The sequence below is a fragment of the Alosa alosa genome, chromosome 1, assembly GCF_017589495.1.
Source record: "Alosa alosa isolate M-15738 ecotype Scorff River chromosome 1, AALO_Geno_1.1, whole genome shotgun sequence".
NCBI classification, from domain to species: Eukaryota; Metazoa; Chordata; class Actinopteri; order Clupeiformes; family Clupeidae; genus Alosa; species Alosa alosa.
In genome coordinates this window covers 19,535,640-19,607,728 of record NC_063189.1, presented here as the reverse complement: position 1 = coordinate 19,607,728, position 72,089 = coordinate 19,535,640, and the positions used below count along the sequence as shown (strand labels likewise).

Below are 72,089 nucleotides of genomic sequence, written 5' to 3'. Positions count from 1 at the left end.
CGCTGGGTTCACCCTCAGGCTACAAATACAAATGAGGTGCGAGGATCTTTCTCCATTTCAAATTACGAAAAGCATACATGCTTATCTCTCTGTGATTATGCTTATTATCTCATCGTCAATTTTTAATATGCCATATTAGTTGCCATCACAATCTGCCAGATATATTTCACAAATCGTGAATAAGAAACATTTTATAAAAGGATATCTTTGGTGTGATTCACCAACTGCGTTCCTGATACTGCATTTCAAGTAACCCACACATCTCATCAGATGATCAAAACAACTTGGAATTGATCTTAGACATGAAGAGGCTAAACGTGTATTAACTCACATTTGACAGGGAATATAAACAATCAGACCATCATCAAAACTAGGACACAGGAAAGAGATGTAGTATGTGAAGGCCATTGCAATTAGTCTACATAAACTGAGGATACAGCAGATTCGCGTCAGAGCCCTGTTTGCTCTGTCTGGCTTATTTTCCAATAATGAACAGTGGATAACACATTATCCCTAATATAGAGGAGGGCTTGAGAGAGCATATTTCACTCAGCAGGATGAGTGGATGCTCCGTAAAGCGAGACGCCTGTGGGGAGGATGCTGCCGTATGGGGACCCTCCCCTGCTCTCTCTGGCCCTCCTCTGCCATGCAGGGTTTCCTGTGGGCATGAGAGTGCCCTGCTCCCTTATGGACTGGAGACAGCCAGCAGGGAATGTGTGTATGTGTGTAGGCGTCTCTCTCTCTCTCTGGGCCAGATGTACGTACATTTGCGAACGTAGCGTTATCAGCGCCATGGACACACCGCAGATTGCAAGCGCTGTCAGACCCAAGTTTCCGTCGTATTTATCAATCGCTCAATCCTTAGTGTAAACTGCGCCTTTCTCTGCCCTTCTCCGCCCATAAACGCAATTTACGAACGTCCACAACTGAATGGCAGCGTCTACAAGCGCAGTTGAAAGAAGTTAACTGATGACAACATTAAAAATAATCAAACGTTTAGCGATCATGAAATAATACCATACATGATAAGATGTCAACAAGCAGGGAGATAATGAAGATCAGTAGTTCTACTCGAACTACTTGTGCACGTAGGCTATGGAAGATTGGTCAAATCTAGCAAGTAGGAAAGTTTAAGTGAATGACGGAAAGTGAAAGTAAGACATGCTAAAAGGCCAACGAAAGTTAAGGTTGCTTTTGGTAGTACAAATACTTTCACCACAAAACTGGTGTTCTAAATAGCGATTCTGTTGTCTTTGAAAGGTTCTCTTTATTGACGCATTGAACTGCAATGTGGATTAACACCTGCTTTTACAAGGCGGAAGTATTTAGGCGCAGAATAGACGGCGCTTTCAGGAGCAGTCTTTGTACATACCGAATACATAACTAGGGCTTTTACTCTTCCCCTCCCATCTTTTACGCTTAAACTCCCACTTTCCTGGATCCTCCCATGAATGCATATGCATGACATGACAATCGCAATGTGCCACTTTCAGCTCCCCAAGACAGGCAGTTTATGCTTTTACATCATTGCGCCTGTTTGTACATACCTCGCGAATGATTTTACCACATTACATTAAACAACACGCTTGAAATGGGCAAAAGCCGCTAGGGACATCTGGCCCTCTGTCTCTGTATCTCTCTCTTGGTCTATCTCACTCTCAGTCTTTTTCATTCCTGTGTTGTTTTCTCCTATGTATTTTTCTCTTTTTGTACTTAGTTGTGAAGTACATAGAAAAAGAAAATAACTTTCTTCCAGCCTAACCATCACTCACCATTCTATTTTCAGTTAAAAATCTCTTCAGTGTCTGGCTCTGGTCTGGGCTTTATAATCATAAAGCTGTTGCCATAGCTATTCCAACACAAAAAGCCTGTTGGCTAAGGGCATATCTGCCAAACTTTTGGTGGAGAGAGAGTGAGTTGGCATTATCAAAATTACACTAACCCTTATGTGTGAAGAGGGCTGCGAATCTTCTGCACTTCCTCTGCACTTGTGAATTCAGTCAAGCCTTTAAAGGAAAATTCCGGTTTTTAGCACTTTAAGGCCCTTTTCTGGTTTGTTTTGGATGAACTAGAGTGGTGGACACCGACATTTTGACGATTGGTCCTGTCTAAACTTTTCTGACTCGTTTTGAATCGCCTTTGACTTCTCAGGGTGGCTGGCAATGGGCATACTGTAGTAGGCTACTCAAACATGTCCTAAAACAACCCTTAACGTTCGTTTTTAAAACTGTGCAACTCACCGAGTGGTTATTGGTGTTCGTTGATGTTCCAAAACAAGTAGCATAGCGAAATACAGTTTCTGTCGTCTTTTATTTGGCATTTTGTAAAATCCCATTGATTTCTGTTGGAAGACTCATTGCACGTTGATATTACTGCGCCACCGTCTATGCTTCAGGCTCACAATTGAGCGGAAGTTTATACACGGTTGTGAGGTGTCTGAAAAAATAGTTCCACAATAGAAAATAAGACGGCTGGAAATCATACATTGCGCCGATAAATTTGATTTTAATAATCAACGAACACCACTAACCACTCGGTGAGTTGCACAGTTTTGAAAACGAACGCTAAGGATTGTTTTAGGACATGTTTGAGTAGCCTACTACAGTATGCCTATTGCCAGCCACCCTGAGAAGTCAAAGGCAATTGAAAACGAGTCAGAAGTCGAGACAGGACCAATCGTCAAAATTTCTGTGTCCACCACTCTAGTTCATCCAAAACAAACCAGAGGGCCTTAAAGTGCTAAAAAAACGGAATTTTCCTTTAATAATTGTGTTGTTCAACTACAGTCATCTGCCAAGATGGTTAATTGCAGTGAAAGGTAGGAACCCACTCTAAGCAAAAAAAGCACTGAGTGGTCTTCAAAACTGCACGAGGAAATATAATGAATAATATAGAATATAGAATAGAACGTGGCAAAAGGAGCACTTTGTAATTTGTATTCTCAAAAAAGAAAAGATGATGAATTCATGTGCTTGATTTATTTAATATGATGATGAGAAGAGATTACCCTCAGATTTAACGATTGGTTACAGCCATCGGTAATTCATTTGAATTGGATATGAAAATACAGTACATGTTAATCCCCTGTGCTATGATCTAAAGTATGACCTTCCCTCACTTCTGAGTTTATGGTATAGTCAAACTCTATGTAGCGGATTATCTCTACAAATACAGTTTATTTACCGTTTAAATGCAGATTAGCAAGCATCCCAAATGATGTCCATACAATGCTTTTGAGTCCAGTCAGGAGAGAGGATTGTCCCCTAGTTGTTTACAATGTTTCGTAAAAAATAGGCATTTGTCAAATGTGGGCAACACGGTTCACTATCCTCTTCTCTTTAAGAGAATAAAGTCGCGAGCACTCGTGTCTGGTTCTCTGCACAGACGTGACTCCTCTCATGCAAGGTATCTATCCTGTTCAGAGATTAGGAGAAATGCAAATGCCCTTGGCTTTGAGAATCAATTTAATACATTGAGCTTTAATTCACATTCACAAATCCCTGGATAACATCATTTAAAACCTTGTTAATGGTCTTACAATCTGGAGCGCATAATATGATAGCACAGTGAATTAAAATAAAACGAGGAAGCAAGGCAGTCATATCATTTTGTAAGTTAATGTGGTCCATTAGTTAAGTGCAGCAGGAGCAGTGATACAGTCCACTGAAAGGGGACCAGAAAGGACGTACATCTGGTCCAAAACATGTAGTCTACCTGGAGAGCATCTACCATTTTGCCTCCAACATGTTAATTACTCAGTGAACTTGTGAATGGTCCACTGATATATCTGTGAAGACAGGAGCCTGGAACATTTCTGAACTCTCAGATGTTCTCATAACCCAAGGCAATAGTAGTTCACAGGCAGTCTTCTTTTAGAAAGTAAGACTTCTCTCTCTCTCTCTCTCTCTCACACACACACACACACACACACACACAAAACTTTCTCTTCTGGGTCTTAAGCCTGGTGGTCGCCAGATGATAGACTCTTGAAATGAGCTGTTGATCTCAATCACTTTAATCAGTCCAACCAATCCCATCTCGCGTCCTCTCTGTTATCGGACCTGGAGCGGAGCCAGCCGGAGCTTACCGCAGTGCAAGTGCAGGCGGGATGGAGGCTGCCAGGTTTTTATTGTTAATTTTGTCCTGGAAGATAGTCAGGGGCACATGCAATATGGATGTAATTATCTTTAATTTTGTACTCTCCATAACAATGACACATTATCCTTCTCCTTTCTCTGTGCGTGAAATCAAATATGTGCTTCTCCACTGTTATGAGCAATTAGACATAGCATTTCATCCAATTAACTCTGCAGAATTCAGTCACTGGCCATGAATGGTAATTCTTTTGTTCCAGAGAGGGGAGAATGTATTGGAATGGCTTAAATTTAAAAATGAGAAATCACCATGAAATTATTGTACAGCATTGGTTGAATAGACTGCGTGCAGATAGATTGAGTATTTGTGTGGGTACATGCCACTCTTCTATGTAGCATTAGTGAAATGATGGAGATCAGGAGGTAAGGCAGAACAGGTCTGTGCATATGGTGACATTATGCTGTATTCCCCTGAGCCTGCACACCCAGGATTAGCATCTAAAGACAGAACATGCCCTGAAACTGGATACCATTCAGCTTCACCTTACCTAGCAACAGCACATTATGATGCTAGCCTGATATTAGCTCTTTTGTTTAGCATCTATAAAGCATTAGTTGTTTATCTATTCTATATCCATTATATATTCTATATAATTAGCTGTTTCCTTAATGCAGCTTCAATAATTCAGTGAAATCCCTTCCTTTAAATAACTCCCAGACGTACAGTATCAGCAGACATCAGTCAACTCTCAAGAGTGGACATCATTGGGATCAGGAACAGATGGGGAGATGGGGCGGCTGGATTCTTGCTCTCGTTTGGTAATTCAGCACTGCCCGAGACAAAAAGGCTCTCTTTTGACTGACGGGCACGCTGGGGCTCTAAGTGTTTCAGTGTAACATATGCTCAAAGGTGTTGACATATTTATGCCTCCATTCAAGATTTAAATGACACAGCCTCCACTCCTGTCAGTGGTGCATATTTATGCGGGGCCCAGGTTATGTGTGTACCGAGTGCTCTCTCTAAGTGTATTATTTTCAAGAGTGGAAGAAGGCATAAAAAGCCATACACTTCATGTTATATTTACTGAAGCCTCCACTTTGCAGGAGTGATAATATATGAATCTTTTTCATACTTGCAAACAATCAATTTTAGGCTGATATCTTTATTCATTTGTATTTTTGACCTGACCTTCACAAGAATTTACAGAATCGTGAGCAAAGTGGGAGATGTGGTTGGCCAGTGGCTCCGGAGAAATCATTGCTTCAGCTGCTACACAATCAGGCTTAATTCATCTGAAATCTGGACATCCAATGGGTGCCCCCTTTTTTTCCACCCGTCTTCCTAGACCCAGCGGTCCAGTGGCTGACTGACGTGAAAGGGTGGTATGACACCAGTCAATCCAGCGTATCCAGGGTAATCTTCCAGGTGATGATCCTATTGGACCGGGGGGAGGGGGAATGGAGGAGTCAGATTCTCTGCCTTCACTCATGCTTGTAGCCTCCACTATGGAACATAATGTGTTTTGTGTGTAGGTGTTTTGTGCATGCGTGCCTGTACTGTGTGTGTGTGTGTGTGTGTGTGTGTGTGTGTGTGTGTGTGTGTGTGTTCTTTCTGTTCCAGTAATTGTCGGCTTCAGTGCGTTGGAGGGCTGTTGGAGGAGAGCCGTCTGTGAGCCGTCTGTGAGGCGTCCCAAAGAAATTCTGTGGGGCCTACTCTCTGATGTTATCTGTGGCCCCCTCCTGTAGTACGTCTGACTGTCTTATCCAAAAGGGAACTGTTGGAAAGCTAAATCACATTACAACAAAAGGCTTGATAAAAAATAAAATAAATATATGGTTGATCGATCATACTGTTATTGCCTTTTGAAATACAGAAACTTACATCTCATAGGTCTTATAGACCCAGTCACATCCTCATGAGCGAATCCCTATGAGCATGGTTTCACCCATGGATGTATAGACCTCTAGAAAGTGAGAAAGAGAGTGTGGGAAAGAGTGAGAGGGTACTGAAGAGAGTGAGGAAGAGTGAGAAAGTAGGTACAGCCACAATTACCCACAAGTACCTAATAGGCTGCTGACAACTTCATTGGAAAATCGAAAGATAATGAAAAACTGTTTACTCTCATTTCACAAGCAAATTAAATGTAGATTTTGTTCATAGATTTCAAATTTTGACTGTTTGTTTTTTAAGTACTGAGACATTGAACTCAGCATTCGCTTTCTGTGCAATAAGGCACAACTCCCCCAATGTGGACCACCCCCTGACACTGCTTCTTGTCTTGGAAAACACAAAACAGCACTTGGCAAATAACTGCCTTCAGTCAGAATACTGCACCTCTCAAAGGGAGGGAGTTTTTCATCGGTCTGGGAAGCCAACGGGTCTAACAGGCCTTGAACTGTCCAGACGTCATACCTGGTCTTAGTCAGCATGATGTACAGGACCTGTCTGACCTGACTGAGCAGCTCACAGATGGGGTGGATCTGAATGAGAGAACTGACCATGATCTCTGGTAATACCATGAATTAGTAATGCTCAATATGCCATTGAATGCCAAGTCTTGTATCTCTGATGATAATAATTTCTCTATGGTGCTGCCAAGTGTTGCATCAGGATGAGGTCAAATACTTGATGCTATCATTCAGAAAAGCTAACAGAACTAAATCTACCAATTTCGTCTTCCTATAAGGTGTAATTAGTATTCATAATGGTATACCTCTGGTAAGACATTACTGAAGGTCAACAATACTTAGGCTGCCTATTTTCTTCACCTTTTGCCCATCTTAATGGTTCAAACTTCATGTATTCTCCATCAAATAGACTCATTATAGCTTAGGCTACATGTCTATTTTTTCACATGCAAAAAATGCTACACAAGTAGCTGTCTAATATCACTCACGTTAACAACACTGGAAGAAAATCTTGTTTCTACTAGCTGCACTAATAGAGGCTAGTCAATGTTTCTAACAGATTTTGAATTCTCAAAGAATCCTCTAGCCCACCTGTCACATCCCTAGACATCTCTGCACGTCGACTCACATCACTAGGCTATTCCAGCTGACATTTAGGATGCATCTGCGGTCAGGCATAGCTCTGTAAAGCCGGGTTTACATTATACACGACATGGGCTGTGCTTGCCACTAGGTTGCTCTTGGTTGAGGTAACGTCCCAAAGATTTTTGTTGCGCTTGCCGCCGGGCTCAGCACAAAATATCTTTCATATGGTAATTGCAAACTTTCAAGGCACTTATTATAGTAGCCTAAATTTTAAGTTCATTTCAAATATTACAGAAACATGCTAAATGAATAGAAATGAGGATGATAAGAGTGTATTCAAAATACAGTGCTACACTATTATTAGTTATACTGTAATGCCTTTTAAATACATTTCCAATATACTTGTGATGTTACAAAATTGTATTACAATAGTATTCCAAATGTTCATGAATCACTTTGTATGGTGTACAGGCGCGCCTGCAGGTGTACGGCCGTACGCACTGTGCGTACCATCAGTCTACTCAAAACGAGAGAGAATATCCCCTGTGTGTGTTCACACCAAAGTGGCCTAACTTCCCAACTTTGTATCTCTAACTGCATGACAATTTTCTGTAAAGTTTGTAAACACATTAACTCAACTTAACGCAGAACTATATGCAGAGATGGCAAAAGGACTCACTTTCCATACTCAAGTAGAAGTATAAATACTTGTGTTAAAAAATACTCTGGTAAAAGTAGAAGTACTGGTTTAACTTCTTTACTCAAGTAAAAGTAACAAAGTACAGGCTTGGAAATTTACTTAAAGTGTAAAAGCAAAAGTAGTCTTGTTAATGACAACCATTTTTTATGCAACAGCACCTGGACCACACAAATGTTACCAGAGTGCAAGAGTGCCAGTCTCTCTTTTTAAATCTTCCCATAACCTGTTGGGCCATTTATTGGCTTTCTCCCCCAACATTGCACTGTTCTTCAGAGGGCAGGGCGTTCTTTTGGCCTCAAATGCTGTTTCTTAGGAAGCACTGGCACAGAGTGACAGAGCCTAGAATATTGTCTTTTTCTTTATGCAAGATAACAAGCATCTCTGAACTGACTACATTTCTGCCCTCTAGGTCACTTGATATGATTTTAGAAACACAATTGAGCCCTAGCACCAGGTCTTGCGAAGCTGTGTGCAACAGTAGATCAATATAGAATGAAAAATCAGTATTTTAGACCATTATTTGCTAAGGTATGCTCATGCATTTTGAAATGCCTTATGAAAACTCCTCATAGGACTTTTGGTTACCCAAAATGCATACTGACAATAAAAGTCTACATTTCTGAGGTTTCTTGTGGACTATTTGGATTGTGTGTCAGGGTCTGATATAGAATTACTACACAAAATGGAAAAATTACACAAAAGGCTCTATTTTTGCATTTTCTTTGTTGGCTTCATGCGTGTGTATAAGATGGACTATACATCTGCACAACGAATATTGGATAAAACAACATGAATATTTAATTCCTATGGATTCCTGTGAATATTTCAAGACCAGGAATGTAGTGGTAAGAGGTGGGTAAACTATGAATTCTGTGATCACAGTAATGTCAGATTTTTAGAAAAGGCATTCAGAACATGTTTGATGATGGTGCGGTTATTGTCAAATGTTTATAACAATACAAGTGGCATGAAGTGGTTCATAGAGTGTTAATGAGTGCATATATTGTTATTATGGATAATACAGTCTTAGCCTATATTCCGATCAGCTATTGATGACGTGAAAAATAATAACGGTAGGCTGAAATTATTTGAAACTAAAGTAATGAGCCAGTTTTGTAAAATGTAAGGAGAAGAAAGTACCGATATTTGTGTTAAAATGTAAGTCAAAGTAAAAAGTTGCCTCAAAAATAAATAGTAAAGTAAAGTAAAAATATCAGAAAAATCTACTTGAGTACAGTAACGAAGTATTTGTACTTCGTTACTTCCCATCTCTGACTATATGCATGCTCACACCTTTTGTTTGAGCAGGAGAGAGAATAGCATGCACACTACAGAAGTTGTAGGCTAGGCTACTTGTTGTTTTCTTTTACTATCTATACTGGTTATCAGCACACAATGTTATAAGCTAATTCACTAACTCGAGACTCATCATGGATATAACACGTTTTTTTAAACAACGAAAACAGAAAGGATGGGGGTTCTGTAGGTGGGTGTGCGTACCATAGCATTCATAAAGTTTGTAAAAAGTTGTTCCATTTTAGCATAAATGTAGAGAAGTTTTGTTTTTAAGTTGTACTTAATAAGTAATTGAATACACTTGGACTTGATGAAAAAAGTACAAACTGAAGTAAACATACTCAGTGCACTTTATATAATTTTAGTAGATTTTTTTCACCTGGGTGGTTGGGGACTTCACACAGTGGCTATGTTAAAAAAAATGTTCTTCAATCCAATCAATCCAAGGTCAAATTATATTTGTAAATATCCTGCAAGAAGTCTCTTTGCAGTGCCCTTCAATGGTCATTCAACATGATCAGCCTCTCTGTTATGTTCCTATTGCTATGTGACTGCTAGATCAACACATTCTATCCTGTATTTCCCTATTGCCTGTCTTTTGCACATTGCCCACTGAATTAACAGTCCCACTCCCCGAGGATGAATCAAAGTAGGCTTCTCCAGAGCATTAACACTCCCACCAGCCAGGTGAGAGACACCTTTCACGCTCAGGAATAGGACGCCATTGGTTATCCCCTGCTCTTGGTTTCTTAAACTGAGGGAGAGCGAGAGAGAAGATTAAAAGTCTTCATAACCCTCAGCACAAGCTGGAAGTGAGACTGACAACACAGGGAGCTGCTGTCTAGTGTGGATAAGAACTGGGACTGATGCCGTGATGCCCTTATTGAAGGGAAGGGGAGGTGTGCTGTTATCTCGGCTGAACACAGAGGACTCCTTCGCTTTCTGTGCGCTCTCCCTCACTTTTGCTCTCTCACTCTTTCTCTCTCTTTTGCTCTCTCTCTCTCTCATGCTTTCACCCCAGGCCTGCTCTTTTATCACACGCTGAAGTTGGTGGAGGGAAGAAGGAGCATGGTGCCCTTTCCGACTGCTACTGTTTTATCACTAGAATTACCTCGGTAAACAAATCCCTCACTTCGCTATACATTTATGTATCCTGGCAACAAATATGCATCTAATGGATGTGTTCTGCACAGAATATCCAATTTGGTAAAGGCCATTTGCACATCCCATTTATAGGAAATGTTAATTTGGGGAAAGGCATGGTCAAAGATGAATATGGCTAAAACCCTTATGTGTTATCTATAAAGGACTTTACAAATGAACATCACTTTATTTATGTGTTTTGGATAGTCAATCCATCAAGGTTGCCACCGTGCATGTCTATCAAACCAAAATGCATCAGTGTAAACAGCATGCCCTAAATGGATTGTGTATTGCTAGCAGCTTATTAAGTCTATGTCCTTTGGGCTATGCTTTTAGCAAAGGGTAAACTACATATGTCTTCCCCATTAGGACCTGTGGATAAAAATGACCACATTTTCTAACCCAGTGTTAAATTAAAGATTGATATATTTTTGTATTATTCTGTTAGAACCCTGAAATTGATTTTGTCATCTGGTAATGAATCTTCGGTGGTCTGGGATTCGTCTCTCTCAAGGTCAGCGGTGGGTGGGTGGGTGGGGGATGTTGGACAGGTTTTGGTAAGCAGGCTATTTGACGGTTCCACCATAATTGCAGAGCAGTCTCCAAGGTCATGGTCATTTCAGTGTTAGTCCCATCTCCTCCACCATTACATGAGCACAGCCCTCACCCAGTCTACTCTTCTCTGCCAGAAGAAATGGAAAATAAAATTAGGAATATTACTTTTGTACTATTTATAATCTTAAGGGGGGAAAGGACTGGGGCTCCATTAGTCCTGAAGGATTCTTCCTGACTGCAGGATAGCAGAGGTAGTTAAGGTAATTGCCATCTAATAACATGCATTTTAATTTTTCACTTTAATTTTTCTTCATTAAGGTCACTCACTTTTGTTAAAATTATAGCAAGGAAAAGACAGGTGTGTTCCACAGCATTTTAAATTGAGGTTAGCATAAATGTAAAATATAAAAGAGAATATTCTGTGTAGGCTAATATTGTAGAATATGGGTGATAGTTTATAATATCCTTATAACAAGAAAGGGAAAATGTACTACAACAATATGCTTTGAACGTTGCGGAGTACTATATTTTGCTGTGGAAACATGCTATTCACATCATTTGTAAAAAATGTGTGAGTGTTTTTTAGGGGTTGGGGCTTGTAGATACCACCAGCAATAGGAAAAGGAAGATACAGACACTGACCAGGCTTATCCAACCCTCGTTTGGACTGCTCAGCTGGACAAAGCCAGAGAGAGCTGAACAATAACCTGAGATGAAAGCTATATTCACCCAGGGCATATCTCACTGACATACTGTACCACACATTTTCACCCACAAATAGTAGCATTCATTCCTTACTTAAAATATCATTTGTGCATATAAGGTCTGAGTAAAGATTATTATTGGACATTCAGAATAAATGCCTCCACAATTTCTACAGAGAAATGCTGTAGCTCAAATCTAGTTCTGTCAGGACCACTTAACTCAAAAAACACAGGAGAGAAATATTTTATAAAACCAACTTTATTTTGTATTTGGCGGTATGGCTCTGTTCAGAGGAAGTCCCCTGTCTTCTATGAGCTCCATGGAAAGCCGACAGGGAACAGCAGCACCCTCAGAAGACTACCCTCCCAGTTTAAATTTGGGAGAATAACTCTATTCCCCCCGAGAACAGAGCAAGCAATGATGACAACAGTGTGTCATTATTTCAAGAAGTTAAACCACTTTGAGGCGGAGCTGGGGAGGAGGTGGGTTGCAAAGCAGCAAGCAGAGAAGGCAGTGAGAGTAAACAGACTGACGCAGCTTAAGTAAGGCACCCCTATGAGAGATGCCACTTGAGAGCGAAGGAAGCCATCAGTTAAGTGGAACGGCTGATGTGGGCTGGGTTTGGCATAGCCAATAAGAAGCCGACAGCAGGCTTGACTATGCGGCCTGCCAGAACTAACGCAGAATGCTTGATTTGCTAATCATGTAATGTATTAGCATTCCATTTGCCCTTTTAACTATACCTTGAGGGCTTGTTAATGAAAATTAGGTACACAATTCATCAATTATTAAGCCTTTGTTATGTATTAGTTAATGGTTTGTTCATCATTAGTAATTTATTGTTCATATACATAATTTATCATCAGTAAAGCATTTGTTCACACAGTTATAAATGGTTTGTTCATAGTAAATAAGCCTATATCTAAAATATGTTTATACATTATTGTTCATACTTAATAAATATGCAATAATATGTTTTTGATGAAGTAATATTTCCATTATTTAACAGTTGTTACATACACATGCACTAATGATTAGTTAGGGTGAGGATACATATTTTATAAACCACTTCCTAATACTATAATTCATGATTAACTCAGGAGTTACAAGTGGTTAGTTAATAATATTTTGTGAGCTCATCTAAAGTGAGGACGATTTATGCCTTGCAACACGTTTACAAATGAGTTATAAAGTTTATATTAGCATTTATTCCACTGCTTGGTTTAATTTCCCATTGTCCTACGTAATTTAGAACGACCATTAACCATATGTTATTTGCACACCTATGAAGAAGATCCATTTGGGCCGTATCACACTTGTATATTAATTCGCCGAACTCGTTGTGAAGTTTAAATGAACTGTCACGTTGCATCTAAGATGTAAAATGCAGACGTGCAGAACATGGCAACATTGTAGCATATGACGGAGGTGGCTTTTAGCTAGATGGATGTCAGCAGGCTAAGTAAAATACCGATGTTTTTAAGCTAAAGTTCATCAGAATCTTGGGATACGCTCGCTTGACAACGGGAGAGATAGAACTAACGACTGGCCTTTGTCCGAAGCAACCATCCATTTAGAACTAGTAACGGCAGTTTGTCCTGCAAGTTGAGAAATTAGTTGATATGTGTTGGAAGAAAGTAGTTCTACAAACAAGACAAGTTTTAGCGATTAAAACGTTTAAATTGTAACAGGAAATAAACACAACGCAAGTGGCAACAGTGGAATAAGCGGGATAATGTACTCCACGGTGGTCTGTTCACAGAAATTAATGTACTTCCTCCGCTTAGCGTCGGGGCCGTTTTACAACCTCAACCGTGCATTAACTTCTGTGAACAGACCACCGTGTTGTCCATTATCCCTTACTTATTCATTTAGAAGACACTTTCACCCAAAGCGACTTACACATGTCAATGAAATTAAAGGGCAAGGCCACAATAGTGGATGCCAGGGCTTGAACCCCCAACTTTATGGGTTACTGCATGCTAACCCAGCTCCTTATCCACTACACTACTTCTGCCCAGTGGTATCACAACAGTCAATTCAAAAATATCGGCCTAATATAGATATGCGTGTTTACTATGAACAAACCACTGTGTGTAAACGTGATTTGATGTACAGATGAGAATTAATGTAGGAATAATGCTTTACAAATGAAGAATACAGCATTTAATTATAGTTTACAGATGTTTAATAAATGCTTAACAGTGTGTAATAGAAGAAAACAGAAACTCTTGCATGGTTGTTGTAGGTGTTTCTATCTGGGTCAAGGTAGTGTACTGGATAAGGAGCTGGACTAGCATGCAGCCTGAAAAGTTGGGGGTTCAATTCCCAGTTTTCACTATTTTGTCAATGGCCTTCAATTTAATTGAGTCGAATAATGAGTCGGTTGTCTGCTAAATAAATGAATGTGAATGTAATCTTTACAACTCATTTGAAAATGTGTTGCAAGGCATAGAGAGTCCTCACTTTAGATAAGCTCGCAAAATATCATTAACTAACCACTTGTAACTCCTAATAAACTCCATTTATTAAGTATTAACAATAATTTCTAAACATATTTTAGATATAGGCTTATTTACTATGAACAAACTATTTATAACTGTGTGTACAAATACTTTATGTATGAGATTTAACATAGGAGCAATGCTTTACAAATGATGAACAAAGCATTTTGTAATAGTTTGCTAGTGATGTATAATGGGGAAATTATTTTTGGATAGGCTTATTTACTATGAACAAACCATTTATAACTATGTGAACAAATGCTTTACTGATGATTAATTATGTATGAACAATAAAGTACTAATGATGAACAAACCATTAACTAATAAGTAACAAAGGCTTAATAAATGATGAATTGTATGTAGTTATTATAAAGTGTTACCGAAATGTACTAATAAGATTTCATATCATATATAGACCCAAGCAAAATGAGAGAAATCACCTTATGAAGTCTCAAGGTAGGGGCAGCCGTGGCCTACTGGTTAGCGCTTCGGACTTGTAACTGGAGGGTTGCCGATTCGAACCCCGACCAGTAGGAACGGCTGACGTGCCGTTGAGCAAGGCATCTAACCCCTCATTGCTGTAGCAGGCAGCTCACTGCGTCGGGATTAGTGTGTGCTTCACCTCACTGTGTGTTCACTGTGTGCTGAGTGTGTTTCACTAATTCACTGATTGGGATAAATGCAGAGACCAAATTTCCCTCACGGGATCAAAAGAGTATATTTATATATTTATATATACTAGGTGTAAGATATACTAAGTGTAAGATATACTAATACAATGTATAAGCCAGCCAGGGACCTGCTGTGGAGGCCAGTGCTACAACACAGTGAGCTCTTTACATTGCAATGCAATTAGAGGCCAGTATGACCTGCATGCTGAAGTGAAGTGCCCAGTTTTTAGAGTCCTTAGTGTCTTACTCTGCGGGCCAGTAGTTCATTAGCCATAGAGAAGGACTGTGCCAATAAGCACATGGGGTGCATGGGAGATGGGTCTTCAGTATGTGTCGGTTGATTAGCCGTCCTCTGGTTGAAAAAGACCCCAACACCCTTTATATTGTCGTGACTTAACTGTAGTGCCTCTAATTCTGTCAGTAATATTTTCAGATTGCTCTAATTATAGACTGCTTGTTAGAGGATACACAAGCTACAGTAAAAAACTTGGCCAGCACCCTTTCCCTCCGACGTTCTGTTGTGTACCTAATGGGGGGAAGGCCCCTATACTGGTTACAAAAAACTACTCGCCCTGCTACACTAACTCTGCTCTTTCATGCGGTGTATCGTGTTGTGTGCATCATTTGGCATCTGTTTTTTATCTCAATGTTGTTGCAAAACTCACAGCTTCCGATAATACATTACATCTGACGTGGTACACATTAAATCATTTAATCACAACCAGAAGTGATGGTGTAAAGGGCTGAAGGGGTGGTGGATGGGGGGTAAAGATGGACGCCCACAGAGAGGTGGACTCACTCTAATCCTGCCTTGCTCCAGTGACGTTCTTATTTATTGCGAGAGGGATACGTTCATGGGACAAGACTTTGGGGAAGAGAACTAGCGTTGCACAACTGAGTTCATGACCGCTCCAGACGCCGATTTCTTGAAGTTGCACCCACACCACCAACACTCTGACCTCTCTCCGAGGCCTGGCCAGTGGGTTGGGTCTGTGACTGATTTACAGAGTTTGGGTTAGTCAGTCCCGCGGCCTTACAGAGTTCAGGCAGCAGGGGAGGTGCACTCTAATTTGGGGGTGTGGAGGGATTTCTCTCAGCTCGTTAAACATTTGTAGACCTCCAAGTGTTCGGTTCCAGCCAGGCTCCCTAAATCTGTCCACCTGCTCAGCCAAGCCCCACTGACTCATTTCTTGTGAAGCAGCACAGTCAGCCCAGCCGGCTCACACTGATGAGACTAGGCGGGGTATTGTGTGTTTGTGTTGTCTGTCCTGTGAGAGCTAAAGCGCTAAGTATTCTCTCTCTCTCTCTCTCCATAGATATATAGTTGCTGTGTGCTAACATGGACAATGAATTAACTGTTTTTGGGCTTTTAATAGAAGACAAGGACCATTGGAAAAATATAACTCAGGACAGATTTTGTAGACAATACCACCGCTTGACGCATACTTTGTGTTCTTTTGTTCTTTATGTTCTCAGAGAAATGTTTTCCCCTCTTTTGGGACATTGACCTGTTTTGAGGCAAAAGAGGAAGAGGACTCTGTGTGTTAGCTTGAATCTTGAATTTCCCCTGGGGATCAATAAAGTATCTATCTATCTATCTATCTATCTGTCTATCTGTCTATCTATATAAAATGTCATGGTTTTAGGCATTTTAGGCAAGTAGGCATTTTGAATCTCTACTGTGCCCTATAGTAGATTAAGTTCTGTGAGCAGAGAGAGAATTCCCCAAATATGTCAGGGAGAGAAATAAAAACTAAAATAATTGGGTCATTCCTATTCTGATATCTGGGTATTACTAAGATAGAATTAAGATGTTGTAAAGCATTGCCTCTTCAAAGAACTCTGCTCCAATGCACACAAACACAAGTACAGCACAGTGACAAGTGATATAATGCCACTCGTGATTAGTCCTCACATTTATACCTAATAACCAGAATGAGACGCATACCTCCACAGGCTGATTAAAATGATAGCAGGAACGCTCATACAGAATGTGATTACATGTTTTACGGTGCTCAGGGCAGGCACGTCAAGGAACACAGGCAATTTGCATCATACCCCTGCTCAAGATCTCAATAAGAAACATGATTTCTTTAACAAGGCAAAGCACTTCAAGATTAGCAGATCTAAGAGCTTTAAACAAGAAGATATAGCTTTGTACTGAAGTTGTTTCAACAAAAAAATAGTTTCTTGTAGTTTTGCCACTGATCCCTAATTTGTTTCAGACCCTTGGATGCTTGTCATGCACTGCTGTGCTATTCATGGTAGAAAAACATATCTGTTTGTGCTCTGTGTTTGCGGTAAATTATTAATTCACCACCTACACAGATATAATGCAATGAGAGAACTCACAAAGATGGTCATGTTATATCAATTTACCGTACTGTAGTTTGTGCTTACAGTATGTGTGTTTGTGTGCATTGGTGCCTCGTGTGGCATTGATTTATCTTTTTTATCCTTTACGGAAGGTTGGTTAATTTTATTCTTAGCAACCACAATGAACAAGACATCCAAGGACTAGTGATTGCATTTATTGCTGTCTCCCCTGACGCCTCTGACGGGATGGGCCTCGACACAAACTTTTCCAAAATTCCCCTGTTTTGAGTCAACTTCCCACCCACTGACCAATGAGACCCCTAATCCGTCAATAGGGACAGGTTCCTTATGAATGATTCAATTTCCTTTGCATTGTCCCTGAACAAGGACTCAAAGTGTCCCCAAACTCTTTTGTTCTTGTACTGATTTCTGGTCATCAGCGTGGCACTCAGCAGAGAGCATCCCAATGGGAGTTGATTCAGGGACAACCTGGAAACATGTCCTCTGTGGAATGCAGGGTAGTCAGGGAAAACATCCGCTTCAACTCAACAAAAAGCAGCCATGGCTTTGGAGCAATAACGCACTGTTGAGGGAAATACTGCAGTCTTTTGTTTTGTTAGCAAGGCTGGTGCTGTCCCGTCAAAACCACATTTCCATCATTGCTTTTTTCTCACAGGCACATTTAAAAGTACAAACACACACACATACTGTACACGCACACACACACACACACACACACACACACACACACACACACACACACACACACACACACACACACACACACACACACACACACACACACACACACACACACACACACACACACACACACACACACACACACACACACACACACACACACAAACACACACACACACACACACACACACACACACACACACACACACACACACACACACACACTATTCTAAGAGGTGCATTGTAATTATAATTGACACCATCAACCCTTTAAATTAAGTTTACCTACATAAGGAGTTTATAACACATTCGTAAGCACTGACAACTATTTAAAAACAACAAATATGTGTTTCTTGAGAACTTGAGTCTGTCTTCACACCATGACAGATATATCAAGAAAGCATTGACACATCAGGTATGTCAAGGAAAAGCAATGTGATATGATTTTAAACATGATGAATTATCTTATGTAAGGAAAGTCTAACTTACTTTATTGTGCATAATATGCCTTATACTGCATGCTCTAAATGAAGGATGAACATTTAACATTGAGCATTGCTATTTATGTAAATAACGTTTTCTAACACTTATGGATGTGTATAATCCCTGTGCAAGTCAAAATCACTTCTAGCAAAGTCTCACTGGTTAGATCTATGTTTTCCATGTGTTGCTAAAAAGGCTTTTTTGAGTCTTAAAAAAAGACTCAATGCTATTCTGACTCGAAGCTCTTCCCCTCATTGGAAAAAAACATAGTGCTTGCATTAATCATTCATTTCTTCACATCTTGATTAATGAAAAACAAAGGAGTTGTTGAAATGCTGAGGCATGTAGCCAGTATTTAATAAAGGCTTTTTTCTCACATTGAGTGCCTCAATACTTCTGATTTTTTCATTGATGACCTACAGGCCCATTTTGATGAGCACCCTGTAGTTTTATTGCAACAAACATAATTGACACAGGGAAGCGTTCTCTTTTCTTTTTCTTTGACGCATCCTGATTAATTGGATCAGTGAAATGTCATAAACTTTTTTTTACCATTCAGTTGAATTACTCTTTGGCGTCATTTATCCATTTTGCCTGTCTGCTATGCATATACAAGCCTATGTATGCTATTTAATTCAGATCTTGTCTACAGTGTATATTCATGAAGGTCATTTATTAAGTGACCAGCTGTTAGAGTTTAATTTTTGCCATTTCTGTCCAATTTGTGTCCAACACTTGTGTAACCCTTTGACCTCAGAAAGGCCCATAATTGACAAGTGACTGAAGGAATCAATGTAGGCCATGTGGTACCACTCAAGGCTAATAGTGGCATGATGGTGCTCAAACACTCTGCTCCATCTGGATCTTGTGCATCCTTGACCAGGGGGATTTAACTTGAACTCTCTGCCGTGACTCTTGCTTCTCTAATACTGCTGGGTTTCTTCCAGACTCAGAAAAGAATAAAGTGAGGAGCTAGGGGTGAGGAGGACATTTCTGTTGCACTTGTTAAAAAAAATGGTTGTCCAGACAATAATATTGTCTCTGCCTTTCAGGCTGCCATTCAGTTTACTTATTCATCAAGCTGACAATAACACTCTTGCAAAATGAAGTTAGACTTGAGACATTCATGCACTCCTGAATACATCACATTCCACTCTGCAAAAGACTTGAGTATTTCAAGACCTCAGTATAATATGCAACAGGGTTTCCACTAGGAGTTTGTCTTGCTGGCTAGGTATCCATTTATTTTACCAGACAACTGTAACATGCACTTACTGCCCACATGTTCAATACAAATCGTACCCCTGCCATGGTGTTCTTTATGAAAAAGAACTATCGTAATATCAGATTTCTTCAGTAGTTCTATGGTAGTGTATAATACTTCTGTGTTGTTCTGTAATATCTACTTAGTATCCTTACCCTCTATAGTGTTGCTACAGTTTTATAGTACCTTTCTAGAATGTCCAAAATAATGCTTCTATAGTATGTCCCACAATATTCCTATAAGATTACAATTTTCGTCCCAAAATACTATAAGATTCCTATAGTTTCAACTTCGGAAGATGATTGTGGTTGACACAAAACACAGTTCTGATTTACCCTTATTTGTAATGTTTTGAATAAGTATTTTGACCAATCAGACACCAATCTTTCGGTTTCGTTCCAATATTCATAGTTCCTAATGACAATAATTTGACTGTACAGCAACATGCTCTCACACATGTATGTACAAAAGCATGTTGGCGCATTTTTTGAATGTTGCCAAATTTTAAAAATTTTTTTTTTTTTTTTTTTTGGGGTGGGGGGGGGGGGGGGGGTCATGAATAACACCAAACAATGGCACCTATATTCACATGCATAATTCATATTTGGGGTATTTTTAGACTGTGCAAATGTGGATGCTATTTTTTGTGACTCAAATAGCCTTGAGAGCTGTTGCTAGTGACTGTGTGTGCTTGGCACATCACTTCATTTCTCAAAAGTCGGCTGATTCTCTTGCTGCTTTTCAAAGGAAATCTGTCTGTGTTCAAATACCCCAGTCAACACTGTATGAGGGATGCCGGGAAATGTCCTTTAGTTTCTACAATGACAAACATGCAAACATCCCCTCATAGGTGCTTATTCAGGCTAACTGGCTCTAAATTTAAAAATCTAAATGTAAATTATAGTGCAGCTACTCACTCTTGTTATACACAAAGACAGCGAGAGAAGTATAGTGAAATGATTCATAGGACAGCAATTTATGTTTAATTAAAAATGTTGCGTTACTTCAAACATTCTATATTTGGTTACATTCAAGTCTGTCTGTATTGAGTAAAAATAAAAACAAAAATTTAAAACAATCAATCAGTGTTTCTATACACTTCCTGTAACAGTACTTTCACTAATAGCTATAGTACTAATATAGACATGGGCTGCAACTATACGTGAAAATAACTTTGAAAAGGTGTTTACTGTAGGTCTGTTTTGATGAAAAATGACAAGTTGTGGTTCAATGAAATTTGTCTTAGGTGTTTACTGTAGGCCTTACATGTCAATGACTGTTACATCTTGGGAGGAATTAATAAATTCTTTTTTATTACTGTAAGTACATTTTGTCTTTTCACAGTTTTCTCTGATACCAGAAAAATGAGAAAGAAATGGAACGGACAGAGCAAAAATGCTCATTTTGAGAACTATATTTTGCATTTTGTTGTCCATGATGTGTAATTTTGTTTTCCATGGCTTGTAATGATTGATTAAAATCACACAGTGATTTGACGACAGGATGTGTTGTTTGAAGGCAAGATTTGCTTTTGCTGTATGTTTTAAGTGTATTGAGAGAGTAACAGCCTTTTGCATGCAAAATGTGTCATTTTGGCCAGAGTGCTTTTGTTCAGACACTGGTGTTAACTGTTTTGAGAATGTGATGTCAGAGTTCACACAAGCATCAAAGCGATCAAGAAAAACTGTATTGTGATGGCTTGTGTTTACTGTTTGATACGAAAACACCATTTTTACGAAGGTGTGAAGAGTTAAGCAAGGTGTGTTAGCTTTTGCAAGAGAACTACAATGTTTTGCTGATTTGGTGAAAGGTTTTCCTATTTGTGTGTAGATTTTTGCAATAGTTACAAAAAATGTGCTTAAGCAATCAGAAAAAACTGTAATATTGAGACCTACTTCTCTTTTTGAACCACTGCTATTTTCAGCCCAATTCTCCTCAGAGTTCTGACCAAATGCAAATTATTTCATCATCTCAAAGAAACAGACGCAAACAAATAAAATTCTCTCTTATGCACAAACACTAGGTATAGCAACTGTACAACACTACGGCAATATAGCAACTGTACAACACTACGGCAATATAGCAACTGTACAACACTACGGCACAGCACAATACTCTGCACAACAACGAAGCACTAAGCAGCACTCTGCTCCACCCGCCATCATACAACCAGAACACTCTCCAACTCTCCACTCCCACTTATCATAGCCCCATATGTGGTGGCTGCTGAATGTATGTCTATGTCCTTCGAGGCTTTGGAGACAATTAGCCTGATAGGAGAGATTCTCGGGGTAAGGCTGGGTGCACATGGAGTCGACATGCATTTTATGAGAGGGAGTGGTGGTAAACATGACAAGGAGCATAGTCTACGACAAGATGAAACCTATTTAACATGTCAAACTCTTTTGGGAATCAAGGACTTGCAGGTCTGACAAACTTAAATAAATATTTACATATATATATATATATATTTAAAAGGTCGTCAGCCATCTGTTATTTTGAATATTAACTTTGTGAACATTTGCTACAGCATCACTCACTTTAAACTTTTTTGACAGGATTATCAAGCAAACACTGAGGAAACCATCTATGGCCAAGCGAATAGTGGATGGAAACAATATGTTAAAACACTCCCCAGCACCCATCAGATGCATGCTTTCCAGTGCTTAGATGAGGAACAGCTGTTTGATCCAGCTGCCCAGAGTTATAAACCTGTAAAAAAAATCCTCCGGGGTTTTACACAATTTTCTAATCAACGAAGCTGATTTTTTTTTGTTTTTTTTTATAAAAAAGCAAGGAAATCAACAGAAGACAATCCACATGGGGAAAGCCCTGCAGTAGTGGACTCACTGCATGGCTTTTTCTGGAGAGAGTTCCCCCTTGGGCTGACCGGTGCGTTCACCCCTGGCCATGTGCAGTTTTACAGAGTTGTGGAGAGGAGAACAGGGCAGGCAGGGAGACAGAGAGAGCTCCTCCATTCTCGTCCATTCTCCAGGGCCCAGGAGGGTGAGGTACCCCCTTCTGTGCTGACTTCTCCACGTCTGGAGGGGACGGCTCGGTGCTTTAAATGAGAAAGGTTCCGTTTCTCTCTGACAACTGGAGCCGATACGTCTCCAGGCGAGAGAGGCTGCACATGTTTTTTTTTGTGCTATACTGCGCTTCAGAGTCACTTAAGATGTTTCTCTGAATAGAGCATAATGGTGACTCGTATATAGCCTGATTCCTAGGTACAATAAATAACCAGCAAAACACATTATTAAATACAAACTAATTATTAAATACGAGGCCAGCTTGATATATGACAAGTATAAACACTTGTTCTATCCTACTGATGGAAGATGAAAGCAGCAATGCACTGACATTTTCAGTAATGAGCCTTAGACAGAGAGCTCATATTGTTTACTTATACTTTGCACCTAATTACTATTACACTCAGTCTTTATATGACATAACAATAAAAGCCAAAAACCAATGGTTATTGCCACGTTCATATACTCAGAAACCATCAAATACAAAATTATCTTACACCCTTTCCGGTGGAGAACTAGAAATGTTGCCAAATGAAGATTTAACATTCAGCTTGGGGGAAATTTATACTTTGGGGTTGAAATGTGGGTATCATGCATGCCGGACTGCGGGTGCAAACATAAATATTCGCATATGTATAGCAATTGTCACCCAGATATTTGATCGGATTACAGAGATTATGAATCCTCCATTATTTCCCTGTCACTCTTGTACTGGCCCATTGCCAGTACTAGTAATGTTGGAAATGTTATGGTAGTCATGGTAGCCATACATACTCTGTTGCCAGCCATTTTACTATATGCACATTTTAGTTCACCAAATTAGCTTGATTAAAACATCATTCTGCTTATCATTAAAACTGAAACGTTTTTAGTGTCACAAAGCCAGAGGCAAAGGCTGTTTTAAACAACAGAGTGATCAAGAATTAACAGGGAGCCAAAGCAAAGTGCCAAAGAGTCTCAGAGAGCCGACACAGAGCGGGTGAAAACGTGTGAAGGAGGAGGAGGTGGAGAGGGAGGAGGGGAACGCTGGAGAACTAAGCACCCACAATGCGAGACCTGGGTCCTCTGGAGCCCAGTGAAGGCAGGTGCTGTGCTGGTTACCAGCCCTAATGGTATCCCATGGTGACAGTAATGGGTCGTGACAGCCTATCACTGGGAGAGCCGGTAATTACAGCAGCTATGAACTGAGTTGTCTGAGCCAACCCCTTTAAGATAATCTCTGAACTTCCTGTCAGTCTCTCTCTCTCTGTGTCTCTCTCTCATACCTCAAAGAGAATGTCTTAATGTAAGTGTTAGGCCTATGCAGTATGTGAAGAAATTAATTGGACGGAGAAAACAGAGGCTGTAAACTGCCAGCCAATGCCCACTGTACCTTTATATGCAGATTCCTCTTTATGACATCCCAACGGTAGGGATAGTGTTTGGAAGTCCAGCAGTCACTGCGGAGCCTTTGTTAGAAAGAACCGTCTCCCACGGAGCCCTCTCAGCGGCTGGTCTGCCAGTTGTAGTGTGTGTAGTCAGCTCCAGAACGCACCTCATGGTGGTGTTGGACGAGTGTTCACCATCCCTTAATCACGCTGTTAAAGGCCTCGGCTATAAAGGACCTCTCATGCACCATGCCATATGACTTCTCCTTCCTCCCTAGTTCACTTCACATGACTTTAAGTCTGATTTTCCAGCTGCCGACAGATATTAGAAGTTGGAGACAAAATCCCCATGTCTGCCATCTCCCTGCTATTTCTGATCTTCATAGCTGCAACAGCATCAAGTTTTCAATCTGCATACTAACTTGTCTCTCTTTTCTTTGTCTACTGAAGGACCAGTATGTGTATCACTGATGACTGTGTCCATGGTCCTCCACCTGGAAAACGCAGCCAGAAAAGAAGAAACAACCGAAGCTCTCCCACCCCAGGCCTCTGGCTAATCACACAGCCACTTATCCACAACTACACATACCAAAGCATTCATCTGTATTCGCCAGACAGGCAGCAGTGAGTCTGGCATCACCTCCAAACAAGCTGGCCATATCCACCATATTTTGTAAAACGTCCCATTCAAAGCAAATGTAGATTAACATGACAGATGGCCAATAGGCTACAAGATGAAAGCTAGGCTGTATGTAATTGGAGAGATATAGGCTACAGGATTTAGCTAAACACATAAAGTTAGCTAATAAAGCTACAGCTAAGTTACCAAATGAAAACATTACCTGCCCAACTGAAGAAATAGCCTACAGCAACCAACCACTGTCTAAATGACCACGTGTTCAACTTCCTGAGTTGTCACTATCCATCCTTGCCAATCTCAACAAATTATCCAACTAAAACGTTACCAGGTGGATATATTAGCCTAGCCAGACTCATCCAGAGCTGGTTACATTGAAACAGACATTTCAAACTACTCTATACTGTTCTTGTAATGTACACAGTGATTGCAAAGCACTGGACTTTTGCCTCATGACAGATACTAAAAATGAAATTGAAAAAAAGGGTAAGCCAACCTTCAAGAAAGTAAAAATGTCATATTTGCCACACACAAAAGAATAGAATTTTTGACTTATACTCTCATTGTCCAAGGTCAACACAGAGGAGCCACCGAACAATCGATAACCAGCCTTGCTTGCACGACCCTGTGCATATAGGCTCTAGTCACCAATGTAGCCAGGTGGGAAATGTTAGTCTCGTACCAGAGGATCAAAATGATCGTATTAGAAAGACACTTAGCGTACATGAGTCACACGTCTGCAGTTTAAAAAAGTACAGCTATTTATCTAGACAAACAACTTTTTTACACAAGCTGCAAATTGGCAAAATGATAAACAATTGGGTGCACTAGTAGGGAAGGTTTAAGCCCCACCTCTGAGTCACTGATATGGGATGACATTTGCTCTTTACTGTCTATAGGACAAAGGCCTAGAGGCCAATAGGATCAATCCATGTACTAGTATCCAGATTATAACCAGGAAGTGTCACAAAATTATGAAATTATTATACATTATGGATTTTTTTTTTTATCACACAAATACAATAATTATCATACACCTGGCAACACTGCTAGTCACTCACATGCAATAGGCTACATGCAGGAGCTGAGTATGTAGGCAAGTTAAGTTGATAGACAGATTATTAAGAAATCATTGGTCATGGCCTGCCCAAAATGATTAAATGGGCTTTTTACAGCCCTTGCGTTCTGGATGTAAAAAGGATTTCAGGTAATATAGAAAAAAATCCTTCAGAAATTATCTCCCATCCTACCTTTAAAACCACACGGTTTTCCTGAACATCTAAAAATCACAGGCGACAAACTATCATTTAAAGACATTTCAATTACATTATGTTTGTGTATGTTACAGTAAACAACACTACAAATGACTTTACTGATTTCTGCTTCATTGCGCCGTGTGATATATCTATAAATGAGCAAATATTAATACTACCTCCTGTTCTTCCTGTGGGATTTCTGCAGAGTGGTAGGCTTAAGTATTGCACACTGTGCATGTGTTATACAAATTAGGGCCCAATGTCTAGATTCATGAAACTGAATTAACTGAAATTGCATGTGAGAACATTTCAGTCATTAAGTCAAGACGTTTTTAATGACTTCAAACTCATGCTACACTGACTTGCAATATGGAGTTTCTGACATTGCTGATGCTTGCCCAGAGCACCTGGTGTTACGTTATCCAACATTTTTGTTGAGGGTAGGTGCATGACCCTTGGGTAGGCTATCCCATTAGCTTGACATTTTATAAAAAAAATGGAATTCCTATATTGTGTACTGTCACTTTAAATGCCAAACAAGAACATTTTTCATTAAAAACTGCACCATTGTTTTACTTTGCGTGTCACTATTTATTTGATCTGAATTACTGCAAGAAAACTCCTTTACACTGATAAGCTCAGAAGAGGAGATCCTGCTCCCACATATGCTGTTACCTAACTTGGGAGGTCTTGAGGAAGTGAGGTCCATGGAGCAGGAAGCATGGTCCTTAATGAGGAACAGAGTGCTCAGCTCTGTAGGCTTTCGTTGTTGCGTTTCATTTCATTTGGCTGGTGCTTCCCAACCATGTGAACTGGCCAGTTTTAATTCCTTTGACACGCCAGATCCTTTTGTAATTTATTGCAAGCATGTCACTGCGGAGAGAACATTTGGCTTCGTTCACAGCCAATGCGCGTCTCCAAAGTTAAACGGATCCAGCTTTTCCCAAATGTTCTTTCCTCTACAAGCTTTTAGGGAAATACAAAGCCACCCTCACACATATTTTAACTACTACATTAGAGGCCTAACCACACCTGACATGTGTTGGGAGTGCTGCCATTTCTGCTTTCTGCTGTTCATGTTCTTGGTGAAAGGTGTTTACATTGTCAACAAGTAGGGACAGGATGGCTGGTTGAAGGAGATAGCTTAATAAGATAAAGAGCTCACTCATTTGTCAGTTGTAGGGCTCAGCACACCAATGTCTAAGGATTATTCTCAGTGAATGTCATTATCAGTGCAAATGAACATCAAACCACATGACTATTTCTGGTACATTTGCCATTCTTTATCATTCAGATCCAGCTATAGAGTTTTGTAAGAGTACCTACAGTTTTCAACTAGTGTTGCTGCCCAACTGGAGATACTTAGGATTTCACATGGAATTTGATTATGTTGAGTTCTCTAATGCTGTCATGTAATTGTTTTTTCCCTTCTACTTTGTATCATTACTTTTCATTCCAGAGACTTTCATGTGTTGAACATTTAATTATCATTCCCACAATAAATCCGCCATCACATTCCAGATGTTTCCTGTATAGAGGGATGGCAATCTAACCAGGACATAGATTAAAAAAAAAATGATGAGTCATATTTTCCAAAACTTCCCTGAACTACCTTGAATGTTTTATGGTTATCCACATCATTCATCCACATGTAGCCATCACCTCTCTCTCTCTCTCTCTCTCTCTCACTCTCTCACACACGGAGATGGATGATTGGAGGTAACAGAGCTCTCATAGATTGATGCCTGCCTGTCAGCCAAGGTCTCCAGACAGGAGAGAAGGAACCTAATCCCTGATGGTGCGCTATATGGTTTTCTTGTTGTAAAGGTAGAAATAGGAGCACAAGTCAGAATGATGGGTCCGTTCCCAATATCTGACTGGAGCAGCATGTTAGCAATCCAGTGTTTTGCATGGGAGCCTGGGAAATGGGATGCTGCGCTATGGCGTGGCGTGGTGTGGTACACATGAGACTTGAGGTCTGTTCTTGGATGCGAACAAAATGGCCCCCTTCTGAAAACAGTTGGCTGGCGGCATCCGTGTGTGTGAGTGTGTGTGTGTGTGTGTGTGTGTGTGTGTGTGTGTGTGTGTGTGTGTGTGTGTGTGTGCGTGTGTGTGTGCTGTGTGTCTGTGTGTGTATGTGTGTGAGAATGTGTATGTGGGTGAGTGGGTGGGTGTGTGTGAGAAAATGATCGCATATGAGGCTGGATGACTGGAAGCATCTGTTCTGGACTGAAGAAGTGGTCAACATACAACAGTGGGAGAGTCACATGGGAGCCTATCATCAGCCAGGCCAGATAAACATCACTCTTTATATGGATGCGCATGTAGCCCACATATCGAAAACGAGGATGAGGAAAAATTAATAAATGAAATATGAAGCACATGCTCACAGGGGCCAAACCAGGTAGGTACACATGTCATAATCATGTGGTTTGAGATCAGCATCAACAGTCGCAAAACAACCAAAGTATGTCGTGTAATGAAAACAACATCTGTAAAAACAGCAGCATCCTAGGATAGCAGGCATGAGGCAGCAAAGAAGCGCTTCTCCAGAGGGAACCATTACTAGAGGCAGCTCCCTCCACTTATTACAGCAAACATCTTATCTCAATTGGCTTTTCTAAAATGTCACTGTCAATTTCAAGATGAAATGAGCTCCAGAATTCATTTCCACCTTCAGGCTGGAGTTTATACCAGGCGCTACAAGCTCTTGTTTGCTCACCGCCTTAGCTTTTATCGTCTCATATAGGGCAGCAGGTATAGGCTCCAGAGGATGACTGTGTTGTGTGCCTTTAATTTTCAATTGGGTTATACTGAAATGAGATTGCAAACACATTGTTAATGACTATCTCTCTCTCTGTTTCTCTCTCTCTCTCTCTCTCTCTCTCTCACACACACACACACACACACACTTATTTGCACCTGTCACAATCTGAACTAGAGTCTTTGTTTCTGGGCTTTATGTTCTAAATAAAGCAACCTATCATCTTTCCTCAGCTTGCATGATTACTCAGGCAGCCTGCTCGACTGCTAATATTTATTGGTGTTCCAAGGAATCTTCTCTCAAGGGAGAACTAAAGGGAGAGAAACAGGAGAGTCTTCTCCTGTAAAACAAGGTCAGAGGCACATATGGAGAACCATCAACGGCCCTACACGTGCGCCGCAGGTGATTTGGCATCAGCATGATGGACATCAACGCTAGGGCATGGTCAAGCAATAGAGGGCCAACCCTGTTCTGGTGTGTGATGGGTCATCATTCACTCTCTTTTCTGTAACTCAATGATTCATTATTTCCTTACCTGTTTCTTTCCCTCCTTCTTTCTTTCTTTCTTTCTTTCTTTATTTCTTTCCTTCTTTATTTATTTATTTTCCCCTTTGAGTTAAGTGTTATAATTCTGAATCAAATAAGATAGAGTGATAAAAGGTTGTCTTCAAAATGTAGGCCAAACCAGGTATTAGGGACACACCAGAATCCAAACGTGTTATTTTGGAAAATAATGGATAATGTGATCTTCCCGAATATACAAGTTATTATCATCAACCACTGTTTCTTCAAATCATGGATGTTCAGAAAACCAAATGGCAGGGTGCAGTGTCGGATGGTGATCTCACAAATTAGATCAGCCTACTTGAACTAATTGAAAAGCTATTTTCCTAACTCTGAAGTCACCCCAAAATGTCAACATGGCCATTCCAGCCAAAATATCACTCTGGCAGCCATGCTTATCTATTAATATTAAATAGCTGTATGAATATAGTTTGAGCGAAGCCCTTGTATGATCCTGTTTGATTGGCAGCCATGCATGCCTATGCCAGAACACTTCCTCCAGTCTTTTACAGATGATGTGATATGCTTAGATCATGAACAGTTTCATTCTCATACTTTTCTCTTCGAATCACTCTGGTATAAATTAATCTGATTTCTTCTGTCCGGAGACTCCAGAACTGGACAGGCTTTGTATAGATTTTTTCTAGCTAATCTGGCCTCATTTCTAGCTAAATCTAATCTGGCCTGATAATGATATGCCTACATCTTTGGATAGTCCTTGACTTGGTTAGCTGTTGTCAATTAATGTTTTTCAATTAATGTTGTTCTCTTAGGAAACAATTCTATGCGCATCCATCCACCTTGATTGTCTTCTGTGCTCCACCAGGACTATCTATGTTGCTCACCAGTGCAAATTTGTGAAGTTGATTTGGCCACTCCAAAAGTTCCTACTACCTCGATAGCCTTATTATGGCCTCCTTCACTTGCATCAACACCTCATGTGGAGAGGTCCGATGAAAAGCTACCAAATGCAACTGAAAACACTTGAATGAAGTTTATCTGCTTAATTTTTCATGGAACAACGAGGACACAAGCTACTGTTAGCCATGAAACCGCTTATCAGTCAACTGTCCAATTACTTTTGAGCCACAAAAAAGGGTGACAATGTATGAAAATGACTCTTAAACAGTTGATCCGATATTGTTGTTCAACCAGATCAAAGTTTAAAATCTACACTTCAGACACATTGACTGCTTTGACTGCTTTGCTACAGATCCAGAGGCAATTACAGTAAAACATGTGACACTGTTAACGTATTGGACCTAACTGTACAAAAGGTGGTGTATATACATACACTAACCACAGACAAAATACATTATAAACTCATTACACACATGCACACTCGAATAGGCTATTAGTTACAGTTAGTAGTGTGCTTAGTTTCCCTCATTTTTTTAAACAAAATAATACACAGCAACAATTGATTCCCTGAGAATGTAGGCTTGTAAATTTAATACAGATCTTAACTAGACATACCGCAAAGTACAAAATATGACCGCCGCTTAATCCTGCATATTCTCTCCGCAAAAATAAATCACGCTTGTCAATTTGTCTCCATCTCCTACTCCATCCCTTACTCCTGCAACTTTTGTGTATTTAAATGAGCGTGTGCATGTGTGCATGTGGGTGGTTGACATGACATGGCCTTTTTTTGGTCCAATGTGTCAAAGATAGGTAAATTATAAAAAAATATATCAAAAACTATGGTGATATTGTTCAGAAAATGCTGTTTTATATGAACATACAGAGCATTCATGGGATTAATCTTTCATTTTTTCACAATTTTCAGCCAAACCAGAAAAAGCTCATATGGCGTGACTGTCCCAGTCACATTTCACAAATTTTGATTTTGAATAAAAACAAGAAAATGAATTCATTTTCTGTTTATTCAATCATATATTGATAACCCAAATGCCTACTTGTGAGTCTGCTTGACTAAAAGTTCAGGCATAATATTGTGAAGCCACCCTTAACTAAAACACTTTGTCCCAGAAATGGATATCATATGGTGTGACGCCATATTACTTTCTTTAAACGGGCGATTGTTTGGAGACCTTTGGGGAGTAGGGGTCCTCCTTCTTTCAGGAGGAAGAACAACACCTCAGAAGGACACTGAAAGTTACAAGGTGAGTTTTCTCTCTTCATGTTTTCAAAAAAATCAAGTATATCCGGCACTCCTGCTTCAGTTCCCTTTTGCACTGTCTTCTGGTGTGACACATTTTACGCCAAAATTCCCAAATAAAATTACTTTTCAGTCAATATTACCTTTAAAACTATATTGTCATATTGCAGTTAGCATGTTTTTAGGATGTTAGCATAAAAGCACATTGTTGAATGTCATGCTAAGTACATGAAACCTCATATGGTGTGACCGGGTTTTCTCGTCACACCATGATTTATTTGTCACACTGTATGATAGAAACTGCATTTTCCTGCATAAATAATGTTTTTTCATACATATGTTTAACTCATAATTAAGTGTAATATATATTTTGACATATTTACCATGATTTAACATTTATTATTTAAGATGTGCAACTATTGCATGTATTGCGAATCACACACACATAAAACACAGAAATCTAAAGAGAATAAACTCAAAGGGGAACTACAAACATTCAGATTGAAGCCCACCATTGAGAAGAGAAAAACTCAGGGAACCCAAGAGCTATACAATATTTGGTGGCATTCTGTTTTGCATAGTTGTGATTTCTAAAAGTGAACCTTTACATGATATGTAATCATAAGGCGTGACACCATATCATTTGGTGAGACATCAAGAAATTATGAAAATAAAAAGGCTTTTGGGGTCTATATCATACAAATTTCAATGGAACAGATAGAAAATAGGGTCAGCAAAAGTCACAAGCATTTTCTTTCTTTTATATCAAGGTATGTCAAAATGAATATGACATTTATTGAAAGATTGAGGACATATGCCTTACTCTATGTATTGATGAAGAAATATACTGTAAAATGTAATCAATTTGCACAAGGAAATGCTAGATCTTGATGAAGTAATGATAGAAGATTATAATACATTGCTCACATTAAAAACAAAATACCCCATTATAATTTTACAAACAATAACTTTCATGTCACACCATACGACAATTTTAGTCACTACCACAACTAATTAGTGAATAAATATGAATTTCAACACAAAGTCTAAAAGACCATACATATTTTTGGAAGGGTCAGTACAACAGGACTAAGTGATTTCTATGCCTAATATCTGAATTCTTTTTCAAAAACTTTTTTTGGCCTAAAACGTCAACCACCCATGTGTGCATTTGCTTTTGTGTATATGTGTGCTTCTCTGTGTGTGTGTTTTCACTTGAGAGTGTGTGTCTGGAGGTAATGGGTTGTGTGTGTGTGTGTGTGTGTGTGTGTGTTTGTGTGTGTGTGTGTGTGTGTGTGTGTGTGTGTGTTTGTACGTGTGTGTGTTTGTGTGTGTGCAGGTGTGTTTGTGCATGCCTGCATGTACGTGTTTGTGTTTATGCGTGAATGTGTGTGTGCTTGTGTGAGTATCTGTGTGTGTGTGTGTGTGTGTGTCTGCTTGCCTGCATATGTGTGTGTGTGTGTTTATGCGTGTGTTTATGTGTGTGTGTGTGTGCGTATGTGTGTGGGTGTGTTTGTGCATGCATGCATGTACGTGTTTGTGTTTATGTGTGAGTGTGCCTGTGCTTGTGTGCGTGCCTGTGTGTGTGTGTGTGTATGCGTGAGTCTGTGCATGCCTGCCTGTGTGTGTGCATGTGCCTACATATCTGTGTGTGTGTGCGTGTGTCTTTATGTGTATGTGTGTGTGTGTGTGTGTGTGTTTATGCATGTGTGTGTGTGTGTGTGCCTGCATGCATGCATGTACATGTTTGTGTTTATGTGTGAGTGTGCCTGTGCTTGTGTGCGTGCCTGTGTGTGTGTGTGTGTATGCGTGAGTCTGTGCATGCCTGCCTGTGTGTGTGCATGTGCCTACATATCTGTGTGTGTGTGCGTGTGTCTTTATGTGTGGGTGTGTGTGTGTGTGTGTTTATGCATGTGTGTGTGTGTGTGTGCCTGCATGTGTGTGCATGTATTTTTATGTGTGTGTTTGCGAGCATGCATAGTGTACAGTCACTAAATGCACACATATATTCATTATGGTTGGAATTCTACGAAACTTGGCATGAATTCAGAGGGTGTCATAATAATCCTACACTTCAAATTCTGTGCAGTTTTGAGCCTGTCAGCCAAACATACCGGCGATTACAATGCCTCGTTTTTGCTTTTTCATTTTTAACTAGGTGGCGCTATACATCAAATGAGTGGATATGGGATGGGTTGACATGGTCCCTGGAGGCCAACACACAAAAAGTATGTACAAAAAGTTTGAACAACTCACTTTAGCACTTTCTTTTTAGTAAACTCTGTGTACACAAACAATGTTCTCAATGCTCGAGTTCATGTGTAGAGACCCTGGTGATACTTCGAGCAAAGTTTCACATTGTGTCGAGCCTTCTTAGTGTTTTAAAAATAGTGATTTTGATGAAATCAAAATAGTAGTGCCCCTAGCACTCCCATTCAAAAGGCCATTTCATCCAAAAACAACAATACGGTCAATCTTAAAATTGGTGCTTCCGTCCTAATTATGCTTTAAACGAAAGTTTGACTACAAACATTCATAAAAAGACCATAGGTTGCATTTTGGCAAGAGTTGCGTTTTAACATCTCCATATTTTTGACTATATTTGTATTGTTTAAAATGCATAATATAAGACATTCTCATTTTCTCAACAGTTTACAATTTGTTTTCTATTCTCACAGACTCCTTTGCAATGGGAATTGTGACCCTCTTAACACAGTGTGGGTGACAAGTCAATAGCAGGGCAGCTTTGTTGTAGGGCTAAGGAGTCCAAATGAAATGGCATGGAGATAACTCGAGGTGGTAAGGATGGTGTTTACTGTGGCAATGTCAGACATTGTGTTGTGAGGTGGGTTTATCAGCCACAATGTGCTCCCTCTGGAACGAGCAGCTACACAATCACTGAGTACTGACAGTTCAATTTCACACTTCATTATTGGGTTGCAGAGTCCTTTGAGCCCCTCAAAGAAGTGCCATTGTTTTGTTTGGGGACTTTTGATGCTATTAATTTTTCTCCTTAGATTGGTTCAGGACATAGCATTAATTCTGCTGGTGGAAAACTATATTCTGAAAATGGCTCAGACAGTGGTCTTCATATATTGGCTGCTAAAAGTAACAGTGCATGGAATCAGTCAGTTGGTGTTGCAACACAGGTGCAAGCCCAACTCACCTGAGGTCAGGCAATGAATGCAAACTGATTATGAAACTCACCTGAAAGAGGAGGTACACTACTCTGTGTATGACATACAAATCAGTCAGAGACACGGCGTCATTTACAAATATACGGCATAAATTACGATTTTCTTAAAAAAGTCATCAGATGGTTTCATATCCAAATGACTTTTCCTTCACTTTACTCTCTCCAAATACCAACATAGTGCATGTATTTTCCACTTTGTGACTAATACAGTACATTGACTTTAAAATTAGCATCAATCAAACTCCTCTCCTGACAAACCGTCTCCCATGGAGACATGTGTAATTAAAGGGGACTTTCATCAGACCTTCCATTTGAAGTCCCATGAAAGTCAGAGGTTCATTTGCGGATACTGTTGATGAATGGCCAACTGAAACATTAAGGTCTGCCAATCCAGAAAGGAAAATGCATGACTGTGTTAATTTTCATTAAAACTAAAACAACCATATTTTGTCAAGATGGCATCCACTTGAACTGAATTTTGTAGAAATTATTTTTAAATTGTCTTAGTAAATTCATGAAGACATAAATAGTTCTGAAACAGTATATTTGATGTATTGACACTCTGTGTGTATCACAGATAGCCAGCACTGTCTTTGGACAGATGCTTTATCCACCTCCATGTTACTCTTCAAACAGCCAAGACAATGCTGTGAAGCCATCTCAGCTTGCGCAAAGGCTGTATCCTGTTAGCCCCACAGACCCAGATAATGCCTTAATCAGACACTGTTTATGAGCCTCCATTGTTGTGTCAGAGTTCGCAGATAAGTGAAACAATCCTAATCAACTCAACAGAGTGAAAGGTGCATGGGGGCTTCTGTAAACAGCTGCTGATAGCTGCATGGATCTTAACAGGCCACGAGTCTTGCAACTTCTGTCCCTAAGTGCATGCAGGCACAGAAATGGCAAAATACTTATTTTATATATATACATATACAATACCAGGCACACTCATATCTGGAGATCTTAATATTCACCCTCCATAGCTTGACTGTGGGGACATCTGAAGAGATTCAGACAGGCTCCTGTCTAACATAAGCTATTTCACCTCAGAAGAAAATGAGCAGCAACAGCAAATCAGAAATGAACAATCATCTGTAGATTAACAGGTAAACTGCTGTTTTCGTCATCAGATGTTTTGCCAATACAGCAACAATCACAGCTGGCGATGTTTTGAGGTGGGGAGCTGAGCACAGTACCAGAGGAAGTGGCGGACGATACATATTTAAGATTAGCCATATTTAAGATTAACATAACAAGTGCATTATAACTTCATGCAGACATATTGTCATTTAAAACAACATATTTGGCACTTTTCCATGTCTTACCTAATGCCAATCAAAAACACTAAACTCCAAAACAGTTATCATAATTTGTACAGTCGTCACCAGTAGCCCATTTCTATTTTAACAGTATGGAGAAAACACCTAAAAATCTGCCTAATTTAACAAAATATACTGTAAGTGAAATGCTTGTGTTAGTTGTTGCAAATCTAAGTTAGGTTTGTTTTACATTTATTGCCTTTTGATAATACTGTGTATACTTTTCAGGATTATTTTTTTAAAAGATTAATTTTGTAGCGTAGTTGGTTGAGGCTGAAGGTAAAAAAAATCTTTACATGCCAAAAATGTTATCCAGTACCCACATTCCAAAACACTTACTCGTAATGCTCTCCTCACACAGGGGGTTTGGAGGGAACGCGGATATTGAGGCTGCTGAGAGTTTTGTGCTAGAGGGATTGCAAGGTCGAGTGCTCTTGTGACCAAAGGTTGCAGCAAAGTTAATTACTGTGGACTGAATGATTATTGTCTCCTTCTCAAGAGATTTCTGCAGCTTGGAAACAAGACTGTGACTCATGAATTCTTGCCATTTTGCGCTAGCCTCTTCTTTAAACACCGTAATCTCTAGTGACTATTAAAGACACCATCAGTGTTTAATTCCTTAGTCCCTCACTCTAATGTTAAGATTTATATCTGAACTACAAATAAAACAACAAAGGTTCTACGGACATAACATACCCGAGGTGACAACACAGCGGTGGTCCTGAGTTTCATTGCATTGCATTGCTGTGTGCTGGGTTTTTTAACAGATGCTGCCAAGTGTCTAGAGCTTGGAGTGCTCTATGTCGCTTTGACACCTGAATACACCCATCTGGCATCCGTCCTAGAAGTGATTTGCCAAGAGAATTTCTCTTACAGTTTTTTTTTAACTCCCCTTATTAATTTGGTGTTAGCTTTAGTACCTTTGAGATTAACTGACTCAACAACCCCCAGGAATGATTTCTGAGGGCTTGAAAACCCGCAACAGCACTGAAGTGTGAAAAGTGATTTTGGGAACTGACACGATACAAGCATGCATATTTGCTTTTAAAAATGTATCATGTTTTTTAAAAATGTTTGGCAACTGTGAAGTGTGGTCTGTGTTGATGTCACAGCACAATTTGGCTTTTAATAGGAGCAGAGGCTTAAGCAAAGCATTACATCTTCCCTTCCTCTTGAAATTGTCACTCCATAATCCCTTGGCAAAGGGTAATGCAGCTAGATTACAGGGCCAAACCCGGACTGCTAAATTATCATCAGAGACCTCACAAACCGACCTCCCTGACCTCGCACCATTTATGCACTGTACAGTTAGTGAATAGCGACTTGCACGCCTGTCCCTTTATTTCACATGAAATGTATACAGTATGGTTATGTGGTGGGAGCGCTTCATGTGGAGGTGACGCGTGAACAGAGGAGCTGAAACTTGTTGATGATTAGAGCTGAAAAACACTCAGGGATTTAATAACAGAGAGCCGTCTGAGTCCATCTGGACCAGCAGAGGGGGGCTGATTAATCCCTGTCTCTCCACACTATGAGCCATGTTAAGAATGGACATATGAAAAAAAGATGTCTCAATGGCTGGGCAGTTGGAGGTGGTTATGTTGTTAATCTTTTTTTTTTTCCATTTTGCACCGTATAGTAATATTTGTTGTGAAGTGTCTTAAAATGAGGCAACTTTCAACCGTGTAAGTGCATCAGTACACTAATCACATAAAAAAAAAAAACTGACTCACACTACATAGATGACTCAGACAAATCATGTCAGTGTGTTCTTTGAAGCATTAAACTCATATTATATGCTTCCACATGGCCCATGCCTATAAATCAAACTACGGGGCACATGGATCATACCCTGTTTGGTGTGAAGGAGAAGTTGGCACTCTATGCTGTAAACATCTCTGCATGTTTGATGACTTGAGGGTAAAAAGGATGACACATTTAAAGCCCTCTCCAGAAAATGTGTTCTTCATTCTAAGCCTCGTAAAATCATTGAACCATAAACTTAATATCTTCCTGAATCCTGAATTTGAGTCCAACAAACAGAATATGCTTCCCTTTTTATTCCATTTTTAAAAAAAATGTTTTTTTAACAGCCTTGCATCTGACCTTCCATTTTGAGGATAACATTTTTGTTGTTACTGTAGTTACTGCCACAGAGCTTAGCTTGAGAGACCCCTCCCCCAAGTCTCTCCCTGTTTCTGTGACTCCTCTCTTGTACAGTCCTTCAAAAGACACAACATGACAAAGTCTATTGAGATGCTTGTCTGACAAACTTCTCCTCCTGCTGCCATGATGTACCCCCGAGGTCGCCGGGAAAAGCTCTCTGAGTTGGGAGTGGAAATCTCCTTCTGTCGGTGGAGCCAGGTCAGTCGCAGTGATTCTCCACACTCAGCAAGACTGCCTGACTCCCCTCACACTGTTGCACTGACAGGCTGGGGGTTCTCCACGAGAGTGAGAGAGAGAACGACAGAGATGGGAAATAGAGAGAGAGAGAAAGAAAGAGTGTGTGTGCGTGAGAGAGAGAGAGTGAAAGGGAGGGAGGGAGAGCGAGAGAGAAAGAGAGGCCTTTTTTTAACAACCCTGTTGTAAATACACATTGTTGCAAAGGCATCCAAATGCACCCCACACGGAACGCCTTCTTTCATTCAGTGCACAATGCTGCTATTTAGGGGAAGAAAAACAATGTGTTTACAGCATGTTGACTCTGCATACAGACTCATAAATCAACATGATGAGCGTGTCTGTGATTAAACGCTAGAGTATACACTGAGGTTCACGCGGCACACACAATCACATCAGGCTGCTCAAACACAGCCAGTGACGAGATCCGGACCACTTATTCTTCCTCATCGCTGACGGTGCTCCTTGACTTTGTCTTGGGTGGTACAAAGCGTAAGCCTCAGCCAATATGCTGTTGCTGATTTAAAGCGGATTATCGTTTGCTGTCCTAAGCTTTGGCGAATCCTCTAAAATATTCACATTGGCGAACCTGGATTAGCAAAAAAGCCATTTTTACAAAAACATTGAAACAATTTATCTCATAGCAATTCAAATGCTTCCACCATAGACCTGCTGACTATATCTTTGTTAGTGCCGCCCCATCAATGGAAACTTCAAGGTTTTCATGTTTATTTTATACAACGTCGTTATTAGTTTAACAACAATGCATTCAGAGGTATTTTGCACCACATTCAGGGCTGTGTATTGGTTGGCTGTTTTCATGATGGATGCAAAGTGTGGCCCTCCCCCCTCGACACCCCTTATCATGGCACAACACTGTATGTTGATGGTTTTCATCACTTTACCACAGTAATCCCTTTTAAGACAAGGGCTTAGATAAGCCTTTGCAAAACAAAAATAGAAATTGCTGGGCCATATAAAATTCTGAATGACTATTATGTCACGACCAATGGATGTACTTAACTATCTCTTTTTTTCCCTTTTTTGAATCAGTCCCTGATACTGATGGCAACACTATTATGTGTTGGTTAGTCATCACCAACCTCTGCAACACTGGAAATGCTGTTTTCTTAGCCATGTCTGTCTGTGGGTTGACAAGCCACTGTGTGCAGCGGTCATATTTTGGTACGTTTGAGCTTTCCTGAATTTGCTCATGCTGAGCTGGGCAACAGTTTCTGCCTCATCAGCAGCTGAGCGGGATGTGCATCAGCCATGTCAGATACAGCATTTAGGGCACGTTCGACTTGAGCACAACACATCCACCGCGTGTGGCCAACTGTCATTCTGCCAGGCATATGCCAGTATATGCAGTTTCCAAACACTATTACCAATATGTGACTCTAAAATGTTGAGCTTATTTTATTTAGTGCTATGTACTTAAATCACATGTGTTACATCACATAACTACCAAAGTCCTTGAAAGACCGCTGCTAAAACAGATTTCCCAGCTGTATATAGATTATTTTGACCGTGGATCTGATGTGGTCAGGCATGACCCACTGACTCAGGCCATCAAAACATTATTAGTTGCTGTTAGCGTTTGTCACTCACTATGGCACCCTTGTCACACATGACACATCAGTTAATCACAAGCTCGTTTAGGGCCCTATTAAGCTAAGCTTTTTAAATGGCTATCAACAGACTGGAATGTTAATTTGGCTGATGGAATTTGAGTTCAGGTCAGCAGGGGGAATCCTTTCTTCAGTCAAAGATTAACAAAGTTAAGGTGGGAGACTAACTGATGACTTTATACAAAATACGTCTGTAATGACCACAAGGTGAGTGAGACAACTAGACTGCAATGTGACCCCACCAACTGGAGCCAGAAGTCGACGACTACTGGTCATTTTTCTAATCTCCCATTCTAGTGAATGAGTTTTGTTTCCAAACTAGGCTATAGCCTACCCTGAAAGTAATCTAAGTATAAAGACATATTTTGGAACACTATATAGCCTAACCACATAAGATAATTAAATTAAATGTGATATTTGATATTAATTAAATAATGAATTCTTGTCACTATTAAAAGAGTAAAGAATAGTTTGTATGACAAAATAACTGGTCATAATATCTTATGCGGCCTTAGCCTACAGACTGAATAGTATTCAATACGCAATTCGCACATGATAGTCGGATGATAATAAGCATAATCAAATACGATAATGGCCTCCTACCTCTAAACCGACTATATCTCCGTAAATTCTGTTAATGACACCCTTCGTTAACAGGGAGAGACGAATGACAGCCAATCAGAAGCACTATCCGTACGACTTCAGAAGCCTTCATTGAGGTGTGATGCCGTGGGAGGGGAGAGGGAGAAGACAGCCCGCTAGGATTCAGTGTTTGTGCGACATTCAACGGATACACATCCACGCTCGGACTTTCTGCCGCTATCCTTGATAACTGTGGTGAGTGCTCATTTGTTAACTTAAGGTGTAACATAACGGATAGTGTGCAGTGTTATTTCTTTAGCCTATTTTATTTTATGTTTTTGCTATTTTGCCACTCCGTCGCCATGGATTAGTGCTTTGATAATGTTGAAATGCTTTAACATGTTTCAATAATCGAATCAACACGAAAAAATAACGAAATATCATGACTTTTTGGATGGGAAATTATGAACAGGTAAGTTTTGTTTTAAGCTAATTTATGTTACAAGTTTGACCGAAGCCCGAAATGACTCTCCTTTTGTGATGTCCCTGACATATAGCTAGCTTGTCTAACTTTGGACTAGCCTGCATTGGTCTTGGCAAAAGAAAAATGAATTGTAGTTATAGGCTAGCCTTCACATTGTCACTTCGTCTCTTACAGAACAGCGCGCAGCTTATGTCCCCCTGGTTTGTTGCCATGCACAGCATGGTCGCGGATAGCACGTTTGCGTTTGACACTGCCGCCTCCCCAACTGCCTACCTGTCTAAGATATGCGAATGAACTGTTTTCTGGGAAGCATTAGTATAAAATCGTTATACGTGTCTGTTACTATGCAATTGTTTATTTCCTCTACAAGTAGTCCGCAGATAACAGAAATGATTTGGAGGCAGGTAACTTTTGGCTGCAATTAACTATTTAACTTGCGCTCCACTTTTGTCATCGTCGGAATAGGCTACCCTTAAAAAACACTGTGAAAAGTAAGGCGAGTATTTAGCGTAGGCTACGTATAACAATTGAAGGCATATCATTGTTTCTTCATGGTTCGTTAATTAGTGGAAACAAAGCTACATGCAGTCTGGGTTAGACTGTTGCTTTGGACACGTTTGTAGCCTAGTTATGAACGATACAGAGCTCTCCATTTCTCATAAGTGTCCTTTCTACATATACCCTTCTGTATGGGGTCCACGTTAGGCCAGAGTGGGTGAAAAGAACGCTGTGTAGGCTAACGAACTTGTGCGGTAATTAGGTCAATTTTCTCTCTTTGTAGCCTACTCTTAAGAAACAATGGTAGCCTATCTCCAATGGTATGTTTGCAGACGAGACAGTGAGGGAGAGAGATTACTGTGATAACTGGATGGATGTAGGGCCTAGGCCTAATAATATATTGCGCTGGTTTGATGCTGGTGTATTTACTGCCGTTTAACGTGGACTATTAGTAGATTTTCAAGCAGGATACTGATCTGTGGTAAAGTTAATCCTGCCCAAGATTATCTAAAGTAAGTACAATATATCAAATTACATTTTCATGCAGAGCATATGAACATGATTCAGACTGATTGAGAAAAATGGGACACAAATTAATAGCAATTATTCTGGAGTGATTTCAGCCATTACAGTTTTATGAAATGAATCATATTCAGTTTAATGTTTAGAAATACAGATTCACCTGTTGATGGATGAAATGCGCTCAGCTAAACATATCAGGAATTTTAATGGCGAGCATTTGAGTTAAGATTTATTCAGCAACCAGAAGAAGGTCAGACAAATGTGACCTCTACTACTTAATTACAATGACCCTCAACTCCCTAGGTCAATCCAGTGTGTAACCTCTGACATGGGTCTCAACTCTAGTGGCGTTTGACTTCTGTTCTCATGAAGAGATATAGCATATTTCACATTTCTAGCCATTTACAAGAAAGTTTCCAGTGTCTGCTAACTCTGTGTATTCTAATCCATTTGTGGAACAAGAATCAAATAGCCTCTATGTGTGGTCTAGATGTTTTTGTAACTTGTGTTCAGTGACTTGTAAGTGCTGTCCTTAGTTTAGTTATAATTGGGGCCTACAGTAGAGACAGTAAAGACGGAATACATGACTGACCCAGCACTAGCCCTAGCCCTTCTTATACGTCACACTCTTTCCTTTCTGCAGCATATTGTCAACATGCTACACATGTAAAGTGAACGAGACCCCCTGCAGCAGGTGTTGATTTCCTGTTAAATAATTCAATAAACAGATAAATGGGATGTTTACTACACCTAGTAACACAGAGGAGGTCTGACATATGATTTGTCTCGTTTACCATAAGAGAAGTAATCAAGCGGTAAAATATGATGAAACGAGAGTCCAGTTAGTCTTTATATATATATATAGATCCATAGTGCATTCATCATCTTAATTGTCTTTTGAGTTGCCCAGCTCCCATAGTCCTTCACTTGTACAGTATGTGGGCACAGTGAGGTGATGAAGTAGACTTCAGCAGTGAAATTGGAGTACTCTTTCTCAGCCTCATCAATAGTCTTGAGAGATGATTTAAATGAGCCCTGTGTAACTCTTATGCATTTTTGCGGTTTCTGTGTCAGTCTCTGGCTGGAAGGTCACAGGACCACAGATATTGTTACCCAATGATTCAAGCTTTCTGCATGGCGAATGGGCAAGCAGGTCACAGCCATGCTTAAGGGTGCACAAATGTGTGTTTCAGAAGGTGGATTGCTAAGGAACAATGGTTTACGTTGAAGACTGGCTAGATCAGCCTCCAGGTGGGGGTAGTCCTGCTGGGCGCTGGTCACTTGCGTGGGAGGGATAAGAACCAAAGAAAAGCAGTTGCTCTCATGAAAGCATCTCTGCTGTGGCCTTGCTGACTCCCTGACACTAAAATGCTCCCTGAAAGTTTTTCAGTTTCTCTTTGAATTAATTTAGCCTTAGGTTTGGGTAATTTCCATATTTTTTCTAGCCTTTTGTCAATGTCAGTGAATGTCAAGATCAGCCATTTCCTCCTCTTTGCACATTGTGGAGATTAAATCACAGGGCCATTTAACAAAAGGAAATCCAATATCACATTGGGTTATATGATTGCTATTAAGATGGTTTAGTTGGACCTTTCAGAGTAAAAGCATTGTTATCATTATGTAGCAATCCTGCGATACTAGTGCTTTAAGAATGCACGGTAAGAGGTATAGAATAAGATGAGTTCTGACACATTGAGGGTGTTTTAGCTTAAGTAGAAACATTCAAATGCTGACCAGGACTCATAGGGCTTAAATAGTGAGGGGCCTGTCAGTCCATTACTTGTCAAGATTAATGAAGTAAGAACCCCGAAACACGCAAGTGGCAATAAATCTGGAGACAAGTTAATGGTACTGTCAAGCCGTCTGGTTGTGCTAGACATGTAAAAATAAACTATTAACAGCAATACGGTCAGTTCGGCTCTGGCAGATTCTACAGCTCTATTTAGCTTCTAAATCTGTGTGATTTGTGTGTTTGCTCATTGTATGGAAGAACAACAACAACAGAAACACACACACACACACACACACACACACAGTAACTCAGAGCCAGACACACAAGAATTTGCATTGCAATAGATGACTGCATTCCAAGAGTGTATTACAATGTGGAGGGGAAGGCAGTGACCTGTAGGCTCCTGCTGTGGTCTTTGCTCAGCGGCCGTAAAGCTACAGTTCTCACGGCTTCTCCACCCTCATCTCCACCTCCTCCTACCTCTTCACAGGAGGAAGGCACAAACAAACACCTCGTGAACGCAGACCTGGGGTTAAAGAGGATGCAGTCTAACCCCTTATTCCCTCACAGACACACACACACACACACACACACGCTTAGTAGTCATCAGTCCACATCTTTGGCACTGAAGCTAGCTAACCCATATAGATAGATTCGATTCTACTTGGTTGGTTCTTGAATAAATGTCTGTTTCAGCATTGATATTAGAAGACATTTGACACTGAGTAGTGATTCGTTTCATCCATTACATTGTCAGATTGGAAGTTGCTAAAACACAATTGTACAACATTGTATCCAGATCACTCACTGGCCATCTCCCTTACATAATTAAGACACCCCATCTGGTGTACGCAGCCCTCTCTGACAATAGCTGTGTGGCACAATACCCAGTCTAGCCCAGCTAGGGAAGTCAGGGAAGACGTGAGTGTGGGTGACATGAGAGAAAGACAGATAGAGAGAGGAAAGAAGAAGAAGAAGAAGCAGCAATGGAAAAAGCAGAACCCATATCCTCTGGAGCCATTATCTCTCCCTGTTCAGATTAGGGCACACATGTTGCTGAGGAGATTACAGTCGTGCCAGTGATGGTGGTGGTGTGTGTGTGTGTGTGTGTGTTCTCGCGTGGCCAGCCTGGGATTATAGTGTGTCTCATATGGTGTGACTGTCTTCTGCAGACACCATTATGCTGACACGCTGAGAAGACCACTGTTTGCTTCAATGATTGTAAAGACCATGGGCAGCATGGCATTGTGATGCACTCACACTCACTAACATTTGTCAGCCATATTGGCCAGATTGGACCCACAGTTTGCACAGTGAGTGCTTTTTGGAGCTAGAGTAAGAGTGGTAAACAAAAAAATTGTCTGCCAACTTTAACCACATTTGGATTAATCTCCAAATGTAATTCTATATTTCCTTTATTTATTTAATTTTGTTACAGGCATTGGTAGGCTTAAGGCGCCATTTATACATCATAACTTAAGTGAGACAAGGCAGGACAATCATTAAAAAAAAATAATTAAAAAAAATAACGCCTTTTCTAGGCACCCATGATCTTAGGTGACAGCTCAGATGTTCCTGAAAGGCATATTGAGTGTGTGCAACAACAATTAGCACAAAACACAGAATGTCTATCTAGAATTAGGCTCATAAATCAATTTAGGCTAAGAGTAAGCCAAGCCAAAGAAGGTTCCAAGAAAGTGATGCCAGAACACCCTTTCAAAAAATTCGCTGTCTAGACAGCCACTTCTCTCCACCTCACCCCACCCCACCTCCACAGATAGATCAATGTCTATTGATCAACCCACTAACCCCAAAGGGACGACATTGAGTAGGCTGATTGGCTCAAGCTCTCAGTAGAAGCAATAGGATCACAGCTCTCCCTTGGACTTTGCCACCAAAATGTGATTTGTGCTCATCTAATCATCCAACCCTGTACCCAAGCCTCCACTGACCAGCCTGGTCGGGGGCCTGTCAGCGAATTGAAATGCTATCTGCTCACAGGGGCTTGCGTCCACTGAGTGCTAGTTGGCATAAGGAGGTATTTCCAAATACTGACCCATACTTGTGTATTAAATGCATGCAGACCAAATATGAAATACATGCAGTATGCGATAAAAGGAATGCAATGTTACATATTTTGACACTGTTCTTCTCCACCAAATTAAGTTGTCCTTGATCCGACTGAGATGGGTGTGTGTGTGGGGGCGGGGGTAATTGCGCCTATGTCAGAGTGCATTTGGTCCAGTCGTTTTCAGTTAATGGAGGGTTTTCTGACCACCTTCTTCATTAAGTGCCCGAGGGTGATGCATGTCTGTGACACCAGCTCATATTAGCGTACCTGCTCGTCTGTGCTTTTCCAGCGGCACTACTCGTTAGCTGTCGCGCCCCCTCTCTCCCTCTCTCTCTCTCTCTCTGCCGCCTGTGGCTGACATTCTCCTTCTCTCACTCCTAATTGCTCCCTTGGGATTCATAAGGACTACCATGGCTGTCTCTGGCGTGTCGTGGGGGCATTCAGCAGGACCCATGCTGAGCACACACACACACACACACACACATACACACACACACACACACACACACACACACACACACACACACACACACACACACACACACACACACACACACACACACACACACACACAAACACACACACACACAAAACACACACACACACACACACATACATCACACACACACACACACACACACACACACACACACATCACACACACACATCATCACACACACACACACACAAACACACACACACACACACACACACACACACACACACATACACACACACACACACGCCCTCCTGCCCTCACTACCCAGCCAGCACACTCCCCATGTCTTCCACAGGTGTCTCCGCTCCACGTCCTCCTCTCACCTGTCAGCTCGCTTCACCCCCCCCCCCCTCCTCCTCCAGCCCCCTTATCCCCACAGTCTCCAGTCCCTCCAAGCCGGAAAGGGGACTGTGTCTTTGAGGCGGAAAAAAACAAGGCATTAAAAAGAGAACAAGTGTAGTTTCAAGGACAAGACAAGATGTTAGGCTGGCTCATCTGAAAATAACAGTGTTTCAGTGTGAGATGAAGAAAATAGGCCGCTCTCGTTAATTTGTCAGTCGGAGGTTGTGCGGGAGCTGCGACAGAACATGGAGCTTTTCATGAGAAGGCTCAAAGCTTCTGTCGTCTATGCTTCTTCCTCCACCTTCACGAGTCGACCACATCCTCTCCAGGGCCCAAAACAAACACTTTAAGGTCAGATAAACAAACATTGCCCCTGTCAAATATCCTGAGGATTCTGAGATGAAAGGTGGTTGTGCTATCATACAGCGCTCCCCCACAGTAAAATCAAAGCATTTTTACTTGGGATGACATTTCGTTGTGGAATGATTTTGTGGAATTATTCAGACATCAGAGACACATCGTAGCATGAAATCCCTGTGTCACACTGAAGGCTTTTTTGCGTTTATCACTATGTGTATGGGCAGCGGGGGATCGCACAGCCCTCCCCTGGCTTCTCTCTCACAGCGGGACAGACTCATAAATGAACTAGCAGACATGTTGTGGCCCAAACTCCACTAATCCCTGCTGACTCCCCGTGTGCCAGAGCGACTTCATTTTCAGTCAACTTCCCCTCCGCACAACTCCACTGTTCTACCAGGTCAACGTGCTGCTGTGGGGGGGGTGTCTTAGGAATCGAGGGGCTGTATGCTGTTGATGAATAAGGCACTGACCTCCAGAAAGCTGTAAAGAACACTTAAGACGATTAGACATATGCTTCCATGCACTCTTTGAACATACTTGTACATCCACATTGTGCAGTCAGCCTCATTGATGTGACAGCAAATCAATACACCCCACGTCCATTGTTATCATATGCAATTAAGGGCATTTCATAAGGCTCGACCTAATGGAAGTGAATGGGTGGCAAACACCATGCAGCGGTATTTTGGCAGTTTTGTGATCTTGTGTGGCTGTGTGAAATAAATAGATGTATTTGAGTCAGATGGCCGATGTTGGCCGCACTGCAGTGGCTTTAAAGGCGGTGGATCTCCCTCATGTCACCCTCTGCTGCCATCACGCAGGCAAATTTGACCTATGGCATTTTTACACTGATGAAGGAATACATGCAAATGTCACCAGCCACACTGTTAATCATGAAAACTGCAGGCACTCCAATGAGATGCAAGGCGTAGGGGGAGAAAAGGGAAAACAACTAAAAAACACATAGGCGTGCCCTTGCCCCCACACACACACCACCCCACACCACACACCCCTCTTGCCTCACCATTGTCAGCAATCACATTTGCAATTTTGCACTTGGGGAAGAGGCAAGGGGAGCAAGGCCAGGCTGCTGCTGGAGGACACACATAGACACAGACGCGGTGTGGGAATAGGGAGCGGCTACACGGCTGATGCCTGATTATCCAGGGTTAGGGGAACGCCGTGTGTTTTCTTTTTGATGCAGGAAGAAAATAACGTTAGTGAATAACAAGTGAAAATCAAGGCAGCCTTACTTCAGTGATAATGTCATACATGTAAATATGCACATAATTATAATAATGATGAACTATGAATTAAGGGAACTACACATACACACACACACACACACACACACACACACACACACACAATCACTCACCTCCCACCCCACCCCCTATATGTTTTAACAGAACACCAGAGGTTGTGAATGTGTATTGATGTTCTAGTATTGTGCATCAGCAAACAGTTATTGTGTGCACATCCCACCTTCTGGCAGGTGCAGGACAAAAGAAAACTATACTAAAACTAAAATTTTGCCTGAAGAAGACCCAGCAGTGTCGAAACGTTGCCTGTTGTGCATTAAATAATTGGGAGTCAAAAGCAGTGTTGCGGACATTATATTTGTTCAATCTAGTATTGTGCATCCCCATCCTGTACTAAAGAGCATTTGTTCTGTTGCTGTTCTAAACATTTTTGCCCTGTGTTGACTCTCACTCCCTATGGCATTACTTAGACTGCTGCTGGTTACAGGCTGTGGGTGTGGATGTGTTCATAAACACATTCTCTAGAAGTTCATTATCAAGTTTTTTTCTCATTTTTATTTTATTTTTTATTTTCAAGAATATTCTGGCTTTTATTAAGTCAAGTCACACACACTTTTCCTTGTAGGAGATAGGAATGCAGTTGTCGCTTGGAGTTATACATTTATATAAGTTATTAAGCATGAATATGCTTCGGAACTGTGCATGTTTCATCAACTAGATATCAATCTTTAATTTTATTTTATTTCATTCAGTATGTCTCCTGCCTTTCTACCTTCACTAAAGTCAGCACAAATTCTGTGGTGTGGGTGAATGTAAACACAGTGTGTGTTCCAATCTTGTATTTGTCTCCATGTTAATCTCCAACCCTCTTAAATAGGTCACAAGGTACCCCACTTTCCCACAGTCTGCGAATCTTGTGTGTGTGTGTGTGTGTGTGTGTGTGTGTGTGTAGGAATGAAATATTGCCTCATTTTCATAAATTCTTTCAAATGCAGCAGCCCTTTGTACTGCATCTCCATCCAGGTCCTCTGAGAGGGAAATGGGGACAATTGCAACGATACATATTATAGCCTCATTACGCATAACATGGCACTTATCCAGAGGGGTTGGTTGATTTGGAAACCTCTGCGAAAATAAAACAAATAAAATTCTAGGACTCAATGAATGTATTCCGTTGGTAAATCCTACAACTCCATGCAAATATACAGTGCTCATATGTACAGGGCTTAAAATTCATTTTTCAAAATGGGGGGGAATTCCCCCCTTAGGTTATTCATGTAGGGGGGATTTACACAATTTGGGATTCTGATACCAAGTCAAGAATTGCGATTTCAATACTTGATACTTTAAAAAAAAAAAAAAAAAAGTGTTTGATTTTGGGGCCCCCACCACCCTGACGTCATCAGCAATATATACTGTAGTGGGATCATTCACAACAGTGGACATCCTAGATTCTGCTTGACTCTCTCCACACACACAAACACACACTGAAAATGATAGCTTATGTGATATGTTTCTATCATATATTTTTGAATTCATATAGAGTGTATTTATTTAATAATGCATTTTTTTTAAAGTATAGCATTTTACTAGTAATTACTATAGTAGCTAAACATATTTAGTAATTTGAATGCCTCATATTGACGTTTAACCTATAACACTTAGGCATATCTTTAATGTGGTGTGTAGGTCCAATTGAGTGCACATTGGTGATGAGTAGGTGTAATTCAGTGCCTGTCACTTTAAGAAAATACCTGAGAGTAATTCTATGGAGTAATTAGCCCCCTTCAACCTGACGGTTTTTAGGCTGTAGTCGCTAGTGAATAAAAGTTGTGCATAGTCTCGGTATGTGTATGCAAATCATTATGTTTTCTATGTCATTAGATACAATAAATGTTAAAAAAACTAACATGTCGAAGACAATCTTTCTGGGATCAAGTGTTGACGTGACCTGAGCTAGCAGGATAGTTACCAAGGAGCTCTTTCCAGATGTAAAAGTTTGCCATGGTAGCGTAGCCTATTTGCGTAAGCGCAAAGTGGTTCTCTCTCTCTCTCAATAGCACCGCATTCACGCCACTTAATGATTAGGCTATATTAACGTCATCAGACAGGCTGTAAAAGTGTATGCGGGAATTTCTCGCATTATGATGGCTAGAGTTGCGGGACTTGAACAAATTATGCGCAATACCCGCAATCCAGCAGTGAAATTTAAGCCCTGTATGTAACACACCCACAGTGGAGTAAAGCACAGAATGTAACAGTATACAGTATAGTAAACATTTCCAAATTAGAATAGGCAGAATTTCTGAAAATGTACTTATTTAAAGTGCTGAAGGCATTTTGTGTTAATTTATGGCATACATGATTAAGGGGTATTGAGAGGTGCTGAATTCATTTTCTGTATGCCAAGCTTAAGAACTGTTCCATTATGCCTCAAAATGGAGAAATCCAAAATGGCCGCCACCACCAGGTTTAAATCTATTTAAGCACTTATCTGTGTTTGTCCTGTTCCCACAGGTACGCCCTATCTCACAACTCATCCAGCGAACTATGAGCCTGCCAAAGTTCTACGGCCTCAACAGATAGGATCCCCGGGCTGCTCAGCACTAACTCCACGGAACACAACATGAGGACTTACCTTGCGCTCTTGCTGTGGGCTGCCGCGACCCTTGGTGTAGACGGCATGGTCTTTTTTCAGGGCTCTGGGGGGGTAGTGGGGAAGGAAATGGACCAACACAAATCAAAACATGGAGTGCCTCTCAGGCGAGCGAAGCGAGGCTGGATGTGGAATCAGTTCTTCCTGCAGGAGGAGTATACTGGATCAGAGAATCTCTACATAGGCAAGGTATGGTGAATTGGACCTGAACTTGCTCTGATCATCTTCAGTGGGCTTGGGGCCTGTTAAACGCAGGTTAAACGCAGAGGTTTTGCTTCGTCTTGGCCGAGCGTCCAAACAAATCCTGTAAACGCAATGCCCGAAAACCGCACTTTTTTGAAACCTGGTCCCAGAGTGGAAAAATCTGAAACCGTAGCCCGTTTGAATTCGTTTAGACAGCGAAACCGCACATCCTGCTTGCGTATCGATGATGTCATCCCCACACCTCAGCTGCCCTGGACTTGCACTTATAGTATTGCCTAACAATACTAGTTTTCATACATGACATTACCTACGATTACACTCCGTAAGATAAATATCACAACTGGTGCTGCGGCTTTTGATAGCTTATGACTTGGTGGACTGAACTCTGTTTTTCCCAGTGTTTTTTTTATGAATTCTAGCTACTGTCAGTGACGCGAGAGAACTTAAGTTATTAGGAAAGTGCGGTGTAAGTTTAGGCTACATTAATTTGTCCGTAGTGCCAGTGTCATACATTTATCTTACAAAATACATGCATTCACAGTCGAGTGAAATCAGATATAAGCATACAAAGACGCTTAGAACTCACGTTAAGCCGATGGTAGCACACTAAATGCGAATGCGCGATTTGATGCAGGCAAAAGTATTGACTGTTACTAACAAAGGTTTTATAGCAATATTATAAATGTGGCGACAGAATAGCCTAGAACTTGGGTAAGCCTTGCGTTTAGTAGCCTAATTGCGGTAATAGCCAAAAGCAATGTGAATCACGGACTATCCTACAACCAAAGAAAGTAAAGGTGATTAGTAGGCCTACCTGCATTAGCCAAATAAAGGACGGGACTGCACCCTTCACAGACCGTAAAATAAAGTTTATTAGTTTTACAGTTGACTACAGTTGACAGTTCACCATCAGTCCACACAAACAATTCTGGTTTCCTTGCACTAGCCATTTCGTCGTAGCCCATTCTGTCTGTTTGTAAAGCGCAAGTTTTGGTCAATTTCTGTAAAGAAACAGTGCCACCTATAGGCCAGGGGTATGAAGTAACGTGTTGAGTCGTGTTGAAATGGATCCGTTTGGACGCAAATATTCTTGATACGGTTCCAGGGAAGACGGAGGAAAAAAAGATCAGTTTGGTACGTGTGGACTAGGCCTCAATCTTTGATAGGCAGTTGTGTGAGGTGTGATTTCAGTGTGATTCAGCTGAAGTGTGAGGGTATGAACGGCAGTGTAGAGATTAATTAACTTGATCATTGTTTAGGGAAACTGCCTATCAGAACAATTAATAGGTGTAATCCGTGGTGGGGGTATAGTCAAGTTTTTCAAAGTGAAAGCTGAAAAAGTGAATCTTTTGGCAGTGAATATATTTTACTGTGCTGTAGGTGAAATGCCCCTTTCTCCCACTCAAAAGACTTTACAAGTAGACTGCAATTTACTAGTCACCTCAGTAAATGTAATGAAATAAATGTAGCATTTTACGTCTGACCTCCAAATGAACAGCCAAATGTTTGGTTCCAGATGAATTGTACTAAATGTTCTCTTTCTGCAGAGACTCGAAATATCTGGTGTATCTGCATGATGCCTGACAACTGTGCATGAATGTTCTCTTTAAATCTTTATGACTAAAAAGAGTTGAAGGTTGAATAATAATCATCAGTACAGGACTATGGATGTGCAGTTCACCCTAGAAGAGAGAGGAATGAGAGAGTAGTCAGCACAAGAGGGAATTCAGAAAAAAGGGAAGTGAGCGAGATGAAAAATTCCAGGTTTCACAGTCACCTTCAGTTCAAATTAGCATCAAAAACAAATGAAAGAGAAATTCCTATTCAGGACACAGCGATGTGGCTTGGCCCGTGATCACAGCTGTCTATCTTCAGAGTGTTCATTTATTTATATAAAAAAGCTTTTGAGTTTGACTTTTGCTGTAACACTGACTCACTGGTTATTGAGGTTTTTCAATGAAATGTGTTTAAAACACACTGCCATTGTTTTTGTATCTGAAAAGTAACTCAAAAGTCATTCACTTTAATACTGATCGGTGATTTATAGTGAGTTATTTACTTTTAGGAAACCTACTGTATGTGCACATATTTGAGCGATAACATCCTCAGAGTTTTTTTTATTTTTTATCTTGTGATCTTTTGACTGCAAGTTAATTAGAAATGCAAATTACCGGTATTTGATTCTTCATTTTCAGGTGTCAATGTGGTGAGGAAGTTCATTAACCCTTATTTTCTGGAAACAGGATGCCATTTTCAGAATGCAATGTTAGGGGTAGAAAGCCATTTTGTGTGTACATTTTGCATGTTCGTTTGATTCTCACAAGCAATCAAAAGCAGTTGCCTTGAACATCCTGCCTTTTGTTGTAGCGCAAAATGCAATCAAGCTGACATTACTTTAATGGGAAATTACTTTTTTATCACCTTCTTCTTATTTAGCACCTGTGAGTGAATGGCATTGAGCTGAATTGACTTCTGCTAAGTGCGACTTGAGAGCTTCAGGACCACGGGAGCTCGTTCCATTTTCCCTGCCGAATTTCGTCCATGTGAACACCACCTTCTCTTTCCGTTAACAGCTGCACTCCGATATGGATAAGGAGGATGAGACCGTGAGGTACGTGCTCAACGGGGAAGGAGCGGGCACCATCTTCATTATCAACGAGCAAACAGGGGACCTGCACGTCACACGGAGTCTGGACCGCGAGTCCAAGGCCAGCTACATCCTGAGGGCCCAGGCCGTCAACAGGAAAACGGGCTACCCACTGGAGCCAGAGACGGAATTCATTGTGAAGGTCCACGACATCAACGACAACGAGCCAAAGTTCCCTCAGGAGGTCTACTACGCCACCGTCCCAGAGAGGTCGAATGCAGGTAAACACTACTGAACGCTGACTGTCATATGTGAGATGAGAGCTTAGTGACCTCTCTGACCTCTAGCTGATGGAGACAAAACATATGTAGACGTCAACACCCTGGTGTCTGTAAATTATCTTTAAATATTTTAGTACAAGTAATATCTACTCAAAAACCTAAGATGGGTGTAAGGCAAACACTTCAAGGTCAAATATGGTTCATGTTATTGGTGTTGACCCTAAGGATGGCGTTTTAAGCCACACTACAAGATTGGGAAGCCATAAAACACGATCTCCCCTTTTTTTGATGGAGTTTTTGTTTGGCCTCTCACAGGCACATCCGTGACCCAGGTAATAGCCGAGGACGCAGACGACTCAATGTTCGGCATGGCGGCCAGGCTGGCCTACAGCATCAGCCAGGGTCATCCTTACTTCTCAGTGGAGCCAGCCACAGGTCAGTACCCTTTTCATTTCCTTTAGCCAACTGGGAGAGTAAACAGGGCCAGTCAGGCTGAAGCTGGTATTATTGTCCAGGCTCACAGTGTTTTTTGCCCTAGTAGAAAAAAAAATGGAGTGATAATAATAATAACAGCCAGCGAATTTAATCATTTCTAATGTACAATCTGGAACATCTCCCATTGAGGTCTATGTTTAAACAAGAGAGAAATGGAAACACAAAAGCCCCCCCCCTTATGCAGCTTACCAGGCAGCTTACCACTGATATGGTTTATCCCAGATGCACCCCGGGTGATGATGTGTGTATCACACCAGAGGACATGACATTCTAAGAGCTCTAGACTGCAAAAAGCTGCGTGTTTATCAGCCAGGACGGGTAATCTGGAAACATGTACGCCATTCAAAAAAAAGATCTGCTCCAGGGTTCATCTGTGTATGGACAGTAGGGTTAAATTGACCACCTCCTTGTATTGTTAAAAGACCTTCATATATTGATGATTTAACACAGCAGACATTGAACATCCACTGGTTTTGGTCAAGTCACGTCATCAAAGACACAGCTGTACAAGCGGTCGTCTCACCTTGCAGCACAATAGCCGCTGAATGTGTTTACTTGTGCGGACAGCTATCTGTCAATCAGCCACTGATTTCCATCAGACGCAAGGTGACTGTGTACCTATGTAATGTCCTGGAGAAATCAATACAAATCCGTCTCTCACATGCAATCCGGTCAGTCTTCTCCTACTAGAGCCCTTATCTCTCCTGATGTGGTTAGATATGTGCAGTGTAAAATGTGCTTGCCAGACAGTATGCAGGTTGAAGTTTTTTTTTTTCCTTCAGGCATCATCAGGACAGCCCTGGGGCCCTCTGACATGGACAGGGAACAGCGGGAGCACTACCAGGTGGTGATTGAGGCCAAGGACATGGGCGGATCCAGGGGAGGCCTCACAGGAAGTACCATCGTCAACATAACGCTCACTGACGTCAACGACAACCCTCCCCGATTCCTCACAAGTAAGAATCCCCATAGTTATGTGCGGTGATGATAACGTGTGCAGAAATTGTGGGGGATATGTATCTGAGCCAGCACTGCTGAAAGGCAGAGCAGAGGTGCTGGCGGGAATGAAATGGAAGTGAAATGGTTTCCCAAATAAAAATGGCACAATGAGCTTCGCAAAGTGCACGAGGTCGGTGTGATAATCCTGATTCAGACGGAGGAAAGGGACTCGGCGCACTTAATTCCCTCCATTTCGACAGCTCCCGCTCTCCGGAGCTCCAGCAACAAAATAAAGCCCAACAGGCAGTTCAGTCCCCTGGATGCAGGCATTAGGGGCTTGATGCCTTTAAGCCCTTTCTCTAATATTACAGCTGGCGCATCTGTGTGAAGTTATGGAAACTAGCGGAGCGTCCTTTATCATCAGCTGTCCCCCTGGTTCCTGGCCCGCTCATGTGTCTGTGTGCTGTTCCCCGACTGCAGGTGATTTTTCGTTCAGTACCCCGGAGACCACAGAGATGGGCACTCCCATTGGGAGGGTGAAGGCTTTTGACAGGGACATTGGCGTCAACGCCGAGATGGACTTCAGCATCATCGGTGGAGATGGACAGGACATGTTTGATATTACCACTGACAGGATCACACAGGAAGGGGTGCTCAGTGTTAAAAAGGTGAAACTTCCTTGGAGTCTTTAAGCTTTTGTTCTTGGCTGCATCAATACCATGTCAGATCGTTTTATTTCTATGAGATCATGGTGCATCATCACCCAACACACTTACCATTGATTTACTTTTTTCTTCTTCCTTCTACCTCCTTCTACTACTATCTCATTTGATTACATTGTGCCTGGTACTTAAACTTCTGCACTATCATCCTCTTCTAGTCTCATGGAGTTTGTAAAATAGAATTTAATGTTACCCTAAGGTCTCCTCTGCAATGAATGTTAAGCCTCATTTGTAAATTGGTTTAGATAAACTAATATGTAGATGTAACATGTCCAATGTTCTAATAAGGTTCAGCAGAGGCCATGTCTCCTTAAATCCTTGGCTGAGCAGGGTTATTGCGTGGGAAGGCAAGCTTACTCATTGTTGTGTTTGTTTCTTAACCTTTGCTTCCAGCCCCTGGATTTTGAGAGGAAGAAGTCTTATGACCTTAAGATCCAGGTGCAGAACCCGCGTCCTCTGGTGGACCTGCAGATGCAGGCGGTCAGCAAAGCCACCGTGCGCATCAGCGTGGAGGACGTGGACGAGCCGCCGGTGTTCGAGCGCTTCACCTACATCATGGAGATGAAGGAGAACACCGCCGCCGGCTCCACCGTGGGCTCCGTCAGTGCCATGGACCCCGACATCCGGCACGACCCTGTCAGGTGGGGCTCTCTTCTTATGTGCCCTACATGCATACATACATACCGGTACATACATACATACATACATACATACATACATACATATAACATACATATACAGTATAAACCTACATACATAGACATGCATACATACATACACAGACAATACAAACCTACATATAAACATATGCATACATACATACATACATGCATACTCACATATACACACACATATAGAGACATTCATTCTCGAGACATAGAAACACTGCAATTAAAATAATGAACCAGACATGCCTGCTAATCTTTATGAACCTCATTCAGAGCATCCTCACTGAGCCTGTTTACGAATACAAATGAAAAACGCTTGACTTTCTCTCTCGCTTAATACACACATCCTCCACTTCCCCTCCAGACAGCTCTCGTGCAGGTAATTGTAATAGATAGCCATTATTAAAGCAAATTAGCATATTATCAGAGTGCTGTTCCCACTGAAGATCAAGCTGATTTACGTGGCTCTCCATCTCGTCCCACGGCAGCCTGTTCCCCAGGAGTGGCAGAGCAAATAGGGGACGAGCGGAGGAGTGCAATTATAGGTCCCTCTTCTGACTGGGAACGGGACCTTGGGGCATGTAATTATCGGAGTCATCAGAGGCAGAACAACTAACACCACTGCTCCAAACACCAGGAGGCCAATTAGGAAATTGAACAATCCCTGTGAATGATTGCATGTGTCTAAAAGAGAGAGAGAGAGAGGGGTGGGGTGGGGAGAAAATGAGAGAGAGGGAATTGACAGCCAGCGGCAAAGGACAGAGATTTTCAGTAGTCTGTAGTCACCTTTGTCTTTTGCCAAAGCGTTATCTTTGTAGCCGCCACTTTGTGAGACTTATTATTGTGTGCATGAGTCCAACAGGCAGTGCTCTCTGTGTGGTCTGTAAATGGCCAATTAGCAGTCAGGGGTAACTTTTCTCTTCCATTCTTTCAAGGTATTCCATTGATCGACACACGGATCCAGATCGTGTTTTTAATGTTCACGGAGGAAACGGCTCCATCTACTTGCTCAAGTCCCTGGACCGGGAGAAGGCAGCCTGGCATAACATCTCTGTTGTTGCCACTGAGTTCAGTGAGTGTCTTTCTTACGTTAAGCAAACCTACCCAGGGTAGCTAAGGGTCCAGGTCACTCAGTGAGCAAGTATCTCAGGCATGAACTAAAGTTATATTGTGGTGTGTGAAGCTGACCCACCTGTATTTCTGTCCAGGATGCTGCTCATGGTATTAAATTGGCATATGGATTTTGCATAGCTATTAAATAGACTTTGAACTTTGCCCACCATTTCAATTAGAGCCATAAATGTGCTGCATTTTTTAATTGATGATTAAAGCCAGTCAGTGATGTTGTTTGAAATCCCTTCCTTTAGTTTTCCCCTCAAGTCTCTCCCCTGTTGGTCACACAGTCAGTTGGCACTGGCTTGTCGTAGGTAAATGAATAACAAGCCCATCATGGCTTGATTGCCCTGGTGTTGCACTGAGGTATTGGTCTCATCTCCCCCTATTGTTCTCTATTACGGAGTCTGAGGTAATCAATTGAGACTGACGTTTCTTCTGAGCCGTTACTCTATTGACATTCAGCTAATTGTGTGGATAGCTTTGTCAGATATCACAAGAGGAATTTAATTAAGCTTGGCTGGGAATATGAGAAATCTACTTCTGCTTTTTGAGTGGGCTTCAGTTGTCAGTGTTCCACAATTGCAGTAATACAAAGCATGGCAATTATAGATAATGCACACACACAAAGGCATATTTTATCTAACAGCACTGCTTGTCTTTCACCAGACAATCGGGAGCAGAAGAGTAGTGTTCCAGTGTTTATCCGTGTCTTGGACGTCAACGACAACGCACCCACCCTCGCATCCTTCTACGAGACGTTTGTCTGTGAAAATGCAAAGTCTGGCCAGGTACACTTCTACTCAATCTCATCACAGTGTCAGTCTATGGGGGAAATGAACCTGTAGTCTCATCACAGTGTCGGTCTATGGGGGAAATGAACCTGTAGTCTCATCACAGTGTCAGTCTATGGGGAAAATGAACCTGTATCAGGACGGGTCAGGAGGGGCTAGACACGTCCATTAAAAATCCACTAATGCACTCCCCATCAGGTTTCACAGCCCAGCACTGGCTGCTAAAGTACCCACGCAGAGATGTGCAGGTAGATAGGCAGCGGTGGTGATGATCACCCCCCTACACACACACACTCCAATCCCCCCACCCCACCCCACCCGCCTCCACGAATTGGCCTTGCGGACCTTCTTTTGTGATGACTGTTACATCTGTCAGCCTTCCAGAGCCACTCTCTGATAACGTTCCAGCCGCCTCGGTGTTCATCCCGACCTATTGTCCATCTCTGCACATCTCACCCCATCCAGTCCTCCCACTTGCACTTTCCACAGCCTGCGCCTTTTGTCATGCAATGGCACACAGCTCGCAGCACCACAGCCCTATGCTCGCCACAGTTAAACACCAAGAACTAGTCTCAGCCTTTCTGTAAATTGAAATGCATGTCAAAGGCACTGGCATGCGTGTGTGTGTGGTGTTGGTGGTGGTGGTGGGGGGGGGGTAGACACAGTTTAGAATGTTGAGTTTTCGGACAGACTGCTTTTCCATTTCAGTCATGAGCCAGTGTGCGCTTGCTTTTGTTGTTGTCATCCAAGCCCCTTTCTCCGGCATTGTTTACTACATGCAGCAACCAAAAAGGAAGTAATTAATAAGCTAATTATGTTTTCCCTAATGAGCAGTCCAACATGTTGACGAGAGGTTGAGCAAGTCATTCATTACATAGCCTGCCTCAGTGTTTGTTTTGCTCCTCGTTTGACACAAATAAATCGGCTTTGGGCTGAATAGCCTTTATTTCACTTTTGAGGTGTTAAATGGAAAGGTGGATTTTTTTTCCGTCACACACTAGAAGAAGCTTTTTTCTCGCTAATTGTCTTTCCTCTCTTATTGCTCCCATGGATGGAAATAGTCATTTTTGAGGGAACTCATTCTCTACTGTTAACTACTCATTTGGGGTAAAGGTTAAGGCTATTAAGCAGCTTTAATAAGTGCCGCATATCAGGACAGGAAAGAATTGGTCATGTGTGAAATGCGTGTGAATTGTGGCACTTTCAAATTCAAGTGCCATTTTAAATTACTTTTTTTTCGCTACCAGAGAAATGGATTTTTACTTAGTCCTGGCTATCATTTGTCATTTCGTTGTCCTTCTCCACTATCATTCAAAGACACATAAAGTGTACTGGGTTCTGCATGTGTTTCCCAGGTTGTGAGTTCAGCTGAAGGAATTCATTGTCCTGTGGCTTCTCTCTTGCAGAAAATTCAGACCATCACAGCAGTGGATGAAGACGATCCTGCCGGTGGCCATCGCTTCTTCTTCAAGCTGGCCCCGGAGAGTTTAGAGTTTAGACCCAATTTCACTCTGAAAGACAACCAAGGTAAATCCCTTCCTGAGCCTATCACCCCAGTAAGCCCTGCAATCTCTGCATAGGCCACAGCTCACAGGCTAGACATGGACATGTCTGCAATGCCATTGCTGTCACTGTAGGGAATGTATTGTAGTTAGGTTTATGTTTGTGGTTCTCAACAGACACTTTTGTCCAAAGTGACTTTGATACATCAATACACATTACATTAATTAAAATGAACAATGTAAAGTCACAAAATGTAAAGTCACAAAAAGCCTAAATAAAAATATAAATATCAGTAAAATAATGCAACAGGATAACACTAACAATCAACATACAAACCACAACTCTTTTGTTGTGCTGTTAAGACATTTCAAACCCAAACCCAAATGCCCTTAAATGCCCTTGTTTACTGAGAGCAGCATGTTTCGGAAACTTGTGGAGAGAAGAGCTAATTAAAGAAGAGTTTTGCACCACATTGTTTTGCTCTTGTTAGCCTTACTTAATGAGCACCCACTTCAAAACTCCACCATTAAACACGTTTGATTGCAGATCATTCAAGCAAACACATAGAAGATCTGTCTCTAATGTCTCTTCACCCCCTGCCTTTTTCAGATAGCACGGCATCAATTTTCACCCGCCGCACTGGCTATCGCCGGCTACAGCAGAGCTCTTTCCATCTCGCCGTGGTCATCTCCGACGGCGACTACCCCATGCAGAGCAGCACCAGCACGCTCACGGTGCGGGTGTGCACGTGCGACCGCGACGGCAACATGGAGATGTGCAACGCGGAGGCCCAGTCCGGAGTGGCCGGCCTCAGCACTGGCGCCCTGGTAGCCATCCTGCTGTGTGTCATCATCCTGCTCCGTAAGTGCAGCCAGCTTTAAGGCCAGCCCTGCCTTCGCCTCGTCCACCTCCTCCATCTCCTCCTCCTCCTCCTCCACCTCCTCTCCCTCCACCTCCTCCTCCTCCTCGTCCAGCTCCTCCTCCCCCACCTCTTCCTCCTCCACACACACACCACTGCTTGTTTCCCCCTGTGGCCACCACTCTCGTCCATCTGCCTGGCCCACTCTGCCAGGGATAGGCCGCAGCAGGCTAAAGGGAAAGGCCACTGCAGCTTCTGTTTACCTGTATCCATTTCATCAAGCACCTGCTTTAGTGAAAACACTCCTGGAGCCAGTACATTCATGCAGTTCACTGGCTTTCCACTAAAAGTTATCTTCTCCATCCTTTTGAGGACTTCTGGTGCTCCAGCTGGGTCTGGGAACATGCCAGGGTTCTTGGCAGGGCTCAATCCGAGGGGTGGGATAAATGGTTGTCTTTCAAATTCCCTCTCGCAATAGGATAGCGCTACAACCCATGAGTCCCATGCGTTTTCCCACCAGCGGAGCTAGTTGGTAGATCAAACTTTTGTCATAGCCGGTCGGCAAAACTCTGAATACATCTTTATTTTTTATTTTTTAAGTCTTTAAGAATCTCGGCCGAAGCCGATTCGAAAGACTGCTGTTCACCAGCAGTAGCCAGCTTCTTTGTTTTCAAGTAGTAGGGAATTCACACGGAACCATCGCAACTCTGTCATCATTATGTTAAGCCCGCCTACCGGTTCTATTCACAATGTGATTGGCCTGACCGAGGTTTGTTTTTTCCAGCTCGCAAGCCAACGGAGAGTTGCTAGACGACCCTGGCTGCAAATTACATTTGCTGCCGCTAAGGTGCGTCTAGATTTCTAGGCTAGCAAGCTACCTGCGTTTACAGATAGCTGATGACACATTCCATGAAAAGGTCTAAGGTCGCTCCCTAGACCCAATGGTTTGAGTAATGAATATTTAACGGTGAGAGAAAGGTATGAGTCATTACAATGAAGAATGATGTAATTAGTACAGCGTATTATTGGTCCCATATCAGGCCTGGACCACTGAAGTTAATGCGCGTGTTCGCCCTGTGCTAATGCATGTGTTCCTGGAGGTAATTGATGTGAAACGAGCGCAAGGGCCCTTTCTCCTGCTGGAGGAGAGGCCAGTGGAGGGAGCCGGGCAGTCAGGCAGCCGAGTGCAAGGGTGTCGTTAGAGCACTGTGGCTTTGGGCACGCGTGTGAAGCGCTGCGCTGCGGGGGGTGGGGGGGCTGCTGCACGCATGGCGGGAGCAGCAGAAGCACATCAGGATCAAACGCAGCCTGCCCTGCCTGAGACACAGGGATCGCTTTCATTCGCCACATTCATTTCATTTCGTTTCATTCTCTTTCCCTTGTTCTTGTGCCAATCTATCTGCTGATGAGGATGCGTGGGCTACCTGTGCTGCAGATAGCTCTGGATGAAATTGTTTCCCAAATGAGTCAGTGTATATGGATAATAATCTGTCTATCTATGAATCTGCCTGTTTGTCTGTCTGTCTGCCTACCTACCTGTCCTCCAACATTCTCTCTCTCTCTCTCTCTCTCTCTCTCTCTCTCCTGTCTCCATGTTGACTGCCTCCCCTCGGCTGTGACCTGCTCTCTAATATCTGCCTATTCTGTGTCCTGTTCTGTCCTCCAGTGATTGTGGTGCTCTTCGCTGCGCTGAAGAGGCAGAAGAAGAAGGAGCCCCTGATCATCTCCAAGGAGGACGTGCGGGACAACGTGGTCAGCTACAACGACGAGGGCGGCGGAGAGGAGGACACGCAGGCCTTCGACATCGGCGCCCTGCGCCACCCCGAGACCATGGAGGAGGCCGCCAAACAGCGACGGGACATCATGCCCTCCGAGACACTCTTTGCGCCTCCGCCGCTGCTGAGGCGGAGCGTGGCAGCACCGGGCGGCATGCCCCCATCGCGGGACAACGCCGACGTGCGGGACTTCATCAACCAGCGGGTGCTTGAGAATGACCTGAACCCCACGGCGCCTCCGTACGACTCGCTAGCCACCTACGCCTACGAGGGCAACGGCTCAGTGGCCGAGTCGCTCAGCTCGCTGGGCTCGGCGTCCACGGAGGATCCTGGGGAGCAAGACTACAACTACCTCAGCGAGTGGGGACCGCGCTTCCGCAAGCTCGCCGACATGTACGGGGGCGAGGACAGCGACAGGGACTCCTGAGAATCCCAAAAACGGAGCGTTCGCTGAGAAAAGACGGAAAAAACAATCTGAAGAAAACTAAGAAAAACAGAATCCGTTTCTGTTAAGGAAAGTGGAATATGCAGCCCGATTTTTTTTTCTTTAAAACAAAAGTGCCCTTGACTCTTTTTTGTAACTGATGCCGCAAAATCTCTCCGCCAATCTCTCTCTCTATCCCTCACTCTCTCTCTCCCTCACTCTCTCTCTCTCCACTCTCTCTCTCTCCCTCACTCTCTCTCTCCCCCCCTCTCTCTCTCTCCTCTCTCTCTCTCCCTCACTCTCTCTATCCCTCACTCTCTCTCTCCCTCTCTCTCTCTCTATCCCTCACTCTCTCTCTCCCTCACTCTCTCTCTCTCTCTCTCTCTCTCTATCCCTCACTCTCTCTCTCCCTCACTCTCTCTCTCTCCCTCTCTCTCTCTCTTTCTGTGGCATCAAGCAGTTTGTTTGTTATTTTTGTGCCAGGCAGACACTGAAGAGGAAGTGGGCTTCCCTTATGAAGGGAATCAAAGGATTGTAAAAGCATTCTGGTGCTTCTAACTTTATTGTGCCATCTCTGTGGCACTGCAGGCACTGCATGTGTTGTGAAGGACACTGCCCAGTGATAAAGGCTGAGGCCATCTCAATAATCAGTAATCAGTAATCAAGTCCTTCTTCAGTGACTTAAGTACAGTGTCCATTTCCTTCTCGAAAAACCAAAATATTGGAGAATGTCTAACTGGTTACAGATTTCTTCTGCTGTCATAGACATGGATATTACAGGCGAGTACACAGTCTCCTCTCTTCTGTGGAGAGTGTTTCATCCTTAATGAGGAAGTGCTACATCAGCATTATTTCCTCCTTTGGAGTGGAGACATGAGGACCACATTATGCTCAGTGAATGTTTCTCAACGTCGATGACGTACACTCTTTTGTGACTGTGCAGTGTTCACAAAATGTCGAGCCAGAACTTTAACACCCAATGATGTGTATATGTTTTGATTTTCTGTGTACTGCCATTTGAGGAACTTGGTTTTTTGTTTTGTTTTTTGTTTTCTGTGAATAAAGATGGGGATCTTATGTGTGCTAAATGTATTTGTTTATTTCAGTTAACCTCCACTCAGCACTCTGCACACTGCACAATGCACAGGTGATGATGACCTGTTAAAAAAAATCAATTTGAGAGTTGAAGTCAAATGTCTGTTTTAGTAAACTTATCCACAATGTTATAGTCTAAATCCGTTGAAGGTGAATTTATGAACCCTCAGTGGTTTTATTTCTTTGTGCCACCAGGAGTTTAAACTTGAGATTGCATTTATCTGTGTTTTGTGAAACAACAAAAGACATTTGGTTCTGTCTTATGATGGCAGATGCCACCTGGCTACTGCTGGCTTTTTTTCGCCCAGAAAGGAGCCATGCTTTGAGATTCGTGTGCTTAAGCATTTTATGACACTGCAAGTGTAGACTTTGGGCTAAAGTCATGTTACAGTATTGGGAGTATGTGGTAGATCATGGTTGCTGTGTGGTTCAATGATCTAGTGCTTTGTTACAGTGACTTTGGGAACCTAGACAACTCTATGTACTAATTTGCTTTGTACCTTGTAAGATTTTGTACCAAATATTTATAAAGACATATGATTACTGTAATATCCTTTGATGTATTTTGGAGGTGTAAAACTTAAATGTGAGCAGTTTGCCGTTCATATGAGGATGTGTTGATTTTATGAAAATAAACAGTTTCTTTTCCATAAAAGCCAGACATTTTTTTTCACCTTAATGACGGTCACTGATTTGCAAAGGTTGCTTTCATGAGATGTATGTGCTGGCGCTCTACTGGTAATTGAGTGCATCTGGGATTCATACAGGCTGACAGAGAATCACTGTTAATTAGAGCAATCTATAACTGAGATCCCTGGGTTAACCACTGCATTTGGAGAGGGGGAGGGGAGGGGGAGAGGGGTGCTTTTAAAATGGATTGGGAATGTGTGGTTTCATAGCAGATAGGGACATTTTCAATAAAGACGGTGTCAACAGAGCCTCTGCTCAAAACCTGTAAGATGGCAACTGCCTTGTGCCATCTATGTCTCTGGCCCTGTGTGGACGCATCATTAGCTTGAGACATCAAGCAAACGTGGACCCGCCATGAACTACATCAAATGGAATGGCTAATAAACAGCCAGACACAGACACCCTTTTATATTACATTCAGTTTTATCTTCACTAAAAAAAACACACACTAAGGTTTTATCCTGTTCATTGTAAATGCGGATGGTTTGTTTATCGCTGGGCTTCTTCATGACAGAGGTCACTATGGACCACAGCATATCGTCTTCCTGATTATTTGGTTTTGCTTGGTTTTGTTTTCCAAGGGGAAGAATCACGTGCCGCGTCTTGTGGGGGCTTGTGCCTGGTGGCCTGCTGGTCAGCCCTCAGAGAGAGCACGATGGCGCGGCCGCAGTTTCCTCACATCTGCAGGAGCCTGAAAGCTAATTCCCAAAGCAATGTCTGCCTCCATTAGCCTCGCGGTCCTCCCTGCTCCCCCCTTCCTCCGAGAGGGTGAATGTTTAATGGGGGCATCATGTGAGGATAAATGCTAAACACTGGTCCGCCCAGTCTCAGGTTCCCAGATGAGCGTGGTGCATGCATTAGCTCAGCCCAGGATCCTCCAGAGTGGCCCCTAACCTAGCGCAGCCGAATGCTACCTCTGCACTGCGCTGATGAATAATGGACACTCATATAGGATACTGTGCTGCATAGGCTAGTTAGCTATGAGTGTGCCAAATGCACTTTGTTAATTTATTTTTTCGGAATGTCCCTCATTAGAGAATATCCTGCGGTGTAAATTTGATGGATTGACTTAATTAATAAATCCCACACCTCTCTGCTTTGCAGAACCAGCGGAACTTTATTTATTTTTTCCAACTCTCAATTTTCCATGTCTTTGAGTTATAATGGGATGTTCAAACGGGTACGTATCCTCACTGTTATGATGTGAAGGAATAACAGCATCCAGACTTTGGGGATTTATGAAAAGCCAGTAACTTGTGAAGAATCATGGATGCCGAGTTTTAAAACTCTCCAAGGTCATCGGGAGAGGGAAGATAGAGGTGGTGCTCCATGCCAAATGGCAGTGGAGCCAACCGAAACGGTTCTGAATGAAACCATTTCATTCTTTACTAAATATAGAAAAACTGGCCTCTATTTTCTCTTGTATAACAGAATCTGAGTCACCCCTTGGCAGTCAGCCTCTCTCTCTCTCTCTGCCTGTGCACATTCAGTGATGGAAGTCTCTACATCTAGGAAACGCATGAGGAGAGCAGCTTGACATGGTTGAGCAGTCAGCCAGTGAAATAAAGAGGACACAGTGGAGTGTGTGCTGGAGAGAGGCTGGCTCCAGAGGTTTCTCTTGTGAAAGCATCGGACAAACTTCCTGCTGGATTTCTGCATGTCATACATGTGTGTGGGGGGAAGGGGGTGTAGATATGAGCTTCCATGTGTGTGTGTGTGTGTGTGTGTGTGTGTGTGTGTGTGTGTGTGTGTGTGTGTGTGTATGCACATGTGTGTGTGTGTATATGCATAAGTAAGTGCCCTGTGCCCATGTCTGATATGCACAGCTCTATATCTGTGGGATAGCCTCCCCCAGGTGGGAATGTGAGACTTCCTGTTTGCTCATTTGAACGCAGATGAGGTCCCCCCCCCCCACTTCTCCTCTCTGAGGGCCTTGGCTCTTTGGTTCCACTACAGCCCCCACACTGGCACCCCTGGCCTCCGTACAAGCGCAAGTCTCTGATTTGGGGCTCATTCCATCACTGAACTGTTTTAGATCAAAAAGTATATTCTTATTTTTCCCCCCAGCCATACAATTTCAAAGCTTTTCCCAACTCAAATCTGAAGTGAAAACATCCTTCCCCGTCTCAACTTGGAAGACAGGCCCTCTCAAGTCATGGCATGAAAACTTAAAAAGGTTCAACCACCCTCAACACATTTGTGTTACTGACAAACTGCCCCCATCAACCCATTTGGCATTTCTCTGTGTCTCTGTGCTGGATCCATTAGGACGAGAGGGTAAACCTGTAGTGGCAGGAAAAGGAGTGCTCTAAACAAAAACGTATTTCTGTGTTCTGTCTATCAGATGCAACTGCACATTTCTAAATGCATCAGCACTTAAAAGCTTTTTTTTTCTTATGTAAGGTAGAGATGAGAGAGGAGGAGAGATCAGTGAGATATATCCAACAGTCTTAGCCTCAGTTTAACTTTTCTTTCTTTCTTTCTTTTTTCCCAGAGAATATGGAGAGAAATCACACTGGGTCTTATGCAGAAGACTCCTCTCTGGAGGGCGGCTGACTCCCCTCCTCCCGACCCCACGCCTCCTCCCGACCCACGCCTCCTCCCAGGTACTCTGAGTTAAAAAGTCCTGTGGTGGTTTGCTCAGGGATCCCTAGTCACTCCAGCACTCTCTCATGGTTGCTGCACATATCTATAATTTAATGGACAGGACTGAAAAACAGACTGATAAGTCCAGATCACAGGCTACTTAAGAGAGACATGGAGGAGGAAAAGTGTCTCCCTTGTGTACAAAAAAGCAGAACTGTGGGTTCCGTCAGGGCATCTAAAAGCAAAGTCCATTAGCAAGAAGTTCTTCATATTGCTTTTTTTAACACTGAGTCCTTGAGTCACAGATTAAAATATATATATATAGGGCCATTCATAATGCATTATAACATATTAACATCATAACATATTACTTCATAGCATTTATATCATACCACAGCAACACACCATGCAATATAACACATGTTAACAGTATAGAGAGCAATATGTAAAAAACAAACTTAAAATCTCACAACATTTGAATACCTTACAGAACTGAGTTGTCAGTGGAACAGTAAACGCTTGAACTGCTTCAATCTGTGTTCCAAAGCTTCTCGGGGATCCTTTCAAGACACCCATTGAGTGGCTATTAGGTCCACTTACTAATCTTTACCTTTGAGTGTTTCACTGGACCAGGTGAAGTGGCTCTCTCTAAACTCCGCCAGCATCCGCTAATGAAGGTGTGACAGAAGAGAGAGAGAGGCGCTGATGGATGTACTGGGCTCGAGGTCACAGGACAAAGGGAAATGGACAAATTGCAAACTTTGAAGTAGTGCACCCAAAAATAAAAACACAATGGAAGACTGCTTGGAGTGTGCTGCTGGCTTTGTGTTTCATCTCGTCATCCAAATAAACCCTCCCTTTCGCAAAGTCAGTCCCACTGTTTCAATCAAAGACCCTCTCAGGGTAAGAGTGCTCTCTGTAATTTCGCACTTTAAAAATCCATTTGTTTGGGACTTTCCTATAGAACCTTTGAAAGACAACAATACAAACCCTCATTCAATGGGCCCAGTTGAAATGCAGGCATTAAGGGTCCCTGAAATCTTAATGAGCATTCAAGTCTCCTCTTTATTCCTCGCATGCAGAATAGTTCTCATGAGGGCCCGGGCCCCTTCAAGCGAAGCCCCCAGTGCTCTACAATGCCCAGCTTAAGCGCCCGTGACTGCTTCAGACTCCCGCCTAGGCCAGCGCATAGCATATTTATGTAACAAACAGCTTACTCGGGAGCCAATATTCAGCAGTAGCAAACAGATTGCCTTTTGAATATTGCTGTAAAATCAAAGGGGAAATATAGCGAAACATGCTATGTGGGGTTTACAGAGTGTCATCCCACAGGAGAAAAAAGTTCTTGTTCTTCCGTCCTGCAGTGCGTTATGGCTACCTTATGTAAGTCGTTCTGCGGAGTTCCTTCGGGCACTTGGGTAGGGGTTGCTGGACTACAGCCAGTCTCCCTCCCTCACTCACTCACTCTCTTCCAGACTGCAAAGCTCCCAGTGCTGGAACGCTCCAATGTGTCTTTGCACCCTCTTCTACGAGCTCCTCGTTTTAATTTTAGAGCGGAGCACACAACACTTAACGTGCGGCTTGGGCTCAGGTGTTTAGTCAAACAGAGCCAGACCCAACGGGAAGGAGTTATGAGTCGCTCCCTCTCCAAGGACAAGCTATCTACAGCGATCAGCATCATAAAAGCAGCTAACGCATCCTCCTGCCTCAGAGCTGGACACTTACAAAGCAACCAGTTCAGTGGTTATGTTATTGCTTTTAAACACAGCCATGCCCTGGTTATCACCTCATCCGTGTTCATCGATATAAACAAAAGATTGAAAAGAAATTTCTAAGTTTTTTTTTTTTTTTTTAAATACAGGATGAGATGTAGTAGAAGTGAGCTCGCCCAACCCTGTTGGGTCCCTAAAAGTCCTGTGGAAGAGCAATATATGTGAGGAGCCATCTCTCATCCCCTCCAAAGGCATCATAAAATGGTTCCCATAGTGAGCGGCAGGCAAAGGAGGGGCAGAGGAGAGGAGCACCTATCCATCTATCTCAGCCAGCTGTCTGCTCCCCGTGCTTTATACGACTCTGGAGAGCATTCCTCATCCATGTTCTCTGCACTCCATCTCTTTTGCTGATAACTCTCTTTCTTTCCCTCCTTTTGTTCCATCTCTCTCTCTATCTCCTCCCCACTCTCATTCTCCCCCCCCCTCTCTCTGACACCAATAGGGGATGGCGTCTCCTACCGTTGGCTATGTCCTTAACAAGGAGGGTGTACATCACTGTGTCGGAATGAAATCTCACTAGGGTAGAGATCAAAGTTAGCCCCCCATCACATCCACAAAGAGCGGGATTGATGAGGATTTCAAGGAAAAGTGCTAATTCATTTCCAAGAAATATGATATTCGTCTTTCTCCTTGAGGAAGAAAAAAATATTCATACCTCGCCCTGTTTCAGAAATGAGCATTGCCAAGTAGAAAAAAGGTTCTGATAATAGGCCTGTTAAGAAGTTCTGTTGCTGGCTCAGTAAAGTTCCATTAGTTTGTGCAGTGCTATAACAATGGTAACAGTGAGGAAAATGAAGGCCATATTCTGTCAACAACTCTGTTCCCCACGACCATTTGGGACTCGACAGCCGCTGTCTTTTTGTGCTGTTTGGAGTGATGTGGAGGCCTTGTGTGTTGCTCTACAGACTCCGTATTCTCTGTGGACGTTTGTGTGTGGGAGTGGAGGGGGAAATCCTGCCATGCTGTTTGTGGCTTGGCACACAGCTTCAGCTGGAAAAGATTATTCTTTTCACAAGGTGAGACGAGACATCAATTATCAGACTATAATGAATTTAATTATAATATCGCCCAACCATGAAATAAATGTGCTATTTCAACAATTGAAAATATTATTGCCGTGGGCAGACACAAATGTCGACCCTGATTATTTCATGTGGGCCATCTCAGCTCTTGCGTTTCCAGGCAATTCTCGCCCTGGTTGTAATACAAATGTACAGGAGAATTTAATACATCGTTTGAGAGGCGGCTTTTTGAATCTCAAGCACCCATTCCTCACAGGAAGATTATGTTGTTACGGCAACTGTGCAACAGGAGCCAGATTTTACGGCAGCCTATATAGATGCCAAAGAACCAAGGATAGCATCTTTGAATTGTCTTTGGAACAAAAGCACAAATAATATGTGGTTGGAAACGGGTAATTGCATTGTTTAAAAAATTAGTGAAATATGTCTGCCATGACCAGATATTTAAAAAATAATTTAAATAACACAAAACAACAATATAAGGAACGGGCTGCGGTTGATAATGGGAGCAACCAGGTTTTCTTCTCTTACGATCCAGATATTACGGCCAACCTGACGAGGCAGGACGCAAAAAAACGAAAATTACTGTTGAGCTAGTCTGGACATCGTGCCGTGCCAACGTTGCAATAAAGGTTGCCTAGATGCCATGTATATAAATGTCCTGTCAGCTTACTAATTGATTTTGCATTGTGTGTAGATTTGGACTTTTTTATTCGACTTTGTTTAAACAGCAAAGTGGAGAGGCCTCTTCACCTGTTTGGAACTGGCTGGTAATTGTGACGCGCGTAGGCCTGGCTAGATACACCATGACCCTTTTTGTGCATCTAGGCCTACTGATCGCTGTGGATTACTTTATTTTCGTGTCATTGGATAAGGCTACAGCAAAATATGAATATTTTTTTCTTAACACGTCTTAACGTAATGGCGTGATTGCGCTTCATTTCTGCGTTTGGAGAGGCATCAGACTGTAGGTGAACACTTCCTTTGATTCCTGGAGTTCTCGCTATAATTTAGGTCTGCCCTGCACTCTATAGCCTACAGTTTGCGGTTTACTTACTTTCCCTTTGTAGAATCGAATTTGAGTTTTCAATGACTCGTTCTCCTTAAGCTAAGCATAACATGAATGATGCATCTTGTTATTTAAAACTCCACTCTGCTAGGTGGCTATTAGCCTGGCCTTGCCTTCCTATGTACTTCCGCTCTATTTTCACCTCCCTCCACGACTCTGTCTGGGATTCCGGCCATTGGCCTTGCTCGCAACGAACAATTCGACCCCGAGCCAATCAGCAAGCAGGAAGCGGGAGTTCTGTGAGCTGTGTTTGAATTGTAGTCCTAGAGGAGTTAGCAATGGCGGAAGTTAATGAAGCAATTCAGTCCGTGCTGGCTACGCTTCCAAATATTCAGGAATTGAAGTCTGAACAAAAGAAGTGTTTAACACATTTTATTTCGGGCAAAGATGTCGTGGCCCTACTCCCTATGGGATTTGGGAAAAGTTTGATTTGTATCGCGCAGTAGCCTCGATATTAAATTACAGCATGTGCTGCAGACCCGGTATGAACGAAGCGGCGTGTTTTCAATGATCACATCTAGCTTTGACAACTGTGATGATATTGTAGCGCCGAGGCTATTTGCCCCTGTGTTGGGCTTTCCCCTGTGTCTGTGTTTTCCCGGCATGTGCGTGTGTGTGTCTGTGTGTGTGTGCGCGCGCGAGAGTGTTTGTGTCTCCCTCTCCCTCCTGTATCATAGAATGTGTCAATGAGTTCTGATGTGTTTTGATTGGGGGGAGGTGTCCAGGAGGGAATATTTAGGGGTTCAGATAGGTTAGCGATTGATAAGGGGA

General features: G+C 42.0%; 1 protein-coding gene across 2 annotated transcripts; it reads left to right on the top strand.

Annotated features, from left to right (window-relative positions):
* Positions 1–40,454: 40,454 nt before the first annotated feature.
* cdh6 (cadherin 6) lies at positions 40,455–63,337 on the top strand. 2 transcript variants are annotated; one of them, XM_048259311.1, is made up of 12 exons: positions 40,455–40,549; positions 50,582–50,909; positions 53,498–53,792; positions 54,108–54,227; positions 55,070–55,243; positions 55,707–55,894; positions 56,342–56,589; positions 57,552–57,688; positions 58,399–58,520; positions 59,930–60,050; positions 60,636–60,887; positions 62,552–63,337. In XM_048259311.1, the coding sequence occupies exons 2-12, from the start codon at positions 50,691–50,693 to the stop codon at positions 63,085–63,087; spliced, it is 2,412 nt and encodes an 803-aa protein (XP_048115268.1). In that variant the 5' UTR covers positions 40,455–40,549; positions 50,582–50,690; the 3' UTR covers positions 63,088–63,337. The 2 variants fall into 2 exon arrangements, with proteins under 2 accessions (XP_048115268.1, XP_048115276.1); XM_048259319.1 differs by lacking the exon at positions 40,455–40,549 and adding an exon at positions 40,576–40,766.
* The last annotated feature ends 8,752 nt before the right edge of the window (positions 63,338–72,089 follow it).

What these genes read in the sequence shown, in the direction of transcription:
- cdh6 (XM_048259311.1), top strand. Translation starts at nt 50,691, where the DNA reads ATGAGGACTTACCTTGCGCTCTTGCTGTGGGCTGCCGCGACCCTTGGT. An exon ending in CCCTCCCCGATTCCTCACAA is followed by an intron (nt 55,244 to 55,706) that starts GTAAGAATCCCC and finishes CCCCGACTGCAG; the next exon opens with GTGATTTTTCGTTCAGTACC. An exon ending in CACTCTGAAAGACAACCAAG is followed by an intron (nt 60,051 to 60,635) that starts GTAAATCCCTTC and finishes TGCCTTTTTCAG; the next exon opens with ATAGCACGGCATCAATTTTC.